Source organism: Aquarana catesbeiana, linkage group LG04 (genome assembly GCF_042186555.1).
Source record: "Aquarana catesbeiana isolate 2022-GZ linkage group LG04, ASM4218655v1, whole genome shotgun sequence".
In the NCBI taxonomy this organism is placed as follows: Eukaryota; Metazoa; Chordata; class Amphibia; order Anura; family Ranidae; genus Aquarana; species Aquarana catesbeiana.
In genome coordinates this window covers 165,232,844-165,304,932 of record NC_133327.1, presented here as the reverse complement: position 1 = coordinate 165,304,932, position 72,089 = coordinate 165,232,844, and the positions used below count along the sequence as shown (strand labels likewise).

Genomic DNA, 72,089 nt, shown 5'->3' with positions numbered 1-72,089 from the left:
TGGTTAGATCTGCATCCGAGTAAGCATCCCTCGGCCTATACAGGTCTCCATAAAAGGATGCCAGCTCGGATATAACGACCTCCGGTGAGTTGACTACTTTCCCATTGGCAGCGCGAATAGCTCCAATGGCTGGTGACTGTTGTTGCGATCGTGCAATTTTTGCAAGTAGGCGGATCGTCTTTTCCCCCTCCTCGTAGAATGCCAACTTCGTGAAGAACCTTTTGCGCTCTGCCGTGGAGGATCTCAGCCGGTCCAAGGAATCCTGGGCGACATCCATGCCTCCTTGGCGGATTCAGTAAGATCAATTATGTAGGTTAGTTCTAGTTGCTTCACCAAGTCCCCAGCCTGTTCTAACAGGACCAAGGAGTTGTGTTTAACCTGTTGTATTTCCTGAATAAAAATCCCTCTCAGATGTGCCTTAAAGGCTTCCCATTTCAAATGAACATCAGTTAAATGTCGGTGTGTTTTAAAAAAAGCCCGGATCTGAGAGGCTATTCTTTCCTGAGAAGCAAAAAGTTTCAACCAGAAAGCATTTTACTTCCACGGGGCTCTGGGTAGATTGCTGGGGGGTCTGGTAGTTAACCATAAAGCCAGTGGAGAGTGGTCAGACACTCCCCGTGGAAAGTATTCCACTTTAGATATGCTACCAACCAGGTTTGGGGTGCCTATGCATAAATCAATACGAGATAATGACCCATGGGTCTTAGAGAAACAAGAAAATTGCTTGCAATCTGGATTACGGTTGCGCCACATATCGATCCATCCTACCTCTGCAAGCTAAGAGCAGTGCCCCATCCACCCCCAGGGGGCTGTACAGGCGGGTGTCTGTCTAGTTTAGGGTCCAAGTAGCAATTAAAGTCACCCATTATTAGTACCGGTATGTCCGGCTTGTTAGCTAAGTAAGAGATTAACAGCTGTAATACCTCTCTGGAGAATGGAGGGGGCACATATACAAAGGCTAATATCAATGTGATTGTATACAATTTACAGTGCAGAAACACAAATCTACCAGATATGTCTATCAGGGAGTCCAACTCCTGGTACACTAGGGCTTTATGTATCAATACACTCACTCCGCGCGAAAAAGCGGAGTAAGTGGAGTGATAGGCTTTACCCACCCAGGCATATTGTAGGAAGCTAACCGTATCAACCCGCAGGTGGGTTTCCTGCAGGCCAATTATGGCCGGATGGAACTTCCGCGGTCCAGCTGAGATCATAGATCTTTTCAGTGGATCGTTCACTCCCCGAACGTTCCAGGACACTATGGGTGTATGAGACATTGCAAAAATCTAATCCATTTCTTATAAGTGTAACAAGGTCCCGCAGTGTTGGGCAACGAACCCGGGGATCTCCAGTCCGCAGTCCACGTGCAAACTGAAATGGCCAACCGGCCACTTGGATCACAGGGCATGGTGATGAGGCAGTTCAAGCAGTGGAGAAGCATCAAGATTTCGTGATAGATTTTTATGTTCATTTGCAGAATAAAGTGAACCAAGTGATAGGTCCAGAGGTAAAATAGAACCTGTAAAACAACCCCCGCTGACTGTGCCACGCGGAGGGGTATCAAATATTGAGGGGCTCTGTAGGCCCTAACCGTGCCAACAGGGCACAAAAACTGAAGCCATAATAACAGTGGCAACATGGCAAGTTCATGTGTGGAGCGCAATCGCCACCCACCTAAGTGGTTATTCAACAATTGCAGAAAGCTCATAAAATTGAGGTTCCCTCGCTGGTACTTTGTGGTAAGGAAAGGTCCTCAATAAAAGGAGTGTTAACGGCAGTAGAATATGGGCGCCCTTTATGCTTGCAACAAATGGGTTAAGTGAAGTCATCCTTCCTCATTTTCGCGTCTGCGGCGACGCAGGTCTTGCTCGTTCCGGTCCAGCCATTCTGCAGCATCTTGCGCATTTTCAAAGAAGTGATTCTGGTCTCCGGCTGTGATTCGCAGCTTGGCAGGGAATAGCATCGCATACTTAAGCTGTAATCGTTGCAGCCGTTTTTTTAACATCTGCAAATTTGGATCTTCTGCGCTGCACTTCAGCGGAAAAGTCGGAATAAAAGGAGATTTTAGTCCCGTTAAGCTGCACAGCCCCCTTTTCTCTGGCAAGTCGTAGCACTACTTCACGGTCCCGATAGTTAAGGAGCCTGGCCAGCATCGCTCTAGGGGGGTTTTGGCGGCACACGATGTGCCCGCTCCACCGCATACAGGGGAGAGAAGGCCTCTTTGCCGAATATTTCCTGTAACCACTCTTCAACGAACACCGTGGGGTCCCTGCCCTCCACCTTCTCTGGGAGCCCCACTATGTGGACGTTGTTGCGTCTCAGGCGGTTCTCAATGTCATCAGTCTTTTCAAAGGCCTGGTGTGCATGTTGTGTGGCCCCCCTTACATCTCTGTTCAGATGAGGCATCTGGTCTTCTATATCACTTACTCTCCCCTCCACTGCCGTGGTTCTCTCCCTGATTTTTTGAATGTCCTGGCAGAGGAGAGAGACAGTCTCCTTCAACCCCCCAAATTTTTCTTTGAGATCATCCACTGAGGCAGTGGATCTGTGGACCGCATGTAGAATTTCACTGAGCGTAGGTTGGGGGCTATCCTCCACTTGCAAATCAAACAGGCCTGGCATGGGATCAGGGACAGATTCCATAATGTCAGTGTCTTCCGGCCTGTCTGTGTCCCCCCTGCCTGCCTGCTCCATGGACACTGCTGGGGGCTGTGTACTGGTCTGTGTGGAGTCTGCAGAGCCTTCCAGCTTCTGTGCGTAGTATAGCATATCCCTGGATTGGTCTTTGGTCTTAGGGGGTTTCTGTGACTTACCCCCCTGCTCTGTCTTCTTGTCTTGGCCTTGTGGCATTCTCTGCGGCTGAGATGTCCAGGCGCCATCTTGGAAGTCTGGAGCGGCCGAGACCGCGGATTCACCGCGATTCCCTCGGGTCATCATGCCCAAAACTGCAGCTGTATCTGTGTCCTGGGGTGTCAGGGAGATTGTAGGCACCAGGCACTGTGGTTTTAGGGCGCCGGGAGAAGCGAGGAGAGGATCAATCAGAGGATCAACAGCGGGAGCTCCGGTGATAAGGTCTGTTCACATGCCGCGCTAGGCCACGCCCCCAGGAGGTAGCATCTTATAACAGATTGTTTTCATTGAATAGTATTGTTGTATATTTTAGTAGATGACAACAATAGCTTTTTTTTTATTATAGACATTACTATCTGACCAATTCTCAGCCCCCAACTCCCCCCAGCTTACATCACCCCAGACCACTTCATACAGACATCACTCACAGCTGCTTCCTACCCCCCAGCTGAAGGACATCATTCCCTGATCACCCCACAGACACTGCAAGTAATCCCTCCCCATACTGCCCCCATCATACCCTCCGCACTCCTCTCCCGTATATACTGCCCCCATCATACCCTCCCCACTCCTCTCCCGTACATACTGCCCCCATCATACCCTCCACACTCCTCTCCCATGCATACTACCTCCATCATACTCCCCACACTCCTCTCCCGTACATACTGCCCCCATCATACCCCCCACATTTCTCTCCTGTACATACTGCCCCCATCATACCCTCCACACTCCTCTCCTTTACATACTGCCTCCATCATACCCTCTGCACTCCTCTCCCGTATGTACTACCCCCATCATACCCTCCGCGTTCCTCTCCCGTACATACTACCCCCATCATACCCTCCGCACTCCTCTCCCGTACATACTACCCCCATAATACCCTCTGCACTCCTCTTCCATACATACTGCCCCCATAATACCCTCCGCACTCCTCTCCTGTACATACTGCCCCCATCATACCCTCCACAATCCTCTCCCATACATACTACCCCCATCATACCCTCGACACTCCTCTCCCGTACAAACTGCCCCCATCATACCCTCCACACTCCCCTCCCGTACATACTGCCCCCATCATACCCTCCAGAAATGATATTTAATCACAAAACTATATGTATAGTGTATACGACATAAAAAATTGCCGTTCATTGCATTGTACAGAGGTGATGAATTTAATGTACTACAAATATATTTTTTTACCATGCGCTGCTAAAGTGTTCGGGTTTGGCATGAAGAAAAGGTGGCAACCCTAGCTGCCACCCCGAGTGACTCCATATCCCCATATCCAGTATTAAGGTAAAGTTATTTCCTTTAAAGAGCCAGTAAAAAAAAAGGGATAGAATAGAATTTTTCTTATTTCTATATCCTGTCTTTTGTTGCTGTAGTATGAGCTCGCCATATCCCCAAAGTGCACGAAGATCGTCGGAAAGGTAAGAGGGGTCTACGGGGGCCACAAAACAAAAGAGTGCAACATCAGTCTAATAAGGTGTTTTGTCTTTATAGGAGCAGAAGTCCTAAAAAAAGACAGTTGCGGAAGAAAAAGTCCCGCCACCGCTTAAAATCTCCACATGCATCTGGGTCACGCACAGGACATAGACCCCAAGCAACGGCCAGTCCACACCATAAAAATGCTCACACCGTTATGGCAGCAGAACCAAGTAAGACAAGAGGCCGTCCCGCCGAAGGCCTCTGCTGGGCCTGTTTAGCGCCATCCGCCCCTGAGAAACTCTTGCAGAATGCATGAGATGTAGCCATAGATAGAGAAACAGAGGCATGTAGGATAAAGGACTATATTCAGGAGGCGGTGGCGGAGAGTATGCAGGCGGTCGCAGGCGTAAGTGCCTCCGAGACTAAGCCTAGAGCCAAGAACGCATATAAGCAGAAGCGAGACTCATCACCGGGGCTTGAAATATCTTTAGGAGATTCTTCAGACTCTGATGAACTGTCAGAATATTTATTCTACTTCCAACTCATAGACCCTTACATTGTAGCAGTGAAGGAGGCCATGGACTGGGAACAAGACACTCAGCCTCCGGAAAAAATTAAAAGATATTTTCCTAACTTGAAAAGGCAGGGGGGCAACCTTCCCGTTCATGACGGAGATCCACAATTTATTCGATGAGGAATGGGAAAAGCCAGAAAGGAAGGCAAACGTACAAAATCGCTTTTTAAGATTATATCCATTTAACACCCCAGATGCTGCCTTTTGGGAGTCACCTCCAGGGGTAGATGCAGCCTTGCAGCGTTTAGCAAGGCAGGTGTCCCTGCCATTGCAGGATTCTACAACCTTCAGAGACCCGATGGACAGGCGCACAGACACAGCTCTAAAGAAGATCTATTTAACTGCTGGCGCAGCTTGCCGCCTGGCCATAGCCCTAACCTCGATCTCCAGGGCTCTGAAGGTCTGGGTCACAAATGTGAAGACAGCCCTGAAGTCTGATGTAGAGACGGCCAGAATCATTTCGGCAATGGAGGAACTTAATCTCTCAGCCGCCTTTTTGGCAGAAGCCTCTATAGACCTAGTAAAACTGGTCGCAAGAATTATGACGTTTTCAGTAACGGCGAAAAGGGCCCTATGGTTACGCCATTGGGTGGCAGGCAGTACCCCGATACAGGCACTTTGTAACATTCCATACAAGGGAAAGATGCTACTCGGGGACACCCTGCAGGAAGCTATTAAACGAGCTACTGGAGGGAAGTCGGGTCTGCTACCACAGAGACCCAAAAGGAGACAGCAAACCACCCGGTCAGGCCAATCAGACTTCAGAAGGGCGCATGAGGCCAGGTCATATAGACCAGGACGAGAATACACGAGACCCCAATGGACGGACTCACAAAGCTCCTTTCTTCGGAACGTGAAGTCTAAGGTTGAGCAGAGCGCTAAGAAACTGGAGAAGTCCTTTTGATGGGTTGGCCGCCCATCTCCCCCAGGTGGGTGCCAGGTTGGCGTCCTTTTGGAAGGTATGGGCGGAGAAAGTCAAGGACCAATGGGTCCCGAAAACATTCAAGCGAGGATACAAGATAATGTTTCGAGAAAAACCACCGGACATCCTTGTCCAGACAGAATGGCCACAAGATCAGAAGAAACGAAGGTGCTTGCAAGAATATGTGACCAAATTACTTCAGAAAGAGGCAATCTCGCCGGTTCCTCTAAAGCAGCAGGGAACAGGAGTTTACTTCCCTAAGATCTCTAAACCACTACATCGTTCCCAAGACATTCAAAATGGAATCAATATTTACAGTTATAACAATTCTGCAACAAGGGGACTGGCTAATATCAGTCGATTTAGCAGATGCCTACCTTCATTTCCCAATCAACAGGCATCACCAAAGATACCTGAGATTCATGGTAGGGTAAGATCATTTCCAGTTCAAATTTTTGCCCTTCAGAATCAGCATAGCACCTTGAGTCTTTTCCAAGATCTTGCTAGCTACCATCGCTGTTATACTTTTAAGGGGCATAAAAATTTTTACTTAGACGACATCTTGGTAGTGGCCCGTGCAACTGAAGAGTTAACGGCACAAAGCGAAGTGGTGCTGAAAATTCTATCCGAATTCGGCTGGATTATCAACAAGCAGAAGAGCCAGTTGATTCCCTCCCAAGAGATGGAGTACCTAGGGCTTGTTTTCAACACAAGCAAAGGGCAGGTCTTGCTACCACATCCCAAGATAGCCGAGTTAGTAGCCTGTGTGAACAGCGTGATGGAGTCTTCGTCACTGTCGGTGAGAGACTGTATGACGCTTCTGGGAATGTTTACCGCAGCAACCCCAGCTGTTCCCTGGGCAAGATTCCATACAAGGGCATTCCAAATATCGTTTTTGAACCAGTGGGATGGCGCATCTCTCCACCAAAAAATCTTCTTACCAACACGGATCTGCCAGGGCTTGGCGTGGTGGATAGCACCAGGAACTCTGCCTCTCAGCCCCGGAGATTGGATCCAGATAACCTCGGATGCCAGTCTCCAGGGCTGGGGCACTCACTGCCTCGGCAGACAGGTTCAAGGCAAATGGAGCAGGATGGAGACCAGACACTCCAAACTTTTGGAGTTACAGGCAGCATACCTAGCCCTACTGGCATTCGAGAACCTGATTCAGAGAGCTCGAGTCAAGCTTATGCTGAACAACCAGACGGCGGTCACTTATATAACCAAACAGGGAGGAACCAAGAGCTTGCCGCTGCTGCAGTTGGCAACCGAGATATTCGTCTGGGCCAAGGCACATGTGGAAGCCTTGACAGCAGCCTACATTCCGGGCAGTCAAAACTACATAGCAGACCATCTGAGTCGGGATTTTCCCAACAAAAATGAGTGGGCACTCAACAAGGACTATCTGAGAACAATCTTTTACAGGTGGGGTACACCTTCAGTAGATCTGATGGCGACCCCATGGAATGCACAGGTACTCCAGTTCGTGTCAAGATTCCACTGCAACGAAGCGCTAGCTCAAGATGCCTTCTCAATTCTGTGGGAATTTCCCCTAGTCTACTTTTTCCCACTAGTACCTCTGATAATGAAAACCCTATTAAAAGTTGCGAGGGAGAATGTCCATGCAATTGCAATCCTACGCTTCTGGCCATGAAGGTCATGGTTCCCACTGCTCCTGCAGATGGTGACAGTTCTCCCAATATGGCTGCCGCTGAAGAGGGACCTCCTACAACAGGACCATGGTGTCACCCCAACCCAGGCAGACTGCAACTGACAGCATGGCTGTTGAATTAGCCAGACTGCAGTCTCAGGGCATCTCAGAGGAGTTAATCTACACACTATTGAAGTCAAGAAGGGCCGCAGCTAAAGAGTTTTTTTTTTTCCTAGCAGCCTGTGACACTACCTTGCCCTCCTAGGTGTTATGAAGTGGGCTCTCACTGGCAGTCTTCCTGCATGTTGCCTCTCCGGTCCCATAGAGGTTGCACATTTTTACTGCATGTTCTGAAAGTGCACAAAACGTCCTGAATGCTGCATCTTTGGTGCACTTCCAGAAAATTCAGCAAAAATGTGCAACCTAAAAGAAGTCTGAGGGACTATGGCTATGGAAAACTGCCAGTACACCAGTGTGAGCCCAAAGGCTTGTATTCACTTGCACCAGGCACTGCCACTCAACTGAAGAGTGACAGAGGAGGTGATATCACATTTCCACCCTGCCTGTTTTAACCCCCTAAATGCCAGTCCCTGCAGGTAATGGCACAGTTCACTTTGAACTCCACCTTATTTCCATTAGACCCCTTTCACACTGGGGCGGCGTCGGCGGTAAAGCGGCGCTAAATATATAGATATATATATATTATATTTATAATGTATATCAGGGATTACAATCCACTTTTTCTGGATATACAGAAAACTAAAGGAAGGTTTTTTAGTAATCTTTATATGAAATACATTATTGAAATATTTGACAGCAAGCAAAAAAAAATTGAATTTCACATAATAATTTTAGGTAAATGGTATAACAATAAAATGTAACTCACTCGAAATGCACCCCACTTTCCCCTATACATAAAACTGTCATTCTTTTTGTAAGGAATTTGATTATCTTGACAAAACAGATACTATGAACTGTTTACTTCTGCAATGATAGCACTGAGATCAGTATAATATTTGCAGCAATGTTTAAATATGACATTGTACTGGTGTCATGAGTGAATTCAATTTTCACTGTAAATAGTGATTACTGCTCCACTATGGGCTGGCCATTTCTTTACCACCAACCATTTTTGTGAATACTGTGAACATCCCCGCGCTGTGGTGTGCTTAAATAAATTTATATTAAAATAAAATTTTGACTGCTGCAAGAAAAATATGTACATTTGGGTGAATTTGGGTGAGAAGTTCAATAAGATATATAGAATCATAAAAAATAATCTACAATATTTACAATATAATCAAAAACATCTATTATAACAAATGACAAAACATTCCAATAAAAGTTCATAAGGTGCTGTGATTCTTCAATATAGTGATGATACCTTTAAAGTGTCATCTTTTCTGAAAAAAGTTCTTTATAAGGTGCAATCCGTGCAATAATATATGACAAAAGTGATAAAAGTGCTGTGCTCCTCTTCCTCTTGTGCCCTCACTCACCAGCTATCCATGTAAAGATCGCCTGTACTAGTGAAATATATCTTTTATAGATGTATCTTTTCCTCTTCCACTCGGCTCTAGTAGTGGGATGTACACATAGGATAAGAAATAGAGCATACATGGCGTGATATCGTTTTAAAACTTTTTATCATAAAGTAATATCCACTAACATGTTAGTCTGTCAAGACAAGCATATAGAACACCGTGCAATCCGCAGTTTGCGATCCAAAATCCAGGAAATGACATCACTGGAAGTCCCCGTACCTAATGCATTTCACTCCACCCCAGGAGTGTCATCAGAGGCTGGAGTCTTCCAGTGGCTGGTGACTTTTATATCAATAACCCCTCCCAATAGTCCATCTGGTCCTTCTACTAGACCCATCGTGAGCTTACGCTTATCTGAATGGTGGCCACTGGTATGTGGGGTGGTATTCACCTGCGGATTAATCTTAATATTTTGCACCAGAGCATTTTGTATTTAAAATCCAACTATAAAAATATGACAAAAATCAAAAAAATTAAGTAATATAAGAGTAACATAAAATTTTAGGTATAAATAAAGAAAAAAAAAGCCTCCAGCCTCTGATGACACTCTTGGGGTGGAGTGAAATGCATTATGCACGGGAACGTCCGGTGACGTCATTTCCTGGATTTTGGAAAGCAAACTTTGCCATGTACAGTGCCTTGAAAAAGTATTCACACCCCTTGACATTATCCACATTTTGTCATGTTACAACCAAAAACGTGAATGTATTTTATTGGCATTTTATGTGATAGACCAACACAAAATGGCACATAATAGTGAAGTGGAAGGTAAATGATAAATGGTTTTCAAATATTTTTACAAATAAATATGTGAAAAGTGTGGGGCACATTTGTATTCAGCCCCCCTGAGGCAATACTTTATAGAACCACCTTTCACTGCAATTACAACTGCAAGTCTTTTTGGGGATGTCTCTACCAACTTTGCACATCTAGAGAGTAACAGTTTTGCCTATTCTTTGAAAAATAGCTCAAGCTCTCTCACATTGGATGGAGAGCATCTGTGAACAGCAATTTTTAAGTCTTGCCAGAGATTCTCAATTGGATGCAGGTCTGGACTTTGACAGGGCAATTCTAACACATGAATATGCTTTGATCTAAACCATTCCATTGTAGCTCTAGCTGTATGTTTAGGGTCGTTGTTCTGCTGGAAGGCGAACCTCTGCCCCAGTCTCAAGTCTTTTGCAGACTCTAACAGGTCTTCTAAGATTGCCATGTATTTGGCTCCATCCATCTTCCCATCAACTCTGACCAGCTTCTCTGTCCCTGCTAAAAAAAGGCATCCCCACAACATGATGCTGCCACCACCATGTTTCACGGTGGGGATGGTGTGTTCAGTGTGGTGTGGAGTGTTAGTTTTTCTCCACACATAGCGTTTTGATTTTAGGCCAAAAAGTTCAATTTTGATTTCATCTGACCAGATCACCTTCTTCCACATGTTTGCTGCGTCCCCCACATGGCTTCTTGCAAATTGCAAATGGGACTTTGTATGGCTTTCTTTCAACAATAGCTTTCTTCTTGCCACTCTTCCATAAAGGCCAGATTTGTGGAGTGCACAGCTAATAGCTGTCCCGTGGACAGATTTTCCCACCTGAGCTGTGGATCTCTGCAGCTCCTCCAGAGTTACCATGGACCTCTTGGCTGCTTCTCTGATTAATGCTCTCCTTGCCCAGCATGTTAGTTTAGGTGGACGGACATGTCTTGCTAGGTTTGCAGTTGTGCCATACTCTTTCCATTTTTGGATAATGGATTGAACAGTGCTCCGTGAGATGTCCAAAGCTTGGGATATTTTCTTATAACCTAACCCTGCTTTAAACCTCTCCACAACTTTATCCCTGACCTGTCTGGTGTGTTCCTTGGCCCTCATAATGGTGTTTGTTCACTAAGGTTCTCTAACAAAGCTCAGAGGGCTTCACAGAACAGCTGTTTTTATACTGAGATTAAATTACACACAGGTGGACTCTATTTACTAATTAGGTGACTTCTGAAGGCAATTGGTTACACTAGATTTTAGTTAGAGTAAACTCAGTATTAACTCAGGAGGCTGAATACAAATGCATGCCACACTTTTCAGATTATTTAAAAAAAAAAATTGAAAACCATTTATCATTTTCCTTCCACTTCACAATTATGTGCCACTTTGTGTTGGGCTATCACATAAAATCCCAATAAAATACTTTTACGTTTTTGGTTGTAACATGATAAAATGTGGAAAATTTCAAGGGGTATGAATACTTTTTCAAGGCACTGTATGCTCTATTTCTTATCCTATCCTATCCTATACAACTACTGGAGCCGAGTGGAAGAGGAAAAGATACATCTATAAAAGATATATTTTACCAGTACAGGTGATAGCTGGTGAGTGAGGGCACAAGAGGAAGGGGAGCACAGCACTTTTATCATATATTATTGCACGTATTGCACCTTTTAAAAACTTTTTCTGCACTTTAAAGGAATCACCGCAATATTGAAGAATCACAGCACCATATGAACTTTTATTGCAATGTTTTGTCATTTGTTATAATATTTGTCTGACTGCCACCTTGATCCCTAAATCCTTACTGTTGGTTAGGCCCAGTGATTGTACAAGGAGAAGTGGCCCTCAAATTATTTTCATGATCGCGTTGCAGTTGTAAAACCTAGGTGGGTAGTCAAAACCAAAAACCGAGTATTGAGAGACACTTTGATTACTGAGGGGGCACTTTGGCAGCGCTGTGAGTATTGTGGGTCACTGTGAGTATTAAGGGGACACTGTGTATAATGAGGATCACTGTGAGTACTGAGGTGTACTGAGAGGGTACTGTGGCCACCGAGGACATTGTGAGTACTGATGGGAAGTGTGAGTACTCAGGGTGCACTGTAAGTATTGTGGATCACTGTGAGTACTGAGGGCACTGTGAGTACTGAGGGCACTATGAGTACTAAGGAGCACTGTGAGTACTGAGGAGCATTCATTTTTGGAGACAAGTAGTTATCTTACTTGCTAATTTAGTAAAACAACCTCTCCTCTGGATGCCTGAAGCCTGTTGGTTTTGTATACCTGATGAAGAACATTGTCCACATTATACTAAAATCAGTCTTAGGTAAGGATAGTTTGGAATGTAAAGTCATTGCTGTCAAATGAATGAACCCATTCCCCTCTAGTGTATCTCAGTTGAAAATGTTTATTTTCAAAAATTTTCAACCACATCATACCACATATGAAAAAGCTATTTATGGAAGAAGGAACTTCCCTCTTAAATTTCATAAAGTATGGGATTTATGATGTGAATCTGATTTTACCCTAGCAACATGATGAGTTGACCATAACGCTTATAGAGCAGAGCATTGTTACCTACACTTATTTTACATGATTAAAGTAAACATAAATGACAACTCAGACTGTCAACGTGTATACTTTTATTTTATTATTCTGAATGCCTAATATACAACATTGTATTCTGAATATATCATGCACTGGATTTCTGCAAGCTTATAGTGTATTTTACAATTGTTTGAAATCAATAAAAAGAGAAGTGTGCTGATTTCTTACATATAATTGTAACAAATGCTTAATGCAAATAAAAGAAACCTTTAATCGAGTAAGTCAAGAAAAATAGACAGTGATGTGTCTTTTTTAAGTATCCAGATCAATAAGATAGTTGGCAATTTGTTTCACAGCTAGCATGGTCTCTCTGCAGGTTGGTTCAATTTCATGTTCAGGAAGAAGAAAACCATAGTCTCCATTATCACGCAGTTCAAAAACAAATGAGTATTCAATTCCTTCATCATACGTCCAATCAAGTGATGCGCCAAAAGCTGGGTCTGCAAATACAAATTGTACATATATACAGTACATACACACATGATGGCGCTATTTTATAACTGAAAACTGTAATCTGCCAAATATCTGAGCAACGGATATAAATTAGTGGCGGGCTGCATATTGGGATCATATTAAAACTTACAGCTAGTGAGAAAGATTTGCAATTTCTAGAATTTATCGTAGGGCTGATAAAAAAAAAAAAAATGTATAGCTTATAAGTTTTGGATAGAGTGGGGAAAGGTTAGAACTTCTGCCAGGTTTTTACTGCTGTCCCATGCCCTGATTTCACAATACAGAAACTGAGGAAACCTCATCAACAGCAAAACAGTCAGAGTATATGCTGTAGAAGGGTACTCTGCTTAAAAATCTAATCGAGGATGTGATCAATGTCACAATGCTTTTGCATTTTTGTGATGCACAGTTTCTGTTCATGCCTAACAAAGGTGCCCATGCTCATAGTAATGCTTCTAATTTTTCTATTCACCATATTATACTAACACTTTGCATATTTTGTTGTGACTATACATCTGATTGGACTGTATACTATTAATTTCAGCATGGCGGATGAAAATTTTTGTTTATTAGAATGTGAATGGAAAATTATGTGATAATTTGCGGGTGGGTCTCTGTCATACAGTGGATTTTTAGCTGGATGGATTGGTGTGTACTGTCTACCTAAGGAAGAGGACCATGTGTAGCCCTGAAATGTTGAACATTGACTTTAATGGTAACGTTATAGTAAAGCAGTTTCATTGTAAAGTCCACAGTAAAACATAGCATGGGTAGCAGTACACATATTTACCACCTTCTTTGCAGGGTCACATACTGTATATTAGCAATTACATTTTTGGGACAGAGTTGATTAAAGGGACAGTTTGGTTTACTGGTGATATTTAATCTATTTTTCTATGATTGAACAAGGCTAGAGGGAGTGTTAGTCCGCATCATCACTACCTCATCACTTATGGGTCTTGGGAAGCTTCATTTCAATGTCCTTTTACCCTTTGTAAAACTTACATATTGTAGTGGCAATAGGTCCATATTTGTAGCTGGTGTTATAAAGGCTGTAAAGGGAATCCACTGCAGATTTTGCTATCTTGTCCTACAGGAAAAAAAAACATTCTGTATATAGTATGACAGAGGATTGGATAAACCTTGACAGGCAATCAAAATGCAACTTATGATGGTTCATTTGTAAAATCAATATAGAACTCCATTAAAGCCTAGATCTGCACTGGAACAAAAAAATCCAAAGAGTGCCCCCCCCCCCCCCCCCACATTGCAAGGGTTAGATCTATCTTCTGCCTAAGGGGAGATGAAAAAGCTGAATTACTTAATTTACCCCCAAGCCAGCTGACTTCTCCCTCCTGCACTCTGGACTGTGGATGGCTGTTCAGCATCATTACATACAATGCGGCTAAATCTGCATTATACATGGAGGAGGCAGGACAGTGACCATGGTAAAGACCACCATAGAGAGGAGGCATTGCAGGATCAGTCACATTGCTGGATGGACCCTGCTGGAGTGAGGAATAAGGGATGGTGGATTATATTAGGTTAGGGAAGGGGCCAAAAAAGATAAGTGTACTTTGCTTTAAAGTGCACTTATACTTAAGTCTGAACCCCAGGCAAAAAACTCAATGTACAGTTCAACTAACTGGCTTACCTACCAAATATTTGTAATTCTGTGAGGTCACTCTTGTAATCCAGGTTCCCTTGTCAGACAACACAGCCAAGTTTTCATTTTCCGTTACCTCTGTTCAAACTACAGTGCTATTGCACAATGCATCCTGGTCTAGGACCTACCGTAGCCTACCACTGGACAATAAGGCTTGTTTCACACCAATGCGTTTTTTATTGCTTTTTGTAGAGTGCTGCTTTTCGTATGATTACAGGACTCTCAAAGATGCCCACCCGCAACTAAGGGACATTTTTTTTTTCCATATGTCCCTTAGCTGCGAGTGGGCTTCTTTGAGGCTACTTGTGAATGGTATCGGCATCATGTTTTTTCTCCCTTCCCGCTGGGAGGGATGTGCCTTTCATATCTCCTCTCTCCCCGTATTCTGCTTCCCTAGCGCTTGTTGGGAGCTTGCTGTATGTGAGGCAGTCTTCAACGCGTGTGCCTGATCTCCGGGTCTTCGGACTTGGATGTCGCGCACTGGCTCGGCTCCATCCTTTACCTACATTTGCTTTGACAGGTAATACTTTTTCACATTACATAGAGTGCTGCTCTTCGATGTGCACCACACATTTTGAACAGGTTTTATGCTGTTTTTCTTGCTTTCATCATACATAAATAATTTAATTCATTTATGTACTCATTTGCCATTCAGGGCATTATGTATTGACTGGCTTAACTGGTCACTTACATTTTAGTTATTGTTATTTTAGTACATGTAATATCATACTGGCTCAGGCACGCTCTTCAATTCACGATTCATTAATTCATTCTCACTCTTATTCTCAGGGTGTCTGCAGTGGGGGGCCTTCCATATGTACCCCGCCGCCTGGCTGTCAACCCACCCTCAGCTCCTGGGGGAACCTCTGTTGTGCTTGTCTACAGCATTGGGATCCAGACAATATTGCTCTACATGGCATTTGATTTATGGCCTTGATTCTGTAGATTTGGCAGATTTTACTATTGATCTCAACACTATGTGAGTATATTTTTTGCTTAGAACATTGGATGCTGTTTACGCTGTGAAAATTGTTGCACTTTATAAACCGTGTGTTTATTTTACTCTATATGACATGGTTCTTCCACAGATGTACACTTAAACCAACTTTGGCTGTCTCCTGATAAAGTGGGTGTTGTCCCGCGAAATGTATAGAGATTACAGCTTCAGCAATTCAACAATGATCTATTAATTAGGCTGGTATTCACAATGTACATTGGTGAATAATTGTTTTTTATTCTCTTCCCTAGTTATATGGAAATGTAAATGTCATGTGTATTTCTTTTTTGTTAACCTTAATAAAATTTGTACTTTTTATATAACCTTGTTGTAATGTACTTGTTAATGAGCACCACTCTGTTAAAGTCCCATGGGCAAATGGTTCTTTTGTTTTGTGTAGACATTTTTTGGGACTGAGTGCTGTTCAGGTTTGAATATATGGTGGCTTCTTTCTCTTCTAATAAGTGCACATCCATTTCCCACAAATTCCACACTCACCAGAGCATAATGCCTCTCATATTATGATTGGCATATAACACTTTAGGTATTTCTCTCAACATCTTCTCTGGAACATCCAGCTTATCAATCCTCTTCCCTCAAATGACTCCAGATACCACAGATGGGAAACAAAGAATATTCCAATATTGTAACATTATGTTTTGGTGAATGCAGAATTTAAAAAAAACAAACATACATTTTCACCTCAATGCTGCAGCATCAGTGTGATGATGCAGCTATCCCACGTCAGCGCTAAGCCTGAGAACTAAGTGATCACGTGACCGCTGGTCGCTCAGTTCTCAGTATGGTCAGAGCAGAGGGCACTGACTTGTCAGTCACTGTTCTCTGCTTCTCCAGTGCTTACTGGAGCACCAAGCTGGGAGGGAGCAGGCCCAGCTGTTTCCAGCTATCAGCCTCCACTGACAGGTGGAGCCAGCTGTCAATCAGGCAGGTTGGTTGAGTCTGACAATATTTTTGGAATCCACCCAGGGCCTGGAGCAGCTCTCACTTGTCAGTTGATAGTGGAGAATAGCCCACTGTCAGACAACTTTGGGTTATAGGAGCAAAAGTAAGTTTACTCCTGTGATCTACAAAAATCTTTGGCCATACTTTTCTTTTAACCATTGCTGCAGCATAGTAATTAAAAAAAAAACACAGCAAAATAAGCATATTTATTGTTTTAAAAGAAAGCTTTCCCTGCAAGGGTTGAAAAAGCATAGATTTTTTAGCATTGAATTTCAGTGTTTTTAGATTTTTTAATGGATGTGGAAAACTCATTTATAGCTGAGCTGTACCCCTCCTACCAATAAAATGAGATTTTTGTATCTTAATCGTACATTACAGGACAAAGGCAACTTATTCACTTATTCATACACCTTTGGTTATAGGCTTGTATCTTCAGGTGATTGGACACTGGCAAGCTTTTAGGACAAGCCCTGCCCCCCCTCCAGGGTGATTAACCCATAACTACCCCATTCCTCAGTTTGCTAGTATCTGTATGTGATGGACCTCTTCTTCTCAGAGAAACCAGCTTCACTGTTTAATTTTTTTTCTTTATTATTTTTTCTTAGAATTCTTCAATCAGTCCTCACTGCCTTCTGAAGCCTTCACAAAAGCAGTGTATCTGGAGCAGTGAAACCCAATAATACCTTGAGACTCGTACCTAGACTACACACTGTAATGTTGCTTCAGGCACTGGAACCTGCAGGAGATGTGCACCTTGGCATTTGGTGCAATGTTTTGATTTAGCTGCAGGGACTGTTTTCTCCATGGAAGCTGGAACTTCCTTGTCTTGATGGATCACCTTTCCAGCTCTAACACTGTCAGGATGGGGATGAGTTTTTCAATCCCTGACAGTTCAGGGAACATGGTCAAGCAAGGAAACCAAACTTCCCATCAACATCTTGGAGCTCAGAGCAGTTAGGTTGTCCCTCCAGTACTGGACCCACCTTCTAAAGGGTCACTCAATTCGAGTGCAGTTGGACAATACCACCACAGTGGCATATACTGTATTACTATATACCTTACACTCTGGCCTTCCTACAAACAGATCTTGAGCAGAATCTAGCTCTAAGCGCTCTAAAAGGGCAGGTATGGGCCTTATACATTCTTATTCAAAAGTCTCTAGCTTCTCACTCCCTTGTAAAAAGCTTTATTCAAGGTGTTTCTCATGTTAGCCCGCCTCTGTCCTGCAGAAATTTCCCTTTGCCCCATCAGGAATATTCCTTTAGAGATCCTACCGCTTCTATTAGAAAAACGGATTCCTGTTTGTTCTTTTTTCACGACCTGCAGGTGGCACTCGTCCGTAGTGGCAATGCAGGTGCAGGAGGAAGGTGAGTGGAACCTATTTCCTCTGTGGTTTCCTTGGTCACAGGGAGGCAGCATCTGATTGTATGCTGGCACCCCATGTCAAATTCATGGCCATCTTGGGTCAGGCAGAGTCTATTTAAGACCCTGTAAGACCCTGGCTTGTGTGTGGCTTGAGTAGGGACAGGTCACCCGACTGGCAGGGAAAGTGTTTATCCAAAAAATATAGTGTAGCGCTAAATGAAACCTAATAAAGGGAAATGATCGAACAATCAAACCTGCAGTGTACTGGGGTAAATATGTGATGTAGCTAAACAGCCTAAAAACAATTGGGACAAGTGAAAAATAGGATCATCCACACATATGTGTGAAATTAAATATAAAACACCAAACAATAATATAAAAAGTGAATGTGTAAAGATGAAAAGTTCTTTCTCTTCAATCCCCAATTGGAGTTACAACATGTGATCAAGGTACGTGATTGAATATACTTGTAGACACTTAACAAATATTCAAATGGAAGGGTGGGTACTCTTACCAGATCCGATTGATGCACCTACCATATGGCAGTGCGTCTAACAGGCTTGTAATGCTTGATTCCCTGATGACGTGAGGATTCCAAGCTGGATGGTAAAAGCAAATCTATGACTCCAGGCCGCTGTTGGATTGGTTTATGGCTCCAGGACACTCATCAGCCAGACCAATCAAAGGAACAATGATGATGGGGAAGTAATCAGCAATGCTCAGATGAAAAAATAGAAGCAAAAAAAGAGCTCCATATGGCGCAGGTCAACCAGGATAGGTTTATTAAAATAAAAAATATATGTCTTACAACAGAGTGCAAGATATAGCATTAAAAATGTGATCACGATGTAAAAGCAATGTGGGAAGCAGGAGGTGCTGGTCCGACGCGTTTCAACTAAAAAGTCTTCCACTGGGGCATAGGGAAAGTGTTTAGCATCAGAGAGAAGTTCTGGAGGAGTAGGGAAAGTGCAGGGACATGTCATCTTTTCTGGAAGCCTCCACACTTGGGTATTGACTGGCCAGGCCGCATTCCACTCCTCGAGACAGATGCTGTTGGTACACCTGAGACCTACTTAAGCGGTCCAGCCCAGATGATCTCTGCCTTCACCTTGCTCTAGTCACAATGACTTTCTCCTGCGCTCCTGTTAAAGACTTGCTTGGCTGACATTCCTTCTGGCTCCAGATCCTGCTTGCTGTTCCACTACGCTGATTCCTGGCTTTCTGGCTTTCTGGCTTGTCTGACTGTCCGTTCCAGTTACCAAACTTTGGCTATGTTTTGACTACGTTTGTTCTATTTACTTTTATTATTAAACTAGTGTGATTTAACTGTACTTCTGTCTCAGTCTGATTCAAGGTTTCTGACAGTAGGCGAAGGCCATGAATTCAGAAGATGCAGTTAATCCACTTGTTGGTAACATTTTTTCCAGATTGGATGACCAGGATCACTGCATGGATCTGTTTGCCATTGCGTTACAGACGCTCCTGAGTCACACGGCTCACCTGGAATCTCCCACTGTGGCCGCTCCGGTAGAACCTGTGTTGCAGGCTCGACCCTGCATTTGCCCCAGTCTCTGTGCAGGCAGTATTACCTCTATATGAGTTATGTCTGGTTTCGATCCACTTCCCCAGCGATTTGGGGGCGATCCAGTTCAATGCAGAGGGTTTCTCAACCAGGTTGATATATGCTTTGAGATGCTGCCCCAGGCATTTCCCACGGACAGAAGCAAAGTATGTTTTGTGATATCTTTGCTTTCTAAGAGAGCCTTGGCCTGGGCAAACCCTTTAAAAGGGTATTTGACTTTCCCGCATGCTCCATTTCTGCTGCCAAAAGCCAGTTGTCCATCAAACAGGGAACGAGAACTGTTGCCGATAATGCCATTGACTTCCGTACCCTGGCAGCAGAGGTTGCGTGGAACAATGAGGCCCTTGTGGCTGCTTTTTCTCACGGTCTCTCGGACCGTGCTTATTGACTCCAGACTTCGAGAGAGACCTTCCTTTAAGGAGTGCTTGCAGAAGCCTCCTGTACCTTTGGCTCCGAGCTTTGCAGTACCACCCTTGCCCCCCTCACCTCCCATGCCTCCTGGTACCGAGTCTGTCAGTGAAGGTGAACCCATGCACTTGGGCTTCACACGTCTCTCTGCGGATAAGAGAGCTCTTAGGAGGATGGAGAGATTGTGCCTTTATTGAAGCCAGGCAGGTCACTTTTTGAAGTCTTGTCCTACCAGTCCAGGGGACGCCTGAACCTTGAGGTCCTGTCATGGACAGACCTTAGGTGGCATTGTTTCGTCCCCAGTTATCCAGAAGGATAAGCCCCTGGTTCCGGTTACCCTTTCTTGGGCTGAGTCGTCTGTCGAGATACAGGCTCTAATCAACTCTGGGGCTGCAGGCCTGTTCATTGATGCTGCCTTTGTATCGAAGCACTTGATTCCGCTGCAGCTGCGTGACACTCCACTTGCCATTGAGGCTCTTGACTGGAGACCTCTACAGCCTGCCCATGTGACTCATGAGACTGTTCCATTGTTCATGGCTGTAGGGGCTCTTCACCATGAGATAATCCAATTCCAAGTTATTTCCTCACCTAAGTTTCCACTGGTTATTGGTTATCCTTGGTTACAGAGGCACAACCCCTCTTTTGATTGGCTCCGTGCTGAGGTTCTCTCTTGGTCGCCACAATGCAGTAAGACATGCTTCCAGAAGGTAGCCAAGGAGTACTGCGATTTTAGCGATGTCTTTGACAAAGGTCAAGCTGGTAGTTTGTCTCCCCACAAATGATTACACAATTGACCTTCAACCTGGTGCCATAACCTCTCGTGGCGTTGTGTACCCTTTGTCGGTATTGGAGGATAAGGCCATGGAGGAGTATGTTGCAGATGCACTTTCTTGAGGTTTCATCCGCAAATCCTCGTCTCCTGCTGTTGCTGGTTTCTTCTTTGTGAAGAAGAAGAGTGGTGAACTAAGACCTTGTATTGATTATAGGGGTCTCAATCGTTTCACGATTAAGAATGCTTATCCAATTCCGTTGATTACGGTGTTATTTGAGCGCCTCAAGGGAGCAACGGTTTTCACAAAGCATGATTTGAGAGGGGCCTACAATCTTGTGAGGATTAAGGAGGGCGACTAGTGGAAAACTGCGTTTAATACCAGAACAGGCCATTATGAGTACCTCGTAATGCCATTTGGCCTTTGTAATGCTCCAGCAGTTTTCCAGGAATTTATTAACGATGTCCTCAGAGATTTGTTGCAGTTATATGTGGTGGTTTATCTCGACGATATCCTCATATTTTCCAAGTCCTTGGAGAGCCACCACAGAGATGTCTGTCGTGTGCTTCAGAAACGACAGTAAGTGAGAACAATCTATATTGTAAATTGGAGACATGCGAAATTTCATCGTGAACAGGTTAAATTCCTGAGTTATGTAATTTCCACTGCTGGTTTTTCAATGGACCAAGAGAAACTTTCAGCAGTCCTACAGTGGCCCTGACCCGTGGGTGTACGTCCTCTGCAGCGTTTTCTTGGTTTTGCCAACTATTATAAGAGGTTTATTCGTAACTTCTCGTCTCTGGTCAAGCCCCTGCCTGATATGACCAGAAAGGATGGTAACCCACAGAGTTAGTCTCTGGAGACCATTAAGACCTTTGAGAGTCTCAATGTTGCCTTTGTTTCTGCTCCTGTGTTAGCACATTCTGATCCTACGTTACCTTTTATCCTCGAGGTTGATGCTTCTGAGACTGGAGTTGGCGCCCTTCTGTCTCAAAGTCCTACCTCTGAGAGCACTATGCATCCCTGTGGTTACTTTTCCAAGAAACTGTCACCTGCGGAGTGCAATTACGAGATTGGTAAGAAGAGAGCTGTTAGCGATCATTTTAGCCCTGAAAGAAAGGAGACATCTCCTCTAAGGTACCACTGTGCCGGTTCTCATTCTTACTGATCATAAGAATCTCACATTCTTGTCTGAGGCAAAACGCCTCTCTCCCAGAAGGGCGCGATGGGTTCTTTTCTTGTCTAGTTTCAATCACATTGTCTCACTTACCCGATACTAAGAATGTAAGGTCTGACGCTTTTTCACAACAATTTTCCTCCACTTCCAAGATGGAGTCGGTTCCGGTTCCTATGATTCCTCCTGATCGTATTCTGGCTACGGTTTGCACCAGTCTCACCTCTCCTTTGGGTGACAAAATTCTTGCTGCTCAGGTCCATGCTCCTCCTGAGAAACCTTGTGACCGCTGCTTTGTCCATTCCCCCAAGGCTGCTGGCCACCCTGGGAACAATCAACTCGTTTGGGCCATTTCCCAACAATTCTAGTGGCCTAGTCTACGTGCTGATGTAACCGCCTTCGTAGCTGCCTGTTCCGTGTGTGCTCAGAGTAAGACTCCATGACACCTTCCAGTGGGCCTCCTACAACCCATACCCAATGGAGAGAGGCCCTGGACCCACCTGTCTATGGATTTTATTGTGGAGTTACCCAACTCCCAGGGCAACACAGTTATTTTTTGAATAACTATCCAGCTACCAACTGGGAATATCATTGGGATAGACAGTGGCTTGAAAAATAAGTCTTTATTTAACCCGTCCAATGTTGCAAACCAACACGTGGATGTGTTCAAAAATATTGTAATAAGAGATCTTGAACAAGTTTTACCAGAAAAGAAGGTAAACCCGTGGCACATCCAAAATGGAATCAAACAATTGGAGGAAAGAAAAGATATTATAATTCGACCTGCGGATAAGGGTGGTGGTGTGGTTATAATGGACAAGAGTTTTTACACCACACAACTGGAAAATATGTTGTCGGATACAGAAACATATATGAAGTTAAGTTCGGACCCCACTAATTCTTTCCAGAAAGATCTTCATTGTTTGATATCTCTGGGTTACGGCAACAAAGTACTAAATTAGAAGGAGAATAAATATTTGATACCTAGTTTCTGTAGAATCCCTACAATATGTATGTTACCAAAGGTCCATAAGGACCCCGTTTGTCCACCAGCTCGCCCTATTGTTAACAGCATAGGATCAGTGACAGCGAGAACGGGCCAATATCTCGATAAATTCTTACAAACAAGCGTACTACAAATGCGGGCATACTTAAAAGACACTAAAAACTTTTTGCAATTAATATCTGAGATCGACTTGACAGATAAAAATGATGTGTATTTGGTTACAGCTGACGTCTCCTCTTTATATAGCATTATTCAGCATGATGATGCTCTATTGGCCTTAAATTGGGCTTTGAGTCGCAGAGATGATATTCCGTTTGAGCAATAGGTGTTTTTGAGACAGGTATTAGATTTTTGCCTGTCTCATAACTACTTTTGGTACAACCATGAATTTTTCTTACAAATAAAAGGCGTTGCAATGGGGGTTAAGTTTGCCCCCAGCCTCGCAAACTTGTTCATGGCAGAGTGGGAGGACAAATTTGTATTTTCACAGGGGAGAGATAGTTTACTCTTCTATAAAAGATTTATAGATGACCTGTTCTTTGTATGGAAGGGCACAGAAGCCTCACTACACTCTTTTCTGCGAGAGCTTAATTCTAATAAAAATAACATCAAGTTGGATTATACATACAGTAAGGAACGTATCCATTATCAGGATGTGAATGTACTAAGAACAGGGAACTCTTTGTCAACCACTGTTTATTTTAAGCCTACTGATAGGAATAGTTATCTACCTATAAACAGTGGACACCATCCACTGTGGTTAAGGAATATTCCTAAGGGGCAGTTAATGAGGATAAGAAGGAACTGTACTTCTGACAGTGACTTCAGGGCCCAGGCTACTGTTATTAAAGAAAGGTTTGTACAAAAGGGCTACAAAAAACAACAATTGGACAAAATAATACAAACTATAGCAGATACCCCATGCAGTTTGTGTCTTCAGGACAAGGAATCTAATTTTAATAACAGGCATGAATGGGGTTTTATCTCTGATTTTCACACCCAGTACAAACAAATTGAGGATATTTTTAAGAAACACTGGCATGTGCTATGTATGGACAGAGCTTTACAACCGGTTTTACCCCAAAATCCCATTTTTATTTATAGAAAAGCTCCCAATCATGGTGATAAAATTGTAAAAAAGGTACTTGATCCTCCAAAAAGGCTTGGGACGTTTTGGGACGTCAGTGGTTTTTATTCTTGTAGAAAATGTAAAGCATGTTCCAAGGTTAATCAATCTATTAGGGGGTTAGTTGATTTTACATCTTCCGCCAATCATAAATCTTTTAAAATTAGAGAATTTATTACATGTGCCACTACACACGTGTGTACGTCCTTCAGTGCCCATGTAATTTAATGTATGTGGGACACACAAAAAGGGCCCTCAAGAAACGTATATCCGAACACATATACAATATAGAGGTTGGTTTTGAATATCACAGCGTTTTTCTACATTTTAAGAAACACCACAATCAGAACCCCACCGGACTGAAATTTTGGGGTGTTGATAAAATACTCCACAATTGGAGGGGATCCAATATGGTTAGGGAAATTTGATGTGTGTGCACCTCACATCGTTCAAATGTCAAATATTAATACTGAGTTGCAGTGGGTTGAATTTTGACCTACTTTTAATTTTATTTTGATTTTTTCCTATTCCCGACTTTTAAACTTATCTATTTAGGTATATATATACACATTTATAATAATTTTAATGTAGTATATGATATGGAGTTGTATTACCCGTCAAATTAGCACTGAGCCGATTGATAGAACTCCCGAAGCGTTTTTTTCGGGTAATGACTCACGGAAGTCTTTTTTAAATAGCCATCAAGTTATATATATTTTTTTAGCCATTAAAATTAATTATCTGTTAATGATATCCTTTGGAACCTGTGTATATGCAGTAGTTTATAATGCTCTTTAATCAAATCTTTGGAACCTGTGTATATGCAGCCGTTCATCATGTTCCTGTGGTATATGTTTAGGTGTATTTTATATTAACTATATGCCTGTGTAATGCAGTAATCTTGAAGTGTTCATCGGCGGCCGTATTAGAGTATTTGAGTGACTAAACACCACTCGGTTGCTGCTACTCTCGGCACTGATGTTACATGTTTAGCAATTGTATTAAGGGCTTCACCCGGTTTTAATGCACTTACCCTTTTAACTGATGTCATTCAGCCATGGATTACACTAGATTTAATTATATTTAGCCGATATATACATGTAGCATCAAGTGCATCCATTTGAGTGCATCTGACTTAACATTTAGTCCGCAGTCATGCTGTTCCGTAGGAGATGGGGTTTTTTGCTACGAACCGATATATCCTTATCGGCACATGTATGTGTCTATAGCTAAAATTGAACTATTATGTGGACGGAAACTCCAATTAGGGATGTCGTATATATGATTTCCCTATTGTTCTTTCCTGCTAATAGGGTGTAGATTATTATGGGGAACACTGTATTTTATGATGTATGACACACATTCATTGATTTGGCTGGCTTCACACACCAATCTGATTGAAGTCCGGCCGTTATCAGTATAGAGGACGAGTGTATAATGGGTTAAGCCTATCCAATGTTGATTAATTGTTTAAGATATATAAAGGGTGAAGTCGTATCGTATAGCCACACCCTCAGATGAGGTCCTAGATGATGAAACGCATTAGCCCGTGGCTTTACGACTGCCTGTGTAACATTAACATTCGCTGTGTGAAGTTTGGACACTGTTTGAATACTGCGTGGCTCTGTTACATTCATTTTCGTGGTGTTCCTTGAGACAGCGACAGTGCATTATATGCTTAAATTGCCTTTTTCTATGTAAGTGTACTTGCTACAGGGGGGCGATATTTTAATTAATAAAATTCCTTTTATCAATGGTATTATACTATGGAGCCCTTTCTTGTCTTTGCATATGAATGAGTTGCTCCGAGAAAAAGACCGCTCCACCTGTCAGCTACCGAACACCAATGGCCGACCATCAGTGATGGCAACTATTTGAAATATCCCATTTCGCTTGCTGTTTTACCCAACATGGTCTGGTAAGGTTTGAATCTTTAAGAGAATTTACCAGTGATTTACCAGCGATCTACATATATATTGAAAGCTGAGGGATCGTACATACACTGTTTTATTCCACCTACTCACAGAGATCCCACACATCCCATATTGGGAAGGAAACTTTCTAATTATTTCTAATAATGTCATTATATCCTCTTGGATGACACATATCCCAGTTTGAGCTCTCCAGCAGAAGTAACAGAAGGAAACTATCTGATTGATTTCTGTTTAGAGAACACTAATAGCGTTGCCTTCGCATAATTTAGTTTGTGACTTTTGTAGTAACTCTCTCTGTAGTGCTGTGTGGAAAACCTGTCTCTCTCTCTTTTCTCTCACCTGAGCACTTCCCTCGCCTCATTTACCTCAGCACTTTCTAAAACTCCCCTTTTTCCCAGTGTGCTTTGTGTCTCTGAGTTTTCTGGAAGGACAATTCAGCATCTCTCTGTCTCCCTCTTGTGGCCAAAAGGAGAAATTGCATTACAACATGCCTGCTACACTTGTATTCCTTGTACCCTTGTCCCTAGCTTGGTCTGTATATATATTTAGTTGTTTAGGTTCAACAGCTCTTGTTAGCGGGGTTTTTGGTTCTGTTTGGGGTTGATCATGTTTAAAGTGTGCTGTATTTGCTGTTTTTTCTGTGTTCACGGTTTGCTGTGTTTCACTGTAAATACACTTTAGGATATATACCTTGTTGTTTGTTTGGTCTGTTTCCTTGTGCGGCTACGTGTCTGGTCTTCTTGCTGTAGAAAACCTGACATAATCGTGATGCCCACCAATGACCAGTTCTGCTGCACTTGGGAACTGAGAGCCAGTTGCTTTGAGCTTTTTTGCTTTGTCTTGTCAGGATGCTTAGAGCAAAGGTAATCTGTCATGTACAGCTCGCAATAGAAGTAGATAAGGATTATTGTTGCTTCATGTGGCAGGATCATACCGTGGAGGAACTATTGGGGGGCATTCTGACAGCACATGCCTTAGCTGTTGAGGGCAGATTCTCACTTAGCAAAGTACAACCTTGATTCAGGTCTGTTCTGAGTTATTATTTCCGGTTTTCTCTCAGGACCATGATGTTTTCACTCCCACATTTACTATGCACCAGGTTGAATTTTTGGGATGGTTGCTGGAACATTGTGCAGGTTCTATTGTTCAGCAGTATTCAGCCTATTCACGACAGGTGGTGTTGGATTGCATTGCTGCTGTGTACTTGTTAATTGATCAATGTGACCAAGGGAGAGACAAACTGACTTTAGTTCAACCTCTGCTACAAGCTTGATCAGAGATCATATCCCCAGTGCAAGATGAGTCACATAAGGTCAGATTTGCTGCTAAAAATCAAGAATCTCTTCCTCTGTTACCCATAGCAACAACAGCTGCTACTGAGTGTTCTTTACCTTCTGTAGATCAGTATCCTGCCACCAGTAACCACACTTTCTCTGTATGCAATCCATTGAAAGCTCCCCCTGCAGTGCTGTTACCCATAGCAACGTCTCAGGCCTCTTCCTGTATTCCTGCTACTCTTCCCTCTATTCTCCCCATTACTGTTACTACCTCTCCATCAGCAGTACATGCTGGCCATCACAATGCAACTACGTGCAGGACTTCAAAAAGAAAGAAACAAAACTTTACTCCTGCTCTTACATCTCTGCCACTATCCATGTTGCCTGCTGATCCTGTGCCCACCGAACCAGTGCCGGCTACCCAGCCTGATGTGCTGCTGAAGACTGTCGATGAGATCCAGTCCTCCTCCATGCAGAAGACTGCTGCCGATGAGACTAAGCCCTCCTCCATGCAAACGACTACTGTTGATGAGATCCAGTCCTCCTCCATGCTGCCGCCTGCTGATGGTGTCCAGTCCTCCTCCATGTTGCCGCCTACCGATGGTGTCCAGTTCTCCTCCGTGTTGCCGCCTGCCAATGGTGTCCAGTCCTCCTCCATGCTGCCGTCTGTTGCCAAGCCTGCCGTGGGTGACCTGCCATCTGTTGCCAAGCCTGCCACGGCTGACACCCATGCCACTGCACTGCTGGACTATGCTGATTCTGGGGCCGCCGCCCCGCTGGACTATGCTGATTCTGGGGCCGCCGCCCCACTGGACAATGCCAACTTACTACACGCTGTTAAGCTGGACTCTGTTGACTGGGTTAAACTCCTGCCTGCTGATGTGTCTGAGGATTCTAAAGTTCAAGTGTTAGGTGGCCTAAATGGGTTACCTGTCTGGCCTGAGATTTTGTTTTCAGTCGCCTCAGTTGTTTCCCTCTTACTGTATGTTGCGCCTAAGCCTGGTGGTCCGGACATACCCTGTACAACTGATAGCTATGTTTGCCTTCATGACCGTGGTAGTGGTGAGCTCCAGGGGAGTGGCAGAGTACCATTTGTGCCTTGCAATGACCTGGATGCGATTGCCACAACTCCAGGTGCATTAGGGAACCCGGGTCGGTTGACCAGTGCCTTGGGGAAACCTGTTTGGCCGTTGATGTGTGGAACAAGTCCTGGAAACCAGGCAAGCTACGCCGTTGTAATCAGATATTTTGGTGTCAGAGTTATGGTTTTGTCACATGACCCCAGGGCTAAGTTTGTGGATGAACCATGGTACCCCAGCATTGGGCTACCTACTGTTTGGAGGGATCAGATGTCATATGTCTCAGGAAATCGGGCCAGCGGGTTACGTAGCCAGTTTTGGGACCCCAGGGGCGGGGTCCTCACCAAGCCTTCGGACATTGGCAGCGGGGTGTCCAGTCAATGTGCAGATGCCAATGGTGGAGCCTTATGGAGTGTCTGGAGGCCGCTCCTGAAGAGGGGGATGGAATGTTAGGATGTTAGGATGGAATTCACCTGCTGGTGGCACTATGCTGTTTTGGGCGGTTTGCTGCAGCTCCAATGTCCACCAGCAGGTGTCTCCCAGAAGCCAGCAGGCTGTACCAATCTGTCACATTAGTGTTCAGCTGACGGTGGGCTACTTAACGCTGCTCCTCCCTTCCCCCAGTGCATCACGATTTTGGTCCCTGCCTTGCTGCTTGATCCAGTCTGCACCTCTCTGCCTTGCTCCTGCCTCCCTCTGCTCTGTACCCAGCTGTGATCCCCCCTTCCGTGCAATCTTGCATTCCTTGTACTCTTGTCCCTAGCTTGGTCTGTATATATATCTAGTTGTTCAGGTTCAACAGCTCTTGTTAGCTGGGTTTTTGGTTCTGTTTGGGGTTGTTCATGTTTACTGTGTGCTGTCTTTGCTGTGTTTTCTGTGTTCATGGTGTGCTGTGTTTCACTGTAAATAAATATCACATTAGGATATATACCTTGTTGTTCGTTTGGTCTCAGTTTCCTTCTGCAGCTACGTGTCTGGTCTCCTTGTCGTAGAAAACCTGACAGGGACTCTGTGTATTTTCTGCCGCCACACCACGCTGCCCCTACCCACATGGTCCTCTGTTCATATTTTCTAAAAAAATTACCTTTGACTGCAAGGTTCTTGTGGTGGCACCCTGAAATTGGGTCTTAGACCCCTGTTCTTTTTTGGGCCTGTTGGCACAGTTCAGTTTTCTTAAGTTGTTGTGCACCCTTATATTCATTGCTTGGGGATTTCCTATGGTGTATGAATAAATTGCCTGTGTCCTGTACTGAACGATTAAAAAAATAAAAATAAATTGACTTATCTGTAAATTCCATATCTTGGAGTGCAGTGCAGAAAACATGCCATCCTTCCTTAACTTCTTTGGTTTACACTGCATTGCTTTGCTACAAAACTGAGGACTCACGGAGTGGATTAGGGTTATAGGGTGGTGCCAATAGCGGACATGTCCTAAAAAGCTTGCCAGTGTCCAATCATCTGAAGGTACAAGCTTATAATACAAGCTGTATAATAATAATAACTCATGGTGTATAAATATGTTGCCTGTGTCTTGTATGGTACTCCAAGATATGGAATTTACAGTTAAGTCAAAATTCCTTTTTTCTTATTCTGAAATATGCTGTAAAACATATTTATTACCAGTGCATTCCAAGTGTTAGTATTTGAAAATGGAAGCTTTTCCCTGGTGACAGCCTACACAAAGCATCAGATGAATGTCTGCAGCCACTGCTATGTCCCCATTTCTCATCAACAGCGGCATTAAATTACAAGGCCATGAGGCACAACATGACAGACCCCTGACGGTGATCTCTAGTGTGATGTCCCCTTCGGGAGGGTCGGCCTCTTCCCTGCCAGACATACTTGAAGCCTTCCGTCAGTACTACAGCTCTCTCTATACTTCAGTGCTACCATCGGACTTCCAGTCGCGGGACCTCGCACCTTGGCTGGACCCCTTGGCACTTGGCTGGTTGTCTGATGGGGAGAGAGAATCCCTAGTGAGGCCGATTACCCCGGAGGAGGTACTGAAAGCGATTAGGTCCTTTCCCGCGGGAAAGTCTCCGGACCCAGATGGACTACCCATTGAGTTCTACAAAACTCATGGGGACCTATTGGCCCCCAAATTGGCCCTGCTCTATTCCCAATGTTTGACTGATGGTGCCCTCCCAGCTTCCATGGGCCATGTCCATGTCATTCTCATTCATAAAGTGTCTAAAGACCCCACATCCTGTGCCTCCTACAGACCAATTGCCCTACTTAATACAGACTTCAAGATCCTCACCAAATTACTAACCATGAGACTACAGCCCCTACTACCATCTATCATTGAGACTGACCAGACTGGTTTCATGGCCAATAGAGCGACAGACGTTAACTTGAGGCGTCTGTTCACCAACATACACGCACAACATCTCAATCAAGGATCTAGAGTGGTGGCCTCCCTGGACATTGAGAAGGCCTTCGACACGGTCGAGTGGCCTTTTCCCTGGGAGGTCCTCCGCAGGATGGGGTTCCCCCTGATCTTCATTGAATGGACGAAGGTTCTCTACCGTGACCCCACCTCGGCTATTAAGCTGGGAGGGGGCCTGTCACGGTCCTTCCATCTGTCCAGGGGCACGCGGCAGGGCTGCCCTCTCTCTCCGGCCTTATTTGCCATCGCGATGGAGCCACTTGCCGAGGCCCTTCGCACCTCTCCTCACATTAGGGGACTGCGGGTTGGCTGGCTGGAGGAGAGGGTCGCCCTGTATGCGGATGACCTCCTACTCTTCCTCAATGACGCGGGTCCATCACTCGAGGGAGCCCTACAGGTCCTCAACTCCTTCTCCTCTGTCACGGGCCTCAGGGTTAACTGGAAAAAATCTCTCCTGTTCCCCGTGGATCCTGCAGCCCGTGACACAGCTCCCACGGACATCCTTCTACAATGGGTCGAGAATTTTAAATACTTGGGGGTGGTGGTCTCCAGGCAGGCTTCTGAGTTCTTACCCCTCAACTTGTCCCCGGTGGTTCAGGAGACTCGGCAACGGCTAAAGGCGTGGGAATCGTTGCCTCTTTCACTGTTGGGACGCATTAATTTGTTTAAAAATGAAAATACTCCCCAAATTTACATACTTATTTCGCCACTCTCCACAGTGGATTCCTAAATCCTTTTTCATACGACTACATCGCCTCCTCGCCTCTTTCCTATGGGGGTCCCAATCCCCCAGATACAGCTGGTCAACACTGATACGCCCGACCTCCCAAGGTGGCTTGGCGTGTCCAGATCTATACAAGTACTATCTGGTCGCCCAGCTAGTAACAGCTGCTTGGTGGCTCAATCCGGACAGCTCCAACCCAGCTACCCAGGTCGAGATGGCAGTGCTGGGATCCCTAGAGACGCTCAAATTTTTGCTTTTTCGAGGCCCTCGAGCCCCTTATCCACTGACACCCTCCATGCGCACCACACTGCGTGCATGGGGGGCAGGTCTCAAATTAGAAAAATACCCTCAACAGGCAATCTCACCCAATGCTCCCCTTTGGATAAACCCAACCCTGGAGCACATCTATAAACTACCTGAGCCTCATGCCTGGACCAAATTTAACATTAAAACGGTGGCACAGATTATCTCCAATCAATCCCTAGTCCCGCTCTCCAAACTAAACTCCGATTTTAATATACCACAGTCCTATTTTTTCCGATTCCTTCAACTCTCCCATGCCTTTAGTCACCAATTCTCCAACTCCCCTCCTCAACTAGTCCAATCTTCACTGGAGGACCTTCTTAGATCAGATTGTGCGAAAAAACCCACTTCTCAATTATATTCAAACCTGACTGTCACCTCCCTCCCGACTATGGAAAAGCTAAGATCTAAATGGTCCCATGACATCCCCAATTTTGACAACGATGACTGGGATGACATATGGGATTTCCCATTTAGCTCCCTGGTCTCTCTGAGAGATCGCCTGATCCAATTCAAGATAGTCCATCGGGCATATTTTATCCCTCACAGACTACACAAAATGAACCCCGACTCCCCTCCCGGATGTTGGAGATGTGGTGGGACTCCTGGGGACTTCACCCACATCTTCTGGACCTGTCCGACAATTGTCGGATACTGGAGGGAGATATTGGACTTTATCACACAATTCACCTCTGTGCCACTACAACCATCAATGTCAATCTGCATACTAGGCCTGGTAGAACAACTAATTCCTACGGTGGCGGGACGCACACTGGTGGGATTGCTCCTGTTCTATGCCCGTAAAGCTATAGCCCTTAGTTGGCGCAAACCAACCCCCCCTCCTCTCTCCCTGTGGAAACAATTAATTAACAATAGCTTACATCTGTATAAAGACACATATGACAACAGAGGCTGCCCCAACAAATATAGCAAAGTCTGGTCTAAGTGGCTGGCAGATCCCTCCACCGCTTCAGAGGCCTCTCAGTAGACCCCAATCAAAAAGTAGCTCCCAAGCGGGTGCCAGGTGTACACAATAATCTACAATATGCTATTTTACCATGTACAACTGCACATAGCACCACCTCATGACCCAGTAAACTGTACCGCTATGACTGATTTCATAATATATTTTTCATGAATAAGGTGACAGCGTGATTCCTACAAGGATCACATAGACACCATATTAGACCAATGTATGTTTAACTGTTTGTTCTCTTTATCTGTTTTTGTTTCTCTTTTTAAAAACCAATAAAAAGATTTTGGAAAAAAAAAAAAATTACAAGGCCATGTAGTGGACAGATCATGGCCAGTCTGTTTTTCTCAATCCTTTCCCCAAAACAAGACATGGGAATGAAACCTTTAGAACAAAACACTAGTCCAGCTGTATAAATGTAATAAAATATAACATTTTACTTTAGCTATATTGAATAAACTAATAACATAAAAGTTGCCAATTTAATGCAATAAATGTAGTAATACCAAAATTTTCATTATATATGATGCATGAAAATGAACCTACCAGTTCCTTGTGATCTGGTGCCAATTCCTTTGTATATCCATAGGGATACATGAGCAACTGTGAGAAAGCATGGAAACTGATGTACGCCTTCATAATAGAAAGGTGTTCACGAATATGTGCAGTAACTGCTTTAGTCTCTGGTGCAGACTCAGGGCCAGTTCCAGAATAAATTTCAGAGCATGGTTTACCATAAATTCCTTCATCTAAAAGAAGCACATTTCTCTATTACTATTGCAGTTTTCTATTTAAAGTACTCCTTTATATGACTGGATAGAAAGGCAAAGGCAATGAGCAAAAATTTTGTGATGTGATTAAAAAATAGAACCTTGCCTGTTTTTATTGATGTGTCAGCAGTGAAGATTTCCCCTGATTTCCTGTTCCATGGCAGTGTTATCAATTGAACAGGAAGTCAGGGAAATGAATATGATAACAGTAAAAAAATAATTTTGGGGAATTAAAAAAGGCAAGAGATTTGTAAGCTGTACATTACTCTTTGTGTATGTGAAGGAGAATTCCCACACTTCTTTGCCACTGGGACAGAAACAGAAGTCTCCCCCATGGAGACACAAACAGCATAAAACCTGCCTTAGTTTGCCCAAAATTAAAAAAAAAAAGTTTGTCTGGGATGCTCTTTCAACAGACATTTCTGTGTCATCCTTTCCACTATGGAAAGAGTTATAAGTTGTTTGCATTAAATAGAACCCACCTGTCCACGAAGCATTGAAATTCCGGTTGAGGTCAACGCCAAAACAGTTTTCCTTCGGAGTTGTGGCACGATTCTTTCTCCACATCCGATCCTAGAATAAAAAAAAAAAAGTTTTGCATCATACCACCATTGAAAAGTTAACCTGATCATGTTCAACCCAAATATCAACGTTAGAACACCCCTTACTGACCTTTGTAGCTGCAGGCAGTATGGAGCAATATATTCTCAAAGTTCATAACAATGTCACTTCTGGTTGGATTCTTAGCAGCTTTGTCTCACTTTGGAAGAAAAGGACCAAAGGGTCTAGAGACAGGATTTGTCAAAGAGGAACACACTGGCTATAAATATATAAACTGGAACAATTTATTGCACATGTAAATAAATAAATTCCACCCACAATATTAAATAATCATACTAACCTCCACCAATAAATAAAGTGACATAGTGCTGAACAACAGACTCACTACCTGATAACCTCTTCATTCATTCCAAACACCCCCAAATGCATAGTATACGACCACTTACTGGGAATAACCTAGATCTAAAGGCAATATAATAATATACAAAGGCAAATAAATGTCAATTAGATCAAACAGTCTCCAAAGACGATGAAAAGGTTGGTAAAAGATTGCACTTAAGGAAGGTGGCCTTGGTTGATCCTGCCAAGAAGGTGATGTTGAATGTAAGTTACTGGGATCCAGTGAAATCAAAAGTCACAAAGAAGGGGATCCATTGAAAAAATCCACACTGTAAAAGTCCACTGTCCTGCCGTACCTTCATAGAAGTGTAACTTCAGTAAAGTCTATCAGTGAAAACAGCATGTCGTGGAAAGACATAAACGATTTTCTTCAGAGCTCTATCCAGTGTAGGGTGGCCAGTGATCCTCGGACTTGGACGTGGCAGCCCTTACACATACTGTAAGTATCTGGACAAACCCCCCTACCCCACTGACTGATAGGGGTTCACCACTCAGAGGGTGTTCTTACCGGTCTTTACTCTGACGGCTCCAGCATCTACCAAGAGACAAGCTGTCCTCCTCTCCCCCCTCCACACACACAGAACTGCCTAGGGGGTAGTGGACTGAAGGTATGTGGTTTGTTACATTTCATCTTTCCACAACATGCCGTTTTCACTGATAGACTTTACTGCAGTTACACTTCTATGAAGGTACGGCAGGACAGTGGACTTTTACAGAGTGGGTTTTTTCAATGGATCCCAGTAACTTACATCCAACATTACCTTCTCGGCAGGATCAACCAAGGCCACCTTCCTTAAGTGCAATCTTTTATCAACCTTTTCATCGTCTTTGGAGACTGTTTGATCTAATTGACATTTATTTGCCTTTGTATATTATTATATTGCCTTTAGATCTAGGTTATTCCCAGTAGGTGGTCGTATACTATGCATTTGGGGGTGTTTGGAATGAATGAAGAGGTTATCAGGTGGTGAGTCTGTTGTTCAGCACTATGTCACTTTATTTAGTGGTGGAGGTTAGTATGATTATTTAATATTGTGGGTGGAATTTATTTATTTACATGTGCAATATATTGTTCCAGTTTATATATTTATAGCCAGTGTGTTCCTCCTTGACAAATTCTGTCTCTAGACCAGGGGTCTTCAAACTGCGGCCCTCCAGGTGTTCAGGAACTACAATTCCCATCATGCCTAGTCATGTCTGTGAATGTCAGAGTTTTACAATGCCTCATGGGATGTGTAGTTCTGCAACAGCTGGAGGGCCGTAGTTTGAGGATCCCTGCTCTAGACCCTCTGGTCCTTTTCTTCCATGTATGCTATGATTTAGAGGAACATACCTACTTGCTTCCAACTGCTTTTTTGCAAGTAGGTATTGGGCTTTGTGTCCAATAATGGGTATTTGAATTCTGTGATAATTGTGCAGGTTGCATACAAACGGATAGCCCATTTTGGTACATATATTCATAGGTGTTACCTTTTCCAAAAAAAAAATTTTTTTCACAACTTTGTCTCACTTTGTTCTGTTCCCTTACAAGCTTTTCAGGGTTCTAGTATAAACGCGATGTACCTGTTCTTTGTTTACATTAGAAGGCTGGAAAGCAAACCCTAGTGTTTTGCATAGAACCATAGCTAAGAGAGAGACCATGTCCGTGTTGGACATAGATGATTTTACAACCAGCATAGCTTTTTAAAGTGTTAGTTCACCTTTAATGACTTTTGCCAAAAACATCTCTATGCATTACAGCATCATCAGTATATTAATATGCAGTGCTCAGTTGTGTGAATGAATGCTTATTATCTAAGCTTCTTATTCCATTTCCAACCCTCTGTTCTGCAGATAGCAGGACATAGTGAGCATTAGATGCATGACCCCAGAAATTCATAAATTAGTAAATGGCTTTGTTCCGTACCCATTCATGTGCATTCCACTCTCTCTCTCCTGCAGCTCAGCGCTCTGCGAGAGTGAAAAAGAGTGCACTGCGAATGTGTGGTTAGGGAGAAAGCTGAGTTCTTGTTTGTGAGTTTCCAGGGCTACACATTCCACAGTGCATCATCTGCCATCTGCAGGACAGCAAAAAAAAAAAAAGGGATATTGATGCTGTAGTGCACAGCGACATTTTTGGCAAAAGCCATTAAAGGTGAACTAACCCTTTAGTAAAGACTGGAGAAGCAGGCTATGGTCTGACTTTTTTGCTAAACTATTTTTATCTAGTAACAGAGTCTCTTTAAAGCGGGGTTCCACCCAAATTTTGAACAATATCTGTATGTATTCTCTTCCTTGCCTAGATGCTGACATGCCATTTAAAAAAATGTAAATCGCCGTAATTACCTTTTATTTTTCTATTCTTCTTTGCACTTCCTGGTTCTCCTCCCATGGGAGTAGGCGTGTTTCTAGCCTCTCCCAGACTCCTGGGAGCTAGTCTCAGGCTTCCTAGGATGCCACTGAGCATGTGCGGGAACAAGCGGTGAATGCTGGGAGCACAGCATTCACCGCATCCAGGAAATAAATGCTTGTGGGCTTCAAATGCCCACAATGAAGATGGAAACCGCCTGCAGTGAATAATATAAGTTATTCTTTCCGACGAAATCTGACACAGGCTGACATATTACACACAATATGTGAGTATGTAATGCTGAGAAGAAAAGTTTGTGAATGAACTAAAAAAAAAAAAAAAACGATAGATAGGTGGACCCCCGCTTTAAAGTGTAACTAAAGGCAAAAAATTGGCTAGAGTGCAGGAAGCTTAGCATGCTTGTCAGGGTTCATTGATGTCAGTGTCACTGTTAAGGAGATTCACCCTCTCTATTTGTCCTGTTTACCATTATCATTGAAAGTGAAAGTAAAAGAAAATCTCAAATGTTGGGCTGTCCCCAGAAATCTTCAAATTGGGGACACCAGTTCTAGTGACCTGGGGGATCCCAAGGAATTCCCTTAATATGCAGAGATTTCCTCTCACTTCTTGTTTGGTTATGGGACAGGAAGTGAAGGGAAATCTCCACAATGGGACACAGATGGCGAAAAACAAATCTGAAAGGGGTTATAACCCTCCCTTAGTCTATCCAAAATAAAAAAAAGTTTTGCCTATAGTTCTACTTTAAGGACCTATGACACTAAACCAAAATACTTACACTTGTCCAGGTAAAGATATAGCCATCAATATTAAATACAGGCAAAACATGGAATATGAGGTTATCCAAGAGCTTAGTCATAGCTTCATCTTTTCCATATGTGTGAATTGCCTATTGGAAAATGGCACATAAAGCTTGTTATTATGTAATTAATAATGCTTGTATTAAGTTATATAATAAAGTGCTAAGTCACAAAAATGATAATATGCACCATAACAAAGCAAATAACACAACTCATTCTGGGGATTTTGGTAATCTCTATTGCATCATCCTCTTGTGACAAGCTTCTGTACACATGTTCCTGTCTTTTTTATAGATCAGATCTGTCATAAGTTGAGAGGTAGGTATTGCTGAACTGAACAAATACTTTAAATAGCTTCAATGCTCCTGTGTAACAGACCAAGGAGAAGCATGCAACAAATAAAAGTCAGAGAAAAGTCAGAATTTTAGTTGTTCAGGGACTCAGAAAATGTTGAACCTGAAGAATCAAAATGATAGCTGGGAAACTAGTACTTTCAGGAAGAAAAGTCAACAGAAGAGTCTTATTACAAGCTTTACTTATCTCATGATTTGTTTTCTGTATAAGAGTAAAGTATCAGGCTTATAACTTGTAACAGGGTGTTCATTTTACTTTATTTAATTCTAATAAAGTTTGTGGATTGTGCAGTTCTTACTTTCTATCATTATATGACCCCATGTGTCCTTAGTTCCTTAATTTAAATAGTTTTGCCAGGGAAAACATAGGCATGGTACCAGTGTGTCCTCTGCCATGGACTCCAGGTGTCATCTTGAGGGAGCCTGTGCCTCAGTGGACAATGAGTTCTCCCAAGATTATGGCAGTATTCTTAGACAGAGGGATACTTTATAAATCCCTGCTGGCAGGGCTGTCTTAATGCATGGGCACCCTTGGGCACTGGTGCATGGAGACCCCATGATAATCTTGCATTACATCATAATTGCCAACTGTCCCAGATCTGCTGGGATAGTCACATTTTTTACTAAGCTTTCCCAAGATGGCCAGCGTCCCGGAACCTGTACTTTGCCCTCCTGATCCCAGTATCTTGTCCTCTCGACCCCTCCTTATACTTTGCCCTTCTCCCTCCCCTCTTTACTCTACCCCTTGTGTTCATTTAGTCTTAAATTCATGGCATGTTTTATTATTTTTTAAAATTTGATTGAAAGTGCTAATAAATATATGTTTTTAATTTTATCAACTATTTATACTTTAATTCTTGAGAGTAGGTGTGTACATTTTGGGTAGGCTGGTAGGGGCCCAAGTGCATTACTTTGCCCAGGGGCACATGATACTATTAAGACGCCCTGCCTGCTGGGTCAGTCTGGGAGCCCTGCAGTGAACGGAATGTAGGTAGGGAGAGAGACCTGCTTTGAGTTAGGCTAAGCATAGAAACAGGTTCCCTTTGGAAAAGAGACAGTCTAGAGCAGCGTTTCTCAACTCCAGTCCTCAAGGTGCCTCAACAGTTCATGTTTTCAGGATTTCCCTTAGATGAAACAGCTGTGGTAATTACTAAGGCAGTGAATCTGATCAAATCTGATCAAAATAATGGAAAGCCTGAAAACATGACCTTTTGGGGCGCCTTAAGGACTGGAGCTGAGAAACACTGGTCTAGAGCAGCCTTTCTCAATCTTTTTACCTTGGAGGAACCCTCAAAATAATTAAGGTTTTAGGGAACCCCTGCTAGGAATTATTATATGGACATTTTACAGTAAAATAGCATCATCAGTAAGCTGTTGAAATGTTTAAATAAACGAATAAAAAAAAAATATGGCATACCTATAATATTTGACGACTAGAACTGATTATTTTCCCTTGCTCTCTATGTCAATCATAAAAATGAATATTACTAACTGAAATGAACAGAATTTTAAACCTTTTTGCAGATAAGTATTTCACCTTTTTTTTACTGCTGGAATTAAACCTTAAACCAACTGAATACATTTGACTGCTTTTCTAAAATAGAGTTTAGCTGAAAAAAAAATACATAAAAATAAAATAACGGTTACCTCATTCACAAACCACTGGCAGAAAGCTGGAGATATCCACTCTCTGGCATGAATGCCACATTCCAAAAACACAGCCTTTTTGCCTGTCTTTGGGTTTCCAATCTTAAAAAAATAAATAGGATGTTACATAGTTTTACTTAGCTTCCTTGTAGCTATTACTACCATTTTAAAATGTTAGCACTAGAATGAAAATTCTTGTGTAGTAGCTCTTGCAATGACTTTTCAAACACTGGAGAAGGGTAAAGTCACAGCTGATCTCCTTATAAAATCATAGCATGACAGTAGACTTTTATTACAAGTCAAAGCTTATTTGGGCTGTAGCAAGTATGCAAATTGCTACTATAGACAATATCTGTATTATGTTGCAGTGTATTGCTCTTTGTTCAACACCTTGTATGCTAAAAAAATGCCAGGAAAGGACACTATGCAGTGCACTGAGATTAGATAACTGCACAGGAAATTCACTGAGTGAGTTTTGCAAAATAAGATTTCCCACTAAATTAATTCCATCCTAAATATGTTTTCTTTATTTCCTGTCTGAATTTAAGATAATACCTATTCAGGCCCATATTTAGAGCACGTGAGCAAGTGATCTCACAATATAGCTTCATCTACCCTTTCCACCTGCCAGGATATTGTTTTGGCCCATTCAATGTTGGGCAAATTTCTCAAGGAAGGGTCAGCTAAAACACTGTAGGGTAAAAAATCCCACAGGGACTTCATTCAACTGAAGAAAAATAGAGCTTCATTGGAAACTATCATTTTATACAAAGAATGCCTTCATCATATTTCCAAAATTGGATTGTTTGGTTATTAGAACTGTCTTCTCTAAGAAACACTTTTCTTTGAAGGTCTGAATTTATCACTGAACTTGCTTTCTTCCACATAACAAAATGTGTTCTTTTGCCAAACCTGTAGCTCAAAAACTGCATGTGGCCCTTTAACACTTATTGTGGGGCCCGCAGGGACAAGATACATATTTTAGTTCACTGTATATAAAATATTTATTTTAAAAGTCCATATGTAATACATTGCCCACCAATGACACAGGTCATGCATTATGTTTTTCACAAAGAGATAACACATAGTTACATAGTTAGTCAGGTCGAAAAAAGTCCATCTAGTTCAGCCATAAAAATAACTAAATAATATCATACAATCCCATATACACAATCCTATACTCACAGTTGATCCAGAGGAAGGTGAAAAACCCCAGCAAAGCATGATCCAATTTGCTACAGCAGGGGAAAAAATTTCCTCCTGATACCAGAGAAGCAATCCCTGGATCAACTTTAGCTATAAATGTTAGTACCCAGTTATTTTCTGTACATTTAGGAAAGAATCCAGGCCTTTCTTAAAGCAATCTACTGAGCTGGCCAGAACCACCATTTTCACAGCTCTTACTGTGAAGAAACCTCTCCATATTTGGAGCCCAAATCTTTTCCTCTAGGCGTAAAGAGGGCCCCCTTGTCCTCTGTGATGACCGTAAAGTGAATAACTCAACATCAAGTTCAGTATATGGACCCCTTATATATTTGTACATGTTGATCATATCCCCCTTAATCTCCTCTTCTCAAGAGAGAATAAATTCAGTTCCTCTAATCTTTCCTTATAACTGAGCTTCTCCATGCCTCCTATCAGTTTGGTTGCCCTTCTCTGCACTTCTTCCAGTTCCCCGATATCCTTTTTGAGAACTGGTGCCCAAAACTGAACTGCATATTCCAGATAAGTTCTTACTAATGATTTGTACAGTGGCAAAATCATATCTCTCTCTCTGGAGTCCATACCTCTCTTAATACAAGAAAGGACTTTGCTCGCTTTGGAAACCGCAGCTTGGCATTGCATGCTATTATTAAGCTTATGATCTACCAAAACCCCCAGATCCTTCTTCACTACGGATCCCTCCAGTTGTACTCCCGCTAGTATGTATGATGCATGCATATTCATAGCCCCCAAGTGCATAACTTTACATTTATCAACATTAAACCTCATCTGCCACATAGTCGCCCAATAGTCGCCCAATTGGACAGTGCATTGAGGTCGGCTTGTAAATTGGAGACATCCTGTAAGGATGTTATTTCACTGCATAGTTTGGTGTCATCTGCAAAGACTGAAATGCAGTTTTTGAGCTACAGGTTTGGCAAAAGAACACATTTTGTTATGTGGAAGAAAGCAAGTTCAGTGATAAATTCAGACCTTCAAAGAAAAGTGTTTCTTTAATCCCATCATTTATAAAGATATTAAAAAGTAAGGGTCCCAACACTGAACCTTGGGGTACACCACTAATAACCTTAGACCATTCAGAGTAAGAATCATTAACCACTACTCTCTGAATTTGGTCTTTTTAGCCAGTTTTATATCCATTTACAAACTGATCTTTCCAAGCCTGTAGACTTTACCTTACACATTACAGCCACAGCCACTCTCTGTCCAAGGATTTACTTACCTCCTCATAAAAAGAAATCAGATTTGTTTGACAACTTCTGTCTTTCATGAATCCATGCTGTCTGATGCTTAAAATATTTCTTTCCAGCAAGAACTCATCTATGTGGTCTTTTATTAAACTCTACAGTATCTTACCAACTATAGAAGTTAAACTAACAGGTCTATAGTTACTTGGTAAAGACTTTGTTCCCTTCTTAAATATGGGCACCACATTGGCCCTACGCCAATCCAGTGGTACTATTCCAATCATTAATGAGTCCCTAAAAATTAGATACCATGGCTTTGAAATGACAGAGCTCAATTCTTTTCAGATCCGTGGGTGGATGCCATCTGGTCCAGGTGCTTTATTCACCTTTATTCTGTCAAAATATTTCTGGACCATATCCCTTTTGAGCCATTGTGGATCATTTGGGGCTGTGTCAATACCATCCCTATTATGGACATGAGCTTCCCCATGCTCCTTTGTATACACAGAACTGAAGAATGTATTTAATAAATTTGCCTTCTCTTTGTCCCCAGTCACCCACTCTAGATTATTTTGTAAAGGGCCTACATGCTCAGACCTGACCTTTTTACTATTAATATATTTGAAGAATTTTTTGGGGTTTGTCCTACTATCTTTTGCAATCTGTCGTTCGTTTTGAATTTTTGCGTCCTTGATTTCCTTTTTACATAATCTGTTATATTTTTTGTAACATTTAAATGACAATAGTGTTCCTTCATTTTTATATTTTTTTACAGCTCTTCTTATTGTTTTTAGCTTTTTTAACTTTGGCCGTGAGCCACATAGGTTTTATTTTTAGCCTTTTAAATTATTGCCCATGGGAATATACTTTGCAGTGAGTTCACAAATGGTCTTTTTGAAGATTTCCCATTTCTGTTCTGTGTTCATCAATGCCAATATTCCCTCCCAGTCTAAGTCTTGGAGAGCAGCCCTCATCCTTGGAAAATTTGCTCTCATAAAGTTAAGTGTTTTTATCTTTCCTGTATGTGTTTTTTACTTACAGCTAACATCAAATGAAATCATGTTATGTTCACTGCTACCCAGATGTTCCTTTATATGAACATTTGTAATAAGCTCTGCATGGTTTGAAATTACCAGGTTCAACAGAGCATCATTCCTAGTCGGGGCCTCCATAAACTGGACAGTAAAATTGGGGCCTCAATAGACTGGACCATAAGCTGTTTGACCTTAGACTCTCTCTTGTTAAACTCCATGGTTTCTTGTCTGAGCAATGCAGGCAAGGGTACAAGGCTGGTGCTACCACTAGGCGAACTAGGCAGCCGCCTAGGGCGCACTGCCACCTAGGGCGCCCGGCCGCTGTTTTCCATAATCCCTGTATCCCACCGGTCTCCGCGTTATGTAAGTGTTCGATGCAGGTGCGGTGCTGTATAATGCAGGGGATGCCGCTCGGTGCCTCTGCAGTATGTTACATGTACCCAGGCAGGCACTCCGTCCAACTGTAGTATCATTAGAGGCGCAGCGCAGCACTGAGGGACTTTCCCGAGTCTCCCGACAGAACTGAAGCCAACACATCACCTGCTGCTGCGCGCCTCTATGATTATATCAGTGACCTGTCTTTGTCTGGTCTCTTCCAGTACTGCCAGCTCTTCCCATACATGATTCAGTGACTGAGTCGTATCCCGAGTCTAGTCATGTGACCCCTAACCCCGCCCCCATGTCACCGTGATTTGCAGAGGCCACCTCTCCCTCCCGGTGTTCTATCGCCTGTCCTGTACAGCAGCAGTGTCACTCATGTGCAGACATGTTATAGCAGATCAGAGTAGTCAGTGCCTGGTGAGTGGTGACAGCTGGAGGCATCGAGGCAGGGATTGTGCTGGACACAGTCGTCGGATGCAGTCTGTAGAGCAGAGCCCCAGTGAGTGAACTTGAAGTGCACTGTATAGTGTGCATAGACTGATCTGTCCTCAGACTCCTTACATATGTCATGATCGTCCCAAGCACATGGCCTGGATGTAAGGGTCCCTCTCCTCCTCCTCCCTCCCCCCCCCTCCTCCTCCCTCCCTCCTCCTCCTCCTCCTCTCCCCTCCTCCTCCTCCCCCCACTCCCTCCTCCTCTCCCTCCCCTCCTCCTCTCCCCTCCTCCCCCCTCCTCCTCCTCCCCCCACTCCTCCCCCCTCTCCCTCCCCCCTCCTCCTCCTCTCCCTGCCCCTCCTCCTCCTCCCCTCACTCCCTCCCCTCCTCCTCTCTCTCCCTTCCTCCCCCCTCCTCCTCCTTCCCCCACTCCTCCCCCCTCTCCCTCCCCCCTCCTCCTCCTCCTCCCCCCACTCCCCCCTCCCCCTCCTCCTCTCCCTCACCACCTCCTCCTCTCCCTCCCCCCTCCTCTCCCTCCCCTCCTCCTCTCCCTCCCCTCCTCCTCCTCCCTCCTCTCCCCTCTCCCTCCAATCCTCCTCCTCCCTCCTCCTCCTCTCCTGTCCTCCTCTCCTGTCCTCCTCTCCCCTCCTCCTCCTCTCCCGTCCTCCTCCTCCCTCTCCTCCTCCTCCTCTCTCCCCTCCCTCTCCTCCTCCTCCCCCTCTTCCCCCTCTCCTCTTCCCCATCCCTCTCCTCCTCCCCCCACTCCTCCTCCCTCTCCCCCTCAGCCCCACTCCTCCTCCCTCTCCCCCTCCCCCCACCCCTCTTCCCCCTCCTCCTCCTCCTCCCCCCTCCTCTCCCTCCCCTCCTCTCCCTCCCCTCCTCCTACCCCTCCCTCTTCCTCCCCTCCTCCTCCCCCTCCCTCTTCTCCTCCCCCTCCTCCCTTCCTTCTCCTCCTCCTCCCCTTCCTCCCCTCCTCCTCCTCCCCACCACTTCCTCCCCTCCTCTTCCTTCCCTTTCTCCCCCCTCTGCCGCCTGCCTTCCCCCCAACTCCTTCTCCCCTCTGCCCCCTCTCCTCCCCTCTGCCCCCTCTCCTCCTCCTCCTCTCTCTTTTCCTGTTCCGCTCCTCCCCCTTCTCCCCCCTGCCATCCTCCCCTCTCCTCCTCCCCCCTGTCTGCCACTACCCCTCCCCCCACTCCTGAGACAGCAGCCACCAGGGATACCCGCCAGTAGTACCATCCAGCAGTACCTTCCCGCAAGACAGCCATCTGCAGCCACCAGCCATAGCTGCCTTGGGGATAGCAGCAACTGCCAGCCATAGCCGCTGCAGGACAAAGGGGGTGGGGTTGGAGGTAGAGCCGGGGGGGCAGCAAAATGAGGTTTCGCCTAGGGTGTCAAAAATTCTTGCACCAGCCCTGCAAGGGTGTGTGTGTGGGGGGGGTCACTCTGACATAATAAAAAAATAAGCTTTTTTCAATAAGGTAGCAACTGTTAGTCTGGAAAAGATATACCTGCTAGTTTGGTATGTAAAGATTTTTGCATTTCATATTTGCCTGCAATTATTAAAATAACATGCATTCCATTTAAATGTGAACACTTAATATAATATGCAATAATTATAGTGCAAGTGTTATATTGTTGTATATTAGGGATGAGGTTGGTGTTTGCTACTGTCAAGAACTTTGGGTGTTCACTGTTTGGTGAATGGCCAAACTAAATGGAGTGTTTACCCAACAAATGAACCAAAGCAGACTTGCTCATCACTATTCTATATTCAGGTTCTTCAATCAACGTGACTTATCCTGAAGTCGCAAATAATGTGACAGAAACTTTTACCTTCAAAACGTGCATAGGGTGTCCTTCAAATGTGTTTCCGATTGTAACCAAGGAGGCCAAATTTGGGTATCCTAATGAAAGGGAATAAGCCCAGATGGCGATCTAATGAAATGGGTAAAACCTTAGTGAATCTTCTGGCTGATTCTTTGTGAAAGAATATAGAAGAATTTGTTTGTTACTTACCTCCTTCCATTGATGGTACCTTGGCATATCCTTCTCATATTTACCTTGTTCTCTAAACTGGTTGTCAACAGCTTCTTGTAAGTTAGGGATAATGATCCTGATATGGAATAACAAAACCACAATATGAATCAAACAAACTTCACTTCCAAAGCATGAGCAGTAGCACATTTATGTATTAGAAGAGTATTAAAAAAAAAACTTCTTATATTTCTAATATATGCCAAAGGGACATGAATAATGCACACATTCTTGCTCTTCCATATTAAGCAAAACATATAATAAAACACTTACTTGTACTGAATTCCTTTCTTGTTTAATAGACGCACAATGGTTTCTGAGTGCTGTGCATTAGCATGGAAGTACACGCTGGATTTTGGGGTAATATGATAAGATGATTTAGGTTTCCAAAAATCAAGCTGCAAAAGTTATAAATGTCAGGAAATACATAGACAGAGGTAAATTTGCGGCAAAATTACTGTAATGCCGCGTACACACGATTGGACTTCTCGTCGGAAAAAGACATGATGGCTTTTCCAACGGGATTCCGCTCAAGCTTGCCTTGCATACACATGGTCACACAAAAGTTCTCTGAACTTACGACTATTAAAAATGCGGCGACGTACAACACTATGACGAGCCGAGAAAATGAAGTTCAATACTTCCGAGCATGCGTTGAATTGTTTCCGAGCATGCGTAGGAATTTTGCGCTTCAGAATTGCCACAGACGATCGCATTTTCGGATATGAACTCTTTCCCACCGAAAAATTGAGAACATGCTCACAATCTTTTGCTGGCTGGAATTCGGCCAGCAAAAGTCTGATGGAGCATACACACGGTCGCATTTTCCGACGAAAAGTTCTCATCGGTCTTTTGCGGGCCAAAATTCCGATCGTTTGTACGTGGCATTAGTTGAACTATGGATCTAATTACATCTACGAGGGGCCTTCAAAATGTTTCCACACTTTTATATTTATGTTGGAAACCGTGAGGACAGAAAGAGTTTTGCTGATGGCATTAAAAATTCAGTACATTGCTGGGAAACATGTATCACAAGGGAAAGTGACTATGTAGAAAAGTGATGTAATTTGTTTTTGAAATTCTTAATAAAAGGAGTTAAAAAAAGTGGAGAAACATTTTGAAGAACCCTCGTATGTTCAGTTTTCTTTATTAAAGAGATCTGCAGTTCATCATATAATTGGTATCAATGTTATTACCTCTACTTACTGCTTTATTTAATACATGCTCAAAAATATTTTAGTTATTCTGAAAATGAGCAGTGTTATCTTATTTGAGACAGATCTTCTATAAGACTGAGGGTTGTGTGTCCTAACCCCCATTGGTCATAAGTGGTAATTTTCAATGGGCTTACTCTATACAATTTTACAATCTTTGTGAACACTTGTACCAATATACCATTGATGAACCTCTGTTGCAGAAAAGAAAAAGCTTTCTCTTAGGGGTGCACCATAGCTCCCAACCGTCCCTGATTTCGAGAGACTGTCCCTGATTTGAAACAATGTCCCTCTGTCCCTCATTCCTCTTCATTTGTCCCTCATTTTGGTCTGCTGCATATACCTGTATATAAAATGCTCTATTTAGCTATTAAAAAAGTGTTTCACAGTGCTAAACCTTTCATCCAATTTCTATATTGCTGCATTTGTACATTTAAATGTAAATAAAGCACTTGTGGGTTTAACTAATTTTTTTTGTATAATTCTCCTTTAAGGGGGTGTGGCAGGGTCTGTGTCCTATGCCTACATACTTTTACTAATAGGTGTCCCTCGTTCCTATCTCAGAAAGTTGGGAGGTATGGTGAACCGAATGGAAATTTTGGTGCCGAAACTGAAACCGAAAATGAAGGATGCACTAGGCCGAAAACTGAAACTGATACCGAAAATGACAGTTTTAAAAAAATATTTCCCGTATTTATCGGTGTATAACACGCACTTTTTTCCCCTTAAAATCAGGGAAAATTCGTGGGTGCGTGTTATACGCCGATCCCCCCCCCGCTGATTGTGAGCGGAGTGAGGAGCGCCGGCCGCCGATATACATACATAGCCGAGTGTAGTTGGCTAGGCTCGGCTAGTTCCGCTCACAGTCACGCCCAGTCCCGCCCTATGATGGACATAACACAGGGACTGGGTGTGACTATGAGTGGAGCTAGCTGAACCTAGCCGAGTACACTCGGCTATATATGTATATGGGCGGCGCTCAGCTCTGCTCACAGTCACGCCCAGTCCCGCCATTGGACCTGTGTTATGTCCATCATAGGGCGGGACTGGGCAGGACTATGAGAGGAGCCGAGAAGAGCCAAGAAGATGTGTATCTTGGCGCCGGCGGCGCCATTTTCAAACTGCAGTGACACTGACAAGTCACTGCAGTTTAACTGCAGCCTGGGCAAGGCTGCAAATGCCACTGACAAGGCTGCACATGGACACTGACAAGGCTGCAAGGCTGCAGATGGACACTGATAAGGCTGCAAATGGCACTGGAAAGGCTGCAAAGGCTGCAAATGACACTGGCAAGGCTGCAAAGACACTGGACAAGCATGCAGATGGACGCTGTGCAAGGCTGCAGATGGACACTGATAAGGCTGCATTGATGGGCAATTAAATCTAAGTTTTTTTCCTTAAAAAGTTTTTTCCTTAAAATTCCCTCCTAAACTTGGGGTGCGTGTTATATGCCGGTGCATGTTATACGCTGATAAACATGGTATATTTTTATATACAATTGTATTATATTGGACTTTTTAATTAATATCAATTTAAATTAATATGAATTTATTGTTGGCCATTATTGGCACCTTTAGTGCAAGAAAAGCTCAATACAAATGCAGTCTTCACTCAGTCTTCACTCTCTAACCATCTCTTGTATCATGTCCTCAGTCTCTAACTATTTTTTGTATCATGTCCCCTGTCTCTAACCATCTCTTGTATCATGTCTTCAGTCTCTAACCATCTCCTGTATCATGTCTGCAATCTCTTACTTAAACTTAAACACACTGCTAATAGTATTAGCAAAAATTCCAATTGGTGCACCTCTAGCAGACATGATACAGGAGATGGTCAGAGACTGCAGACATGATACAGGAGATGGTCAGAGACTGCAGACATTATACAGGAGATGGTCAGAGACGGCAGACATGATGCAGGAGATGGTCAGAGACTGCAAACATAGTATAGGAGATGGTCAGAGACTGCAGACATAGTACAGGAGATGGTCAGAGACTGCAGACATGATACAAGAGATCAGTGCAGCCTTACCAGTGTCCGTCAGATGCAGCCTGCCTGTGCCCGTCAGATGCAGCCTGCCTGTGCCCGTCAGATGCAGCCTGCCTATGCTCGTCAGATGCAGACTGCCTGTGCCCCTCAGATGCAGCCTGCCTGTGCCCGTCATGCAGCCTGTCTGTGCCCGTCATGCAGCCTCACCAGTGCCCGTCATGCAGCCTGCCTGTGCCCATCAGATGCAGCCTCACCAGTGCCCGTCATGCAGCCTGCCTGTGCCCATCAGATGCAGCCTTACCAGTGCCCGTCATGCAGCCCAGCAGCGTCTGAAGATGCAGCCTCACCTGTGCCCATCATGCAGCTTGCCAGTGTCTGTAGATGCAGCCTCACCAGTGCCCGTCATGCAGCCTGCCAGTGCCTGGATCAGAGCAGTGATCTTTGTGTGTCACGGAGCTGTATTTGAATTGCCCGGGTCGCAGTAACAATGTCCCGCTTCCTATGATCATGTCATACTGATTCAATGTCCCACCATTGTATCAGTGTGCCATCTGTCACAGGAGGTGGGACATTGTTACTGCTGCCCCGTCCCATTTTCGGCTCCATCATCTACAATATTTTCCTTATATTTTCCCACAATTTTCGGCCTTTTTTTTAGTCGCCGAAATTTCAGTGCATCTCTACTTTCTCTAAATTCTAGAGCAGGCATCAGCCTCCAGTGTCTCCTATAGAAAACCCCTCTATTACTTCCTGCTATGCAGTCTTAGGACAGAAAAAGCGTTGGAAGGAAGTACTTCATTAATACACACCCTGCACCTGTCCTCCCCCTCCAGGAGATTGCTCCAGCCCACCTCTGTACTTACATGTTTCTCCAATGCAGGCAATGCCAGTGGGCCATGTTCTCATTAAATACATAGCCAGTGCCACTCTGCTGATCAATTGTTTTGTACCTTACCTCCTTCTTGCATAGATTGTTCATTTGGCAGAGTGTGCTAGAACTGAGAGATAACATAACGACTTATGTGTACCAGAGCTGTAGTATTGAAAATAGGAGAAGTGTGTCCCTGATTGTACAATCTCCTTTAGATCTACCATCAACTATGTAGTGCAAGGGCCTGCCTGATTGGATACAGAGTGATTGGATAGATAGGTGTGTGCTTCTATTATATAGTTTTGGTAAATCTAAAAGAGATTGTACAATCAGATTTTATAGTGTATGGCCACCTTTTATACATCTAAAGTAAACCAGTTGCTTAGCGCCATTAATTGTTAACAGCACCTCAAAACTAGAAGCAAATGTGCATTTTGCTGAGTGCAAAAATGTGCAACAAACATTCGGTAAAAAATGTGCAAACCAAAACGCGCAAAAAGGAATGACTCCCTCCCATGTAATTGTATAAAACGGGCCAAACACTATGCAATCTGAATTGCAAAATCTCTGTATAATCTCCTTTAGATTTAGCAAAACTATGTAATAGGAGGACCCACCTGAACAATCCATTCAATTTGTATAAAATCAGGTGGGCCCGTGCACTACATAGTTGATGGTGAATCTAAAGGGGATTGTGGTATAGTGATGAAGGAGATGTGGTCCACTGAAATAAAACACACCCTATTCTGTGATGCAGTAAGGCAGTGCATGATGAGAAGGAAGGTTACATGATGCCACTAGATGTGAAATTTTGAAATCAGAGGTGTAGATTCAAAGCTGCCATGGACCTGGGTAAGAGTGACATAAGCACATTGAGATGGCATGGGCAGAAAAAAAACATTAGAAAAGGCTTCTATTTATTATGAAAAGTGAAATTCTGTCGGAAAAGGTGAACTTAGCCTATAGGGGTATTAAAACGTGAAGATGGGCTGTATAGCACATGAGTATATGCACATACATGCATGTACGTGCTCAGAAGTGTAAAAATTCTTCTCTCTTTTTTTTTTAATCTAGGGGGTGCAGTGAATGCATGTAAAATACTGACCAGCAACACAAATTGTTATTGTACTTATCTATATTCCACGCAAATTTATGTGTCTGTGTGTACAGACCAATCAAAAACAATGGGCTGCATTTAAGTTAGCCTGGACGCCTAAAAATGTGTCATTTTTTGGTGTCTGTGTGCAAGAGCCCTTGAAGTATCAGAAAACCTAAATTGTTTTTGTTGTCATTGAAGCCATCCCTGGTGACTATTTCCAGTGTCTTGTGGAGTGGCTCCAGCAAAAGTGATTCAAGGATTTATCGTCCTCCCTAAAAGCCACCCCATGTGACTACCTACAGTGGCTAGTGGGGCAGCTACAGCAAAAGTGATTGACAATAACCACTTCTTCTATGCTAGCTCTGTGTAATACTCTTCAGCAGCTTGTAAGGTGGTTCCAGTTGTCTGCAGACACTCCCCCTTCATCAGTCTAAACATTAGAAATCATTTTTCTTATTATAGTTGTCATCTTATATTTAACCAAGGGCTTTCATGTGCTTTATGTACATGTTTAATTAAAAATAAAATGGTGTTTTTTTTAAATTTTTTTTTTTATTTCAACACATGACTGCATCCCACGGCAAAAGCATGTGAACGTCTATTGTGACGTCTAGGGGTAGCATCGCAGATTGCCTGCATGTTACACCCATAGATCTCCCAGTGTGGTTTGGAGCAAGAAGGGATGGTCATGTGACTGGGTATAAAAAGCTTCAAAAAAGTATTTTACAAACTGATATGTTTGACATAAGGGGTTTAAAGGGTTTAGATACATTTTTGGATATGTTTTTTGATTGGTAGATTAGAGTTATACCACTATCATTCCTCTTTAGTCTTATTTACTGTGCTTGAGCATATGAAGCTAAATAGTAAATTATATAGAACAAATTAAATAGGGTACTAGAAAGAGAGATATCAAACAGCATTAGTACTGAACAATTAACTAAAAGAACATACTGTATTTTTAGTTTTAAAGCTGAACAAAAGGTACACAAGGTGCAGTTTTACTTGCCAAAGGAGTTGTATTTCTGTCCATCCAGTTCTGAGATTTACACATTTCTGATACACAGCCCGATTTTTTTTTTTTCAGTGCTGCAGTGAAGTAACAATTACAGGTCCTTTCCATCTCCCAGTCTGTGACTGGACATTGAAAAATGAAGCAGCAAATTAATGGGCTCATCTCTCTGCTACTCTGCCCTCTCCTTTTACCAGCATATTTCTTGCATTGCAGTACAATTGCTTACCTCCCTGTGCTGCTTCTTCTTCACCCTCTCTGAGCTCTGCGATTGGAGCTGCAAAAGTCTAAAGCTTGATACACTTTATACAACTTTTGTTGCTTGATTTCCTTTAGATTTACCGAAACCATGTAGTGCAAGGGCATTGCCTGATTGCATACCAATTGAAACTGTTAAGGTTTGACCTTATATTATATGGTTTTGGTAAATCCAAAGGAAGAAAATCTAAAGAAAAGTGTATAGTGTGTATCCAGCTTAATGTATCAACGTTGGTACTTATGTTGATTGAATCTAACAATTTACATTTATTGATGTATTAAAGGTAAATTTGTTTTGTTCTAGATACAATGGAAATATTTACCCCTGTTGTAATACTGTTGGTCATTGTCAACAAGTCAGTTGTCCCAAGAACATGAGGTAGGTATATATATAAAAAAGTTAATGAAAATAGCTACGTCATTTTTCATCTTTTATATCTGCCTGGAGTTCAACTTTAAATTACAGCCTAAAGGTATTTTCCTTTCAGCCTAATTAAATAGCCTCTGAAGATGCTTTGATAGCCTTGATTTGTACTTTTCACTTGTTTAGTTTAAATGTATTTATTTTGTCTGCACATTTTAAATGTACAGTTCCCAACAGGTATAGTTTTTGCTGAATCCTACTATTCCAGCAAAGACATAGTAGGGCTGATTTGCTAAAGCGGTTGAGAATCTTCACACAATAAATTGTATGAGTATTCACTTAAATTATCCAATTGTGTAAAAAGCAAACTTCCGTTTACTTATTTCATCTGCAAATGACTAGATAATTGGAGAGAATATTCACACACGTTATTCATGTGAAATAAAGGCTTGTATTTTTTAAATAATAGATCCATGCAAAACATGTTGATTAAACAACTATATTTTGGTAAGTGAATCAAATATTTTCATGCTAGCAAATATTGCTAGAAAAAAAAATAACCATTTTTATTATAACGTCTATAGTTTAGTGAATTGACCCGTGTTTCATGCAATCAAATACAATGCTACATATTTAGTGAAGAAAACAATGTATTGTCAGTAACCAGTACAGTAAAGGTTGGAATTTTCAGTTTAACATGAGCATATAATTATATCAGAAAAGTGAAGTATTGTCTTACCTTCATTGTTTTAAGAGAAGGGAAAGTGGGACTTTGATTGAGATAGATGACTTTGTGGAGGCAAAATTGAAATAAATGCAAAATTGTTTTATTAATGACAAACATTGTAAAGAATATGGCAATAAAGTAACCACATATACATTCAATACAGTAATTAGTATAGACTCCACCCACACATAACATACAAGTGTGGCATGGAAAATAGTTTTGCATGAGTATGGTATAGTCAAAGCAGTTCAAAGGTACATAACATAAGGTAAATTTATATTATTACATATGACATAAAAACAGCACCAGCGGCAGGAGTATGGATGTAGCAAGTATAACCAAAATGGATGAATACATAAATGTCAGAATTATTAATCTGCTGCAGACTGAATTTCAATGTGTCCATTACAGACACAAGTAGCATCACTTGTGCCCGACGCGTTTCGTGTAGAGACACTCCTCAGGGGCAGATGCTAAAATATATCTGCAGAGTGTAAAGAAAAAAGTGGTGACATTAGTCTAATTCTAATTAATAATGTAGCAATAGGGCAGATTATCTCGTCCTAAATACTCACATAGGGTCCAAAACGGTAAAATGTTGCGGCAATGTGATCAACGTCCCAATAAAGCCTCCCCCGGGAACTGAGGTAATTGCAGCCGCGCACGGTAGGGCACACGCAACAAAACCTCCCGATGACCCAAGGCACAAATTGCTGGTGCAAGTGAAATATTGCGGTGGCCTGAAAGGGCAACCTGAAGTGATATGAGAAGGTCAAAAAAAGAGAATGTGAAAGTGAGAATGAGTAAAAATGTGAAAGAATGAAAAAAAAAAAAAAAAAAAAAAAAAAAAAAAAAATGAGTACAAATAGTGAAATAAATGGAATGTGATATAAAAGAGGGGGGTGTAGGTTGACTAAGTGTATGAACTATGTGAGCATTATTAATGTTGCGTGAAAAGGTGAAAGGTGGCAACAGTGATAACAAAAATAAATAAAATAAAACATGGTGACAAACAATTGTGGATGACCTAGGAAGTGACTTACGTGTTGGAGCAGGGCTAAAAACAAAGGGAAGTGTTGAATGCAATGTGATGACTCGGAGGTATATCAGCAAGAATGTGACAGGGGAGGCAGCTTATATGTACCCCGCACACGTGCACGCCGGCTCTTACCAGCGTCACGCTGGCGTGTGATAGGCAGGAAGGGGCTCCGGAGAGGGCGGTAAGCACCGCCCTCCACAGAAGCCCATATTCACTGCCAGAACAGCCTAGATGGAAATCACGTGCCCTGTGCGTTGGCCCCAATCATGACGCCACACGCATAGGGCAGGGTGCGTGGCGCCGATGCTCTGTAGGCATCCGCCCGCTACCCCGTAACACTCCCCGCCCCCCGGTGGGCGGAGAGGGGGGAGGGGGAGGGGGAGGCACATAGAGAGCATCGCAGCTCCCGGGTAGAGGACCAACAAGGAACCGGAGATCACCACAACCGCAACATACCCCAAATGAACTGGCGCAACGGCACTGTAGAACTACATGGATACAAAATTAATGTACCCTGAGTGTGTAAATACCGGGTATGGTGGCATAACCACCCGGAACTTACAAACCTCACACTGGGGTAGTAGGGGAACACTACCAACCCAGTCATCAAATCTCCATCCCTGTTCAAATCGAATAGAAAGGGGGGGGGAAAATTGGGACTTTAATTGAGGCACATATGCGGTGTGCCTCCATCCCTATGCTAAGTGCAAAAAGAGAAGGGAAAGTGGGACTTTGATTGAGATAGATGACTTTGTGGAGGCAAAATTGAAATAAATGCAAAATTGTTTTATTAATGACAAACATTGTAAAGAATATGGCAATAAAGTAACCACATATACATTCAATACAGTAATTAGTATAGACTCCACCCACACATAACATACAAGTGTGGCATGGAAAATAGTTTTGCATGAGTATGGTATAGTCAAAGCAGTTCAAAGGTACATAACATAAGGTAAATTTATATTATTACATATGACATAAAAACAGCACCAGCGGCAGGAGTATGGATGTAGCAAGTATAACCAAAATGGATGAATACATAAATGTCAGAATTATTAATCTGCTGCAGACTGAATTTCAATGTGTCCATTACAGACACAAGTAGCATCACTTGTGCCCGACGCGTTTCGTGTAGAGACACTCCTCAGGGGCAGATGCTAAAATATATCTGCAGAGTGTAAAGAAAAAAGTGGTGACATTAGTCTAATTCTAATTAATAATGTAGCAATAGGGCAGATTATCTCGTCCTAAATACTCACATAGGGTCCAAAACGGTAAAATGTTGCGGCAATGTGATCAACGTCCCAATAAAGCCTCCCCCGGGAACTGAGGTAATTGCAGCCGCGCACGGTAGGGCACACGCAACAAAACCTCCCGATGACCCAAGGCACAAATTGCTGGTGCAAGTGAAATATTGCGGTGGCCTGAAAGGGCAACCTGAAGTGATATGAGAAGGTCAAAAAAAGAGAATTTTTTTTTTTTTTTTTTTTTTTTTTTTTTTTTTCATTCTTTCACATTTTTACTCATTCTCACTTTCACATTCTCTTTTTTTGACCTTCTCATATCACTTCAGGTTGCCCTTTCAGGCCACCGCAATATTTCACTTGCACCAGCAATTTGTGCCTTGGGTCATCGGGAGGTTTTGTTGCGTGTGCCCTACCGTGCGCGGCTGCAATTACCTCAGTTCCCGGGGGAGGCTTTATTGGGACGTTGATCACATTGCCGCAACATTTTACCGTTTTGGACCCTATGTGAGTATTTAGGACGAGATAATCTGCCCTATTGCTACATTATTAATTAGAATTAGACTAATGTCACCACTTTTTTCTTTACACTCTGCAGATATATTTTAGCATCTGCCCCTGAGGAGTGTCTCTACACGAAACGCGTCGGGCACAAGTGATGCTACTTGTGTCTGTAATGGACACATTGAAATTCAGTCTGCAGCAGATTAATAATTCTGACATTTATGTATTCATCCATTTTGGTTATACTTGCTACATCCATACTCCTGCCGCTGGTGCTGTTTTTATGTCATATGTAATAATATAAATTTACCTTATGTTATGTACCTTTGAACTGCTTTGACTATACCATACTCATGCAAAACTATTTTCCATGCCACACTTGTATGTTATGTGTGGGTGGAGTCTATACTAATTACTGTATTGAATGTATATGTGGTTACTTTATTGCCATATTCTTTACAATGTTTGTCATTAATAAAACAATTTTGCATTTATTTCAATTTTGCCTCCACAAAGTCATCTATCTCAATCAAAGTCCCACTTTCCCTTCTCTTTTTGCACTTAGCATAGGGATGGAGGCACACCGCATATGTGCCTCAATTAAAGTCCCAATTTTCCCCCCCCTTTCTATTCGATTTGAACAGGGATGGAGATTTGATGACTGGGTTGGTAGTGTTCCCCTACTACCCCAGTGTGAGGTTTGTAAGTTCCGGGTGGTTATGCCACCATACCCGGTATTTACACACTCAGGGTACATTAATTTTGTATCCATGTAGTTCTACAGTGCCGTTGCGCCAGTTCATTTGGGGTATGTTGCGGTTGTGGTGATCTCCGGTTCCTTGTTGGTCCTCTACCCGGGAGCTGCGATGCTCTCTATGTGCCTCCCCCTCCCCCTCCCCCCTCTCCGCCCACCGGGGGGCGGGGAGTGTTACGGGGTAGCGGGCGGATGCCTACAGAGCATCGGCGCCACGCACCCTGCCCTATGCGTGTGGCGTCATGATTGGGGCCAACGCACAGGGCACGTGATTTCCATCTAGGCTGTTCTGGCAGTGAATATGGGCTTCTGTGGAGGGCGGTGCTTACCGCCCTCTCCGGAGCCCCTTCCTGCCTATCACACGCCAGCGTGACGCTGGTAAGAGCCGGCGTGCACGTGTGCGGGGTACATATAAGCTGCCTCCCCTGTCACATTCTTGCTGATATACCTCCGAGTCATCACATTGCATTCAACACTTCCCTTTGTTTTTAGCCCTGCTCCAACACGTAAGTCACTTCCTAGGTCATCCACAATTGTTTGTCACCATGTTTTATTTTATTTATTTTTGTTATCACTGTTGCCACCTTTCACCTTTTCACGCAACATTAATAATGCTCACATAGTTCATACACTTAGTCAACCTACACCCCCCTCTTTTATATCACATTCCATTTATTTCACTATTTGTACTCATTTTTTTTTTTTTTTTTTCATTCTTTCACATTTTTACTCATTCTCACTTTCACATTCTCTTTTTTTGACCTTCTCATATCACTTCAGGTTGCCCTTTCAGGCCACCGCAATATTTCACTTGCACCAGCAATTTGTGCCTTGGGTCATCGGGAGGTTTTGTTGCGTGTGCCCTACCGTGCGCGGCTGCAATTACCTCAGTTCCCGGGGGAGGCTTTATTGGGACGTTGATCACATTGCCGCAACATTTTACCGTTTTGGACCCTATGTGAGTATTTAGGACGAGATAATCTGCCCTATTGCTACATTATTAATTAGAATTAGACTAATGTCACCACTTTTTTCTTTACACTCTGCAGATATATTTTAGCATCTGCCCCTGAGGAGTGTCTCTACACGAAACGCGTCGGGCACAAGTGATGCTACTTGTGTCTGTAATGGACACATTGAAATTCAGTCTGCAGCAGATTAATAATTCTGACATTTATGTATTCATCCATTTTGGTTATACTTGCTACATCCATACTCCTGCCGCTGGTGCTGTTTTTATGTCATATGTAATAATATAAATTTACCTTATGTTATGTACCTTTGAACTGCTTTGACTATACCATACTCATGCAAAACTATTTTCCATGCCACACTTGTATGTTATGTGTGGGTGGAGTCTATACTAATTACTGTATTGAATGTATATGTGGTTACTTTATTGCCATATTCTTTACAATGTTTGTCATTAATAAAACAATTTTGCATTTATTTCAATTTTGCCTCCACAAAGTCATCTATCTCAATCAAAGTCCCACTTTCCCTTCTCTTTTTGCACTTAGCATAGGGATGGAGGCACACCGCATATGTGCCTCAATTAAAGTCCCAATTTTCCCCCCCCTTTCTACCTTCATTGTTTTATCCAAATGTTTAATGAACTTTACTTCCTTTTCATTATTTGGTTTGATATGGAATACTTTTTCGCTGTGAATGTAAAAAAAAAAAAATTAGCTGCAGCCAGAATTTTGATAATGAATCTAAATAGATAAATCTATATTAGATGGATAGGTACATATATAGGTAGGTAGACAGACAGATATTACATACTTGTCAAACCGACGACCCTTGGAAATGCTGACACTTGCCACCACACAAGGCAAAAGCAGCATCAGCTTTATATTGTTCAGGCACAGAAATCTCATTATGGTCATTTTTGAATATTTTCCTTTCCTTCCTTTTTCTTCTTTTTATATTTGTCCCTTATCTTTAGAGTACATGTGATCATCACTAGAATGACTTATTATTACAGTTATTTTCTTATCATATTTCCACCAACGGTTGTATAGAAAATAAACCTAATCTAAGATTCAATCATTTTCAGGCTTAAATATGAGAGATACACAGAGCAAAAAGTCACGCTAGATAACGGAAATAATAAACAAAATGATGCTCCAAATGATAGGTGCCAAAAAGTCACACTAAATAACACAAATTGAAATTAAAAAAGTGCAAAAATTGAGTGCATCAAACTATATGTTAAACAAAATATATAGTGCATCAAACATATGAATGTACAGTAGATATGTGTATACCAAAAAATACAAATAAAGTATAATAGATTATAATAAAAGAATAAGATAAAAAATAACTATAAATTGTCCAATGACCTGATGAAAGTGAAAAAAAACAAAAAATCAAAAGTGGACAAGATGAAACATAAAAAAGTCCAATTAAAATAATAATCCAAAAGTGATGTGCCGTGAGGTTCCACACTAAAGTGACAAGTGAAAAAATATATCCTCCACCACAGAAAGGACTGCCGCTTACCAGAAATCGTTGGTCCCTTATTACAGGGGACCACACTGGGCGAGTGGCTGTAACCCCAGCCTGGGATCTCACTGGCATGTACTGTACTCCTCAGCGTCAGCGGGAATGGTCAGCAGATAGATCGGCACAGTGGGCAGTAAATTCACAAAAAAAAAACAAAAAGCTTCACATAGCATAAATCCTTAACATTTATTGGAGATTATAGAAAAGACAAATGGACACTTACAAATCGAAAGATGTTACTAGGCAAGATAAGCATAAAGAGATGAGCCGGCCGGCTTCCAAACCGCCCGTAACTTTCGGGACTGGACGTGCAGCGGTGACGTCAGAATGTAGCTCCTCCTCCCTTTAGAGCTTACTATTTACTAGAACTGTAAAGTGCAAAATCTGGTGCAGCTGTACATGGTAGCATCAGCTTGTTCAATTAGGCTTTGACAAAAAAAAATAAAAAACTGGAAGCTGATTGGTTTCTATGTGGAGCTGCACCAGATTATACACTCTCCAGTTTTAGTAAATCAACCCCAATATCTAGTCATGTGCAAAAAAAAAAAAGATTTTTGATTGCACATAATTGGATGAGTAATATCAGCTTAGCTTCACCACACTCAGTGAATTTTCACTTTGCAAAGTAAACACTCCATTTGCAAATTAAACCCTCTCTATTCCTTAAGTGTATAACTGAGAATATGGTTTGGCTTTTTGATTAGTTCTGCAGCTGCATAGATGCATCAACATATGCTCATTTTCTTTAGTAAGTCAAGCCAAATATTTTCATATCACAACAATGAGAATGAAAAAGATACTGACACCAGATCAGTTACATGCCAATATATTTATTCAACATCTTATAAAAAAAGCAGTAAAAGTCACATAAACCAGTGCCTCCCATCCCAACCATCCCAGATTACTCAATCCCCAACCCCACAAACCACTCACCTTAAAGAGGGTAATTTATACAGTCCAGCCATAGTAGGTACTAGTGTCCAAATACAGTGCCTTGAAAAAGTATTCATACCCCTTGAAATTGTCCACATTTTGTCAAATTACAGCCAAAAACGTAAATGTATTTTATTTGGATTTTATGTGATAGACCAACACAAAATGGCACATAATTGTGAAATGGTTTTCAACATTTTTTTACAAATAAGAATCTGAAAAGTGTGGCATGCATTTGTATTCAGCCTCCTGAGTTAATACTTTGCATAACCACCTTTCGCTGCAATTACAGCTGCAAGTATTTTTGGGGATGTCTCTACCAGCTTTGCACATATAGAAAGTGGAATTTTTACCCATTCTTTGCAAAATAGCTCAAGCTCTGTCAGATTGGATGGAGAGCGTCTGTGAACAGTACTTTTCAAGTCTTGCCACAGATTATCAATTGGATTTAGATCTGGATTTTGACTGGGCCATTCTAACACATGAATATGATTTAATCTAAACCATTCCATTGTAGCTCTGGCTGTATGTTTAGCGTCGTTGTTCTGCTGGAAGGTGAACCTCTGCCCCAGTCTCAAGTCTTTTGCAGACTCTTATGCCCCGTACACACGATCTGACTTTCCGCCAACAAAACTGTGGATTTTTGTTCGAAGGTTGTTGGCTTAAACTTGTCTTGCATACACACGGGTTCACGTACCTGGTATGTGGAGCCCGGAATGCAGAGAACGGCCTCTCGTATGCCTCCGACTTAAGAACCCCTGAAGGTGTGAACAGAGACTCGAAAGTACAGAGGGGCACAAGTGCCTGACTGGAACACTGAAGTAGAAGGCAGGATCCTGTAGTCAGCAGGGAGGTGCACCGTAGTCCTGTAGCAGGTTGCAGACAGCAGGGAGGTGCACTGTAGTACTGTAGCAGGGTGCAGGTAACAGGAAGGTGCACTGTAGTCCCGTAGCTGGATGAAGACAGCAGGGAGGTGCACTTTAGTGCTGTAGCAGGATGCAGATAGCAGGGAGGTGCACTGTAGTACTGTAGCAGGATGCGGATAGCAGGGAGGTGCACTGTAGTCCTGTAGCAGGTTGCAGACAGCAGGGAGGTGCAGACAAGCCGGGTCAAGGTATTGGCGGGCAGATCAGGTACAGAAGGGCAAACCAAGGGAATAGTCAGAGTCCAAGCCAAGATCGGGGCGGGCAGCAAGCAGGTAACTCAGGAACAAGCCAAGTAAGTACTGGATACAGGAAAACTGGTAACAAGGTAGCAGGGGTCTCAGGAAACACTGTAGACCGGACAGCAAGGCAGCATTGGAACAGTCTTCTTTAAATAGCCTATCTTTGGCGCCAAGTGGCGCTATTGCGCATGCGCATATGCCCGTTGGCGCTATTGGCGCTATTGCGCATGCGTGTACGTTTGTTAGCGCCAGTAGCGCTATTGCTCGCGCGCGAGCGCCGGATGGCGCTTCTATGCACAGGCATTCGTTTAACCCTCAATCTGCTGGGATAACTGCAAGAGGGCTTTTCCTGACACACGGTCACACAAATGTTGGCCAACAATTATGAACGTGGGAACGTGGAGACGTACAAGACGTACGACGAGCCAAGAAAAAGGAAGTTCAATAGCCAGTGCGGCTCCTTCTGCTTGGTTCTGAGCATACCTTTTGTGCGATGGACTTGTGTACACACGATCGGACTGTCTGACAACAAAGTTTTGTTGGCGGAAAATTTGAGAACCTGCTAGCAAGCTTTTGTTGGCGGAAAGTCCGACAACAAACGTTCGATGGAGCATACACGCGGTCGGACTTTCCGACAACAGGCTCACATCTAACATTTCCCATCGGAAAATCCGACCATGTGTATGCGGCATAACAGGTTTTCTTCTAAGAAAAGCCCTGTATTTGGCTCCATCCATCTTCCCATCAACTCTGACCAGCTTCCCTGTCCCTGCTGAAGAAAAGCATCCTCACAACATGATGTTGCCACCACTTTGTTTCACGGTGGGGATGGTGTGTTCAGGGTGATGTGCAGTAATAGTTTTGGTTTTAAGCCAAAAAGTTAAATTTTGGTCTCATCTGACCAGAGCACCTACTTAAACATGTTTGCTGTGTCCCCCACATGGCTCCTTGCAAACCGCAAACAGAACTTTGTATGGCTTTCTTTCAACAATAGCTTTCTTCTTGCCACTCTTCCATAAAGCCCAGATTTGTGGAGTGCACCACTAATAGGTGTCCTGTGGACAGATTCTCCCACCTGAGCTGTGGATCTCTGCAGCTCCTCCAGAGTTACCATTGACCTCTTGGCTGCTTCTCTGATTAATGCTCTCCTCCTTGGCCTGTCAGTTTAGGTGGATGGCCATGTCTTGGTAGGTTTGCAGTTGTGCCATACTGTTTCCATTTTCGAATGATGGATTGAACAGTGCTCCGTGAGATGTTTAAAGCTTAGGAGGAATACTTTTTCAAGGCACTGTATACTACAGCACCTAAATGCTGATGGGTCCACAACTGGGTGTATGCAGGAAGAAAACGAGATGTAGGAGGGTGTGCTGACTGGTTATGATCCCTGGATAAGGGAACCAGTCACTCACAGGCTGGCGTGCACTCCAGTCTGGAACGCATCCTGAGGAAGTCCCCGGTTTGGTTGTGTCAGAAACCATGAAATCAGACCGAGACAGAAGTACAGTTAAATCACACTAGTTTAATAATAAAAGTAAATAGAAAAAACATAGTCAAAACATAGCCAAAGTTCAGTAACCGGAATGGATAGTCAGCCAAACCAGAAAGTCAGGGATCAATGTAGTGGAACAGCAAGCAGGATCTGGAGCCAGAAGGGATGTCAGCCAAGCAAGTCTTTAAACAGGAACGCAGGAGATAATCTCTGTGATGCTGACCAAGGTGAAGGCAGAGATCCTCTGAGCTGGACGGCTTAAGTAGGCAGGAATGACGAGCGGGATATCATCAACAGCTGAGTAACTGTGAAGAAATAGGAGCTGGCAATTAGCCGACAGCTGAGCGGCCAGCTCTGAGAAGGAAGGGCTGAGCCCAGCCCTGACAATATCCCCTCCTCAATGACCCCCCCCTCGGAGGACTGCCAGGCTTGAGGGGAAAACGTCTGTGGAAATCACGGAGGAGGACAGGGGCATGTACGTCCGAGGATGAGACCTAAGAGCGTTCCTCTGGACTGTACCCCTTCCAATGCATCAGGTACTGTATGCGCCCACGGGACCTACGGGAGTCAAAAATGGACTGTACTTCATACTCCTCGTGGTTCTCAACCTGTACAGGGTGAGAACGTGGCGCAGGTGGCAAAGCGGTTGCAGACCAAAGGTTTTAATAAGGAGACATGAAATACATTCGAAATATGCATATTAGAAGGAAGGTCTAATGCGTAAGCCACTGGGTTAATCCTGCGAAGAATATGGAAAGGCACAATAAACCGGGGTGCGAACTTCAGTGAGGGAACACGAAGTCGGAGGTTGCGAGATGACAGCCAGACCCTGTCCCCAACCTGGTAGGAAGGCGCAGGCAGAGGCAGTGTTAGTGGCCCCGTTGGGCTCTCCTTGGTCTAGGTGAGTCAGTTGGGCTGGCATCATGGCGGAAGCTGTGGGTGACTGTGTGGTTCCGGGTTCCTGAGGGGGACTGGTGTCTGCGATACCGGGTGTCCTGTGCATCCATGGGCACCTCCGGTTGTGATTCCTTCCTGGCAACTGTATGGCGGAATTCTGCGTACCAATTTGGGACGTCAATCAGAGGGATGCCTAGGGTGTTGCAGAAATGTGGCATTTCTTCAGGTACCTTTAGCAGTGCGGTATGGCCCTGTGTGGTAACAGAAAGACAGAAGGGGAACTTCCACCTTTAAGGTATCCCCTTAGTGCGCAGGGTGTCTAGCAGAGGTTTCAGGTCTCTGTGGTGTTGCAGGGTGATGCTGGAAAGATCCTTAAAGATTTGGATGTGTGCTCCTGCATGTAACACCTGTGCCCTGCTTCTGGCCTGCTTCAGTATGTCTTCTTTAAATTGTAGTACACTATGCAGCAGATGATGTCCCTGGGGAGGTCTTCTTCCCTCCTCTAGGTCTGAGGGCTTGATAGATCCTTTCCATTGCAATCTGTGACTGCGGTGGTCTGTTGAGGAGGTCATTGAACAGGCATATGACAGTGGGGGAGAGCTGCTCTGGTTCAATGGATTCTGGCATGCCACGGATTCTCAGATTGTGGCATCTCCCCCTATTGTTCAAGTCCTCCATGTGTCGCTGAAGCTCCCTGAGTTGGTGGGTGTGAGTGTCCACTCTCCTGGTGGCTCTGCGGAGGACCATGTCATGTTTCTGTGTGACATTCTCTACCTCCTGAGCCCTGTCAGCCAGCGTGTGTATGTCCAGCCTGAGTTCCGAAATGGTGGCTGACAGGGTGTCCTTTATGTCCGCAGCTGTGGTCCTTAGGTCATGAATACTTAGATGTTGTTGGGGGTTATAGGGATACCTGTGTCCCCAGGTTCCGCTGTCCCTAGTAAGGAGGGTGCGGGCAGTGTTCCCGTTGTCTGAGAGGATGTGGCCTACGTGTGTGCATGGCGGGAGGACGCCATATTGCCTCTCTCGGTCCGGAACATCTCCGGGATGTTTTGGCTAATACTCTCACTCTGTTCGAGGGGGGAGCGGGATTGTGATGCCGAGGAGGTGCGGGAGGCTGTCCCCATGCTGTGTGGTCAGATTGGGGTGAGTTTGGAGCGAGTTTACCTCCGTAGTGTGGCTTGAACGACCTGTGGAAGCGGGAGCTCTGAAGTTATACAGCCATCTTCCAGAGAGGTTAAACCACGCCCCTCGGCACTGCGTTACTTTAACTGACAATTGCGTGGTCATGTGACGCTGTACCCAAATAAAATTGATGCCCCTTTTTTCTCACAAATAGAGCTTTCTTTTGGTGGTATTTACTCACCTCTGCCGTTTTTATTTTTTGCACTATAAACCAAAAAAGACTGACAATTTTGAAAAAAAAACAATATTCTTTACTTTCTGCTATAAAACACACCCAATAAAAAAATTGAAAAATCTAATTTCTTGATCAATTTAGGCCAATATGTATTCTGCTACATATTTTTGGTAAAAAAAACTCCAACTAAGCATATATTGATCAATTTGTGCAAACATTATAGCGTCTACAAAATAGGGGATATATTTATGACATTTTAATTATTTATTTTTTTACTAGTAATGGCAGCGATCAGCGATCTTTGGCGAGACTGCAACATTGCGGCGGACAAATCTGACACTAAGTGACACTTTTTTGGGAACCAGTGACATTATTACAGTGATCAGTGCTAAAAATATACACTGACATTGTACTAATGACACTGGCAGGGAGGGGGGTTAACACCAGGGGTGATCAAGGGGTTAAGTGTGTTCTCTGGGAGTGTTTACTAACTGTGTGGGGGATGGACTGACTGGGACAACATAGCAGGAGCAGGAAGATAAGATCTCTGTATCCTCCCCTGTCAGAATGGAGATCTGCCTTGTTTACATAGGCAGACCCCCATTTGTCTCTGTGGAGAATGATCGCGGGCGCCTGCTGGACCCTTTGATTGGCTCCCCCTGTGGCCAATCGGCACGTGCGTGCCCACACAGGCTAGTGCATGAAACGACATACAGGTACGTTGTTTCGCGCAGCAGAGCCACCTTGCCACAGTACAACTCCGGCGGGTGGTTGGCAAGTGGTTAAATGCTGCTAATAAGAGAAGGTACGTGGAAATGTATAAATGAAGTCAGGCCAGAACACCCTTCAGATGAGTGGATAGAGAAAGACCAACAAGCTCAGAGCACAATCTCTCTTAGCATAGAAGATGACCAAATTATACATACTGTTTACTGTATGTATTGAAGAAGTTGGGAGCCTGGTCCTCAATCAGGGTGCCAAAAGGACATAAGGGCATTTGGACTATTGAAGTACAGTAAAAATTAATGCAAGAATGGGTAATAAGCAATAATGTAAAAATTGTACAGTTGATTTTATTGATGCAGAAAAAGATCAAGAGTTACACAATAAAACATGATAATAGTACAGATATATAACCAGTAAAATCATTAACCCCAAAGGGGGAATATACAGTAGAGCGATTAATCACAGAAATTATTTTCCTTGACTAGTTTCGCAGACCATAGCCACTTCATCAGGAGGGAATCTGTAGATAAGTTTCAGCTGTTTAATCAAAAAAGACAAGGAGAACACAATGTAATTGCCAAAAGGACATGAGCAGTAAAACCTTGTAACAAAGCATTAAAATTAAGCTAGGTATTAATAAAAAATTATACGAAGGGGGAGGGAGCGAATCTGCTTACCCATGTCCTAGCAGACACCAGACGCAGGGCTACGCCGCCAAGGAGTGATCTCCCGCGGCGACCCGGGGGGAGCATGACGGATAAGGATCTGAGTAGATAAAATAAAGGGATTGAGCAGTGGCGTAACTAGAACCTTCAGGGGCCCAGTGCAAGAAACCATGATGGGCCCCCCCCTTCCATCCGAGCCCCGGGCTTCCAATTTTGGGAGGGTGTCCATGTACATTGTCCCAAAACCGTGCTTCCCGCATGCCCCCTGGGACGTGCATCCAGCGCAATCACAGTGGCCCTTTACCATGTGATGTCAGCTGATCACATGTAAACAGACTTGCCGGTTATCCACAGCCCTTTCCGCCCATCCTGTGTCTGTGTTAGGAAAGGACTGCCATTAACTGTCAAGAATGTCAGAAAATTGTTTACACTGATAATCAGTGCCCCAATCATCAGTGCCCATCAATGCCGCCTATCAGTGCCCATCAATGCCGCCTACAAGTGTTACCTATCAGTGCTCATTAATGCTGCCTATTAGTGCCCATCAAATCTGCCTATCAGCACCACCTATCAGTGCTCATTAATGCTGGCTAACAGCATCCATCCGTGCCACCTATCAGTACTCTTCAATGCTGCCCATCAATACTGCCTGAGTCCTGCCTATCAGTGTTCTTCAGTGCCCATCAGTGCAGCCTATGAGTTCTGCCTATTAGTGCTCATCAATGCCCATCGGTGCCACCTATAAGTGCCCATCAATGCCTCCTATCAGTAACTCCTATCAGTGCCCACCAGTGCCTCCCATTGGTGCCCGTCTCAGTGCCCCCTAGTGCCTTCTCAGTACCCCCTATCAGTGCCCCCTAGTGCCTTATCAGTGCCCCCTAGTGCCTTATTGGTGCCCGCTAGTGCCTTCTTAATGCCCCCTATCAGTGCCCCCTAGTGCCTTCTCAATGCCCCCTATCAGTGCCCCCTATCAGTGCCCCCTAGTGTCTTCTCGGTGCCCCCTATCAGTGCCCCCTAGTGTCTTCTCAGTGCCCCCTATCAGTGCCCCCTAGTGCCTTATGAGTGCCCCCCTAGTGCCTTCTCAATGCCCCCTTTTAGTGCCCCCTAGTGCCATCTCGGTACCCCCTATCAGTGCCCCCTAGTGTCTTCTCAGTGTCCCCTATCAGTGCTCCCTAGTGCCTTCTCAGTGCCCCCTATCAGTGCCTCCCTTCAGTGCTCATCAGTAAATCCTATCGGCGCCCCCCATCAGCGCCCCCCCATCAGCGCCCCCCATCAGCGACCCCCTATCAGCGGCCCCCTAACAGCGGCCCCCTATCAGTGCCCCCCTATCCGTGCCCCTCTATCAGTGCCCCCTATCAGTGCCCCCTATCAGTGCCCCCTATCAGTGCCCATCAGAGTCCTCTGTCTTCTCAGGACAGCACGGCTCTGAGTGGAGAGCTTGTCTCTCAGGTAACAGCAGCACAGAGACACCGGCATTGACAGTTTTATCCCCTCTCCGACGGAGACCGTCTGGTCTGTCCTCTCTCGCACAGGATGACAGAGGACACACAGCTGATCTCTCCCTTCTCCCCCCTCCCCTCTCCTGTGTGCTCCGCGGGCAGGCAAGTGTGAAGCTAACGAGCTCACATTTCCCGCCATTTCCCGCGGAGCACACAGGAGAGGGGAGGGGGGAGAAGGGAGAGATCAGCTGTGTGTCCTCTGTCATCCCTTGCGAGAGAGGACAGACCGGACGGTCTCCGTCGGAGAGGGATATAAAACTGTCAATGCCGGTGTCTCTGTGCTGCTGTTACCTGACAGACAAGCTCTCCGCTCAGAGCCCTGTGAATAGCAACCCCGCTGGGCCCCCCCACAGTGGCAGAATGCCAGGGCCCCGTCGCAAGTGTGACTATGGCGACCCTGGTAATTCCGCCACTGGGATTGAGTATACTGAGGTTGCCAAACTGAAAACAAAGTGTATATCTGAAGTGTGGAATAGTGAAAGAATATTGTAGTGAGAAATGTGAGATAGTAATGGGGATGTGCGAAGTGCACATTGAAAAAGGGGGTGAGGAAGGAGAAAGAAGGTGAAGGTGATAATGTGTGAACAAAAGTGTAAAAAATAATATAAATTATATATTATATATTGTAAAATATGTGAAAAATTGAAGAAATAGGTAACAATGGAAGTGAAGGAAGGCATGTAGGGGGGAGGAAGGGGGGGGGGAGGGAAGGGAAAAAGAAGAGCAAGGCAGCGAGTGGAGGGGGGGAAGGGAAAGAGGGAAAAGAAAAAGGCTACGGAAGGGGAAAGGGAAGAAGGGGGGGGGGAGGGAAGAAGGAAGGGAGAAAGGGGATCATGTGAGAAGATAGGGTGGGTAAGAGGCACGGTGATACCTGATACTGATATAAGAATTTTGAAAGTTCCCGGGAGAGGCACCATTTGAAGGGCGCCGTGGAGTGGCTGTCAAAAGTAACACTAGGGACTACCGGCAGAGGGTGGAAACATGATAGAATATAACCACCCAAACCCTGGGCACCTGTAGGAGAAGGAAGCGATAACAGGTAAACAATAATACCAGTACCTAAAATTAAGGGACTGCAAAAGTAAGAATAATGTGTGAACAAAAGTGTAAAAAATAATATAATATAAATTATATATTGTAAAATATGTGAAAAATTGAAGAAATGGGTAACAATGGAAGTGAAGGAAGGGGGGAGGAAGGGGGGGGGGAAGGGAAGGGAAAAAGAAGAGCAAGGCAGCGAGTGGAGGGGGGGGAAGGGAAAGAGGGAAAAGAAAGAGGCTATGGAAGGGGGACGTGAAGAACGGGGGGAAAGAGGGAAGAAGAAAGGGAGAAAGGGGATCATGTGAGAAGATAGGGTGGGTAAGAGGCACGGTGATACCTGATACTGATATAAGTCATGTGGTATCCCTGACCCTGTGACGTCATGCGCCGGCGTTCCGCCGGCATCTGGTCAGCGTCACACGGTTGGATGGTCTGGACTCTAAAACCCGGGATCACGTGTGGCAGCTAGCTCCCAGTAAGTTATCTAGGAACAATTAGCGCAACCATTCTTACTTTTGCAGCCCCTTAATTTTAGGTACTGGTATTATTGTTTACCTGGTATCGTTTCCTTCTCCTACAGGTGCCCCGGGTTTGGGTGGTTATATTCTATCATGTTTCCAGCATTACTTTTGACAGCCACACCCTGGCATCCGCCCTTCGAGTGGTGCCTCTCCCGGGAACTTTCAAAATTCTTATATCAGTATCAGGTATCACCGTGCCTCTTACCCACCCTATCTTCTCACATGATCTCCTTTCTCCCTTCCTTCTTTCCTCTTTCCCCGCCTTCTTCCCTTCCCCCTTCCGTAGCCTCTTTCTTTTCCTTCTTCCCCCCCCCCTCCACTCGCTGCCTTGCTCTTCTTTTTCCCTTCCCTTTCCCCCCCCTCCTTCCTCCCCCCTTCCTTCACTTCCATTGTTACATATTTCTTAAATTTTTTACATATTTTATAATATATAATTTATATTATATTATTTTTTACACTTTTGTTCACACATTATCACCTTCACCTTCCTTCTCCTTCCTCACCCCCTTTTTCAATGTGCACTTCGAACATCCCCATTACTATCTCACATTTCTCACTACAATATTCTTTCACTATTCCACACTTCACATATCCACTTTGTTTTCATTCTGGCAAACCTCAGTATACTCAATCCCTTTATTTTATCTACTCAGATCCTTATCCATCATGTTTACAGCTCCCCTGGGTCGTCGCAGGAGATCACTCCTTGGCGGCTTAGCCCTGCGCCTGGTGTCTGCTAGGACATGGGTCAGCAGATTCGCTCCCTCCCCCTTCTAATATTTTTTTAATAATACCTAGCTTAATTTTGATGCTTTATTACAAGGTTTTACTGCTCATGTCCTTTTGGCAATTACATTGCGTTCTCCTTGTCTTTTTTGATTAAACAGCTGAAACTTATCTACAGATTCCCTCCTGATGAAGCTGCTATGGTCCTTGAAACTAGTCGAGGATAATGATTTCTGTGATTAATCGCTCTACTGTATATTTCCCCCTTTGGGGTTAATGATTTTACTGGTTATATATCTGTACTGTTATCATGTTTTATTGTGTAACTGTTGATCTTTTTCTGCATCAATAAAATCAACTGTACAATTTTTACATTATTGCTTATTACCCATTCTTGCATTAATTTTTACTGTACCCCAATAGTCCAAATGCCCTTATGTCCTTTTGCCAGCCTGATTGTGGACCAGGCTCCCAACTTCTTCAATTCTAGAATTCTGGATGATGGTACAATCTTTCAGTATGTCTACCCTAGCAATTTACCATAGAGGCCATTCATTTCTTTGTTTACTGTATGTAAGTGTGAAACTGCTAAAGAAATTTGAAAAGGATAATAAAAGGTGCATAAAATAAACAAACAAACAAATAAACTGTATTTGATTAGAAAGCTATACCAAACCAATCTGATGAAAGCCCAGGATATGCAGAATTACATACGGCACACCTTGGAAATAATTGAACACTTGAGAGGTATAGGAGAATAAAAGATTTTCATGTCGGAGCACTATTACACAGTGGTGTACCTGAAAGTTATGAAACGCTTGTCACAGCACTTGATGCACGTCCAGATGAAGAACTGACATATAAGTTAAGGGCAAGCTTGTGGACGAATATAGGCGTAAAACAGAAAGCATTAATAGTGACAGTGCTTCTGTCACAGAGTTAAAGACGAACAATAGGAATGAAAACAGTAACATGCAACAAGAAACATGTGAATGTTGTGTGTGCAAGAAACAAGGTCATTTAAAAGCAGATTCCAGAATCTGGAAAGCTATAATGCAAAAACAAACTAAAGGCCAAAAGTCTGAAGGAAGAAACTGATTTTGCTTCAGATAATGAATATGTTTTTCAATCCAAAAGTTACACCTCATCTTTGCAGGCATGGTGTATTGATTCAGGAGCTACAAGTCACATGGCAAATTACAGAAATTTTTTTTATTCACCTTGACCAGTGTAAAGAAGAAAAAAACATCACCACAGCTAATGGGCAAATAATGGAATCAGAAGGCATAGGAAAAGATTTTTTTTACTGTCCTATTTCTCAGAGTGTCACAGAATGATACTTGTGAAAAAATGCCCTTCATGTCTCTGCTCTTGAAACTAATCTTTTCAGTGAAGAAGCCCACAAAACAAGGCAATGTAGTGACCTTCCAAGATGATAGTTGAGCCTTTTCAAAAGGGAATATCTTACTTGCAAATGCTAAAATGACAGATGAACTGTATAAGCTGAACTGCAATTAGGTGGTTAATACTGCAAAGGAGGAAAACATTTAAACTGCATTCAAGTGTGGCACAGACGACTTGGGCACAAAAGTCTATTTAATGCACCAGCTGTATAAAAGGAAAACGTTAAAGAAAAGCCTTTCCAAAGCATAATAACAGCAGAGCTAAGAAACCTCTGGACCTCATTCTTTCAGGTCTTTGCGATCCAATGGAAAAATGTACTCCAGGAAAGAAGAGGTATTTTCTCACTTTTATAGATTATTACTCCAGGTATACTACACTATATCTTTT

General features: G+C 43.5%; 1 protein-coding gene across 1 annotated transcript; it reads right to left on the bottom strand.

Annotated features, from left to right (window-relative positions):
- Positions 1–12,355: 12,355 nt before the first annotated feature.
- LOC141139608 (mast cell carboxypeptidase A-like) lies at positions 12,356–58,713 on the bottom strand. Its single transcript, XM_073625907.1, has 11 exons — positions 58,557–58,713; positions 58,358–58,433; positions 45,967–46,091; positions 45,676–45,772; positions 45,493–45,594; positions 39,400–39,501; positions 37,378–37,488; positions 33,775–33,865; positions 33,069–33,271; positions 13,792–13,876; positions 12,356–12,773 (listed from the first exon to the last, which is right to left on the bottom strand). The coding sequence occupies exons 1-11, from the start codon at positions 58,658–58,660 to the stop codon at positions 12,586–12,588; spliced, it is 1,284 nt and encodes a 427-aa protein (XP_073482008.1). The 5' UTR covers positions 58,661–58,713; the 3' UTR covers positions 12,356–12,585.
- Positions 58,714–72,089: the final 13,376 nt, after the last annotated feature.

Excerpts from the sequence above, each read along its gene's own strand:
- LOC141139608 (XM_073625907.1), bottom strand. The coding sequence starts at position 58,660 with ATGACCATAATGAGATTTCTGTGCCTGAACAATATAAAGCTGATGCTG. Across the intron at positions 46,092-58,357 it reads ATTTGGATAAAACAATGAAG|CTTGATTTTTGGAAACCTAA; the intron begins GTAGAAAGGGGG and ends TAACTTTTGCAG. Across the intron at positions 13,877-33,068 it reads CACCAGATCACAAGGAACTG|GACAAGATAGCAAAATCTGC; the intron begins GTAGGTTCATTT and ends TTTTTCCTGTAG.